At 40.0% G+C, this 71,752-nt stretch overlaps 2 protein-coding genes across 4 annotated transcripts; one reads left to right on the plus strand and one right to left on the minus strand.

Annotated features, from left to right (window-relative positions):
* Positions 1-21,210: 21,210 nt before the first annotated feature.
* SNX20 (sorting nexin 20) lies at positions 21,211-25,745 on the minus strand. The gene is made up of 3 exons (XM_009903740.2): positions 25,580-25,745; positions 23,006-23,157; positions 21,211-21,926 (listed from the first exon to the last, which is right to left on the minus strand). Exons 1-3 carry the CDS (start codon positions 25,743-25,745, stop codon positions 21,258-21,260), a joined length of 987 nt encoding a protein of 328 aa, XP_009902042.2. The 3' UTR covers positions 21,211-21,257.
* A 7,976-nt stretch (positions 25,746-33,721) lies between these two features.
* CYLD (CYLD lysine 63 deubiquitinase) lies at positions 33,722-58,536 on the plus strand. Of its 3 annotated transcripts, none has more exons than XM_054169884.1 (17): positions 33,722-33,902; positions 38,140-38,800; positions 39,500-39,802; positions 40,701-40,806; positions 41,815-41,913; positions 42,969-43,085; positions 44,673-45,052; positions 46,465-46,630; positions 47,409-47,550; positions 48,062-48,184; positions 49,353-49,444; positions 50,512-50,578; positions 52,200-52,332; positions 52,931-53,039; positions 54,062-54,180; positions 54,772-54,988; positions 56,297-58,536. In XM_054169884.1, exons 2-17 carry the CDS (start codon positions 38,294-38,296, stop codon positions 56,479-56,481), a joined length of 2,865 nt encoding a protein of 954 aa, XP_054025859.1. In that variant the 5' UTR covers positions 33,722-33,902; positions 38,140-38,293; the 3' UTR covers positions 56,482-58,536. The 3 variants fall into 3 exon arrangements, with proteins under 3 accessions (XP_054025859.1, XP_054025861.1, XP_054025860.1); XM_054169886.1 differs by having other exon boundaries at positions 39,500-39,667; XM_054169885.1 differs by lacking the exon at positions 33,722-33,902 and adding an exon at positions 37,597-37,734.
* The last annotated feature ends 13,216 nt before the right edge of the window (positions 58,537-71,752 follow it).

Consider the following 71,752-nt stretch of genomic DNA (forward strand, 5'->3'; position numbering starts at 1 on the left):
CATATTGCAATATGACCCAAAGAGAGACTTGGCTGGTGCAGCGTGCCGTTCAATAAGATGGAAAAATTACTTTCCAGTGACCTTATATTAAAAATCCCTCCATATCTTTCTAAAAGTAGGGACACCTTGACCAGATACCAAGATGGATAACGTCATTGTTAAATTCCCTTTGCTGACTTAGCCATTACTTGCTTCTTTTGCTGCCCAAAAGTGTTATAGAGGACTGCTGTGTCCTGCTGTACAGCTGATGGTCTCCAAAAGCGCCATTCCAGCAGCTCCTGAAATGCAGCACCACCAGCTCCTGCAAATTAAATGCAAACCTCAAATCGTTTTCGCTTTTTAAACTGCAGCTCCTTGACTCAATGATTAAGTGAAAATTTTAGCTTTTATAAAAAAATGTCATTCTCTCATTTCATGAAGATAGATACAGAGGCAAGCTTTTATGTAAGAGCAGAGAATAACAGGCTCAAGGAAACTGAAATGAAACATTTTTAGGATACTCTGAGTTTTTAGACCTGAGTGGTTGCAATTCTTGGGTTTGCATACTGAAAGCATCCAAAACTGAAAATGTTTCTTGTCACAGTATTTCATGAGACAATGCTGTTTCAATCTACATGGTTTAATAGTGAAAGAATTTGGAGTGCTGAAGTTTAAAAAAATACATTTTTTTTTGTTTAATTACTTGTGAGATAAATGGAGTACACATCATATTACTTTTTGATTGTTAATAAACAAATATCTGATTGAATACAATGTAGAAAGCAGACCTGTCAGTTTGCTATTGATCCTTGTCCTAAGGTAACTTATTTCAAAAGGAGGAAAGGGGCATGGGGGGGAAGTGAATTTTCACTATTTGCCCCACACAATAGAAAAGAGTACACAAACTGTTGATAATGTAGTAACTGGCCCTAGAATTGAAAGAAATTCTATGTCTAGATCTGGTTGTGCCTTGGTGTATACCTTCCCATGACAAGCAGTATGACTCTTTAGCTCGTTTATGTTTTGCTTCCCAGAAGCTTCTTAACAAGCCTTGGTTCTGGCCATCACTCTTTTTGGATGCATCTTTGCCTCGCATTGAAAGTTGTATGCTGTTTTCTGGTATTGAGTCTCTTGTACATTTCCCCACCTTGTCAACTGGCAGTGGAATCAGCACTGATTTTACCATGTGCGCTTTCTCACTTCTGTTTATGAATCCAAATTAAAAACATTTAAAAAAAAAAAAAAAAAAAAGAGAGAGAGAGGGAAAAGAAAGGAGAGCGCGAGAAAAGCAGCAGCTTCTAAAAACAACTACTGCCACCTAGTGTCACACAAGCTCCGAATAATCTCACAAAGGCAGAACACGCTCTTTCCACCGCAAAATCCTCGGCATTAAATCCAATTTCAGTTGATTTCAATTGGCACCAGCTGCCTCAGACATTAATGTTACAGTTTGTATGGCCAAACCAATATATATAGAGAGAAGTAGTTTTACATAGGATAGGTGAGAATCTGTGTGTGTGCATTGCCATGATAACAGAGAATTTAATTCCATTCTGCAGCTCTGCACTAATGCAGAGGTGAACATCATTACCTGGCAGCCTGTGGTAGGGTGGCAGCCTGTGACAGTAGTGTTACAGGTGAAGAAATGTGTCTATCTGCTCATTTACCAGCTTCAGAAAGTCATCTCTCAGCAACATAAAACCTTTCTATAGGTATTTGCCATACTGAGATAAACAGCACTGTTCATTTTGGCATATTTTAAAGTATTTCATATTTGACTAGCTGATGGTGGAAAATCCTTAAACTAGAGCTTAGCAATAAGAATTGATCCTTCAGGTTAAATAAAAACAATTCTGAGACAAGGTGCATCAGAAGTGCTTGTGGAAGCAATTCTGATTGAAATTAATTGCATCAGTTATTAAATCGAGGTTTGAGACACAAACTTCTGTCAAATATCCTTTCTACAAGACAAGCTCAGTCAGAACAATGGTATCACCACTCACCTCTAATGTCTGGATGCTGAAAGCCAAGTAAGATTATCTCTGTCTGGTCTGAGGTTTTACCAGCAATGGAATCCAACCAGATATATTCTGTGATTGTGTGAGATTTCTGAAAATACTTTGTGCTCACCTGGTGCCTGTTCTTGGTAGTCCTCAATGGTCTTCAAAAATATGTAACCCTCCAAATATTTCTGCATTAACTTGGTGCATACTGTCAAATACATTTGGCAGAATGTTAAAGCAAGGTGGTAAAACTGGCAGTGATAGTACATATCTGTGTGTTCATAGGAGCATTACTTTATTGTATGTACTATACTTCAGTGTTAGCTGTACAGCTAGGCCCAGCGTTCAGAAGTTTTATCTGTTTCCTGTTCTTGCATCAGCACACTTCTCAAATTACTGTAGCTGGGATTTAGAAAATGAAAGGACAAAGGGCACTATTAAGTCAAGAATGTGAAAAGAGTAGGAATTGTCAAGAACCTTAATGCCATCTCTTCCTCGAAAGACAGCAAATTAATAGCCAGCACGACACACACATACTCTAGAGCAGCTAATGACTTCTTTCTTTGTGAATGGCTAAAGTAACTAAAGTAACTGAAGTTATGAAGGAATGTTTGAGTATCATCTTCTTACACATCTTGGTGATCATCAGATCTAGGAAAATTGAGAATTGCAACCTGAGTACAGTCTCTGAATTGCAAAGGGCATAGAAACTGGCAGAGATCCTGATGCAGGAAAATGCTATGCAGCTGTTTAATTCTCAGCACATGAATATTCCCTGAAGTTCAATGTGTGCACAGTCTTTGCTGGATTGGCACATTAGCACTGAGAGGTTAAAGGACAATTTTCCACAAAGCCCTCATTTGCAGTGCTTTGAAAAAGTGAGACACATTTTCTCTTACACAGCACCATGTCATTTTAGCAGTATTGCTCAGAAGGATGCCATAAAGAAGCTTTGCAGTTGGGGGAGTTGGGTGCAGCTGAGGTTAATGCTGAATTTATTGCCTCATCATCTTTCAAAGGCTATCAGTAAGGAAAGAACAGTGAAGACATTTTGTTTTTCTTAACTAAAAATAACTCTGTTTTTAACTTTTCTTTTTTTTTTTTATCCTGAGGGTAGACTTTGAGACAGTCTTGAAATACTTCAAAACTTACTAAACAAATACCTTACTCTGCCATGAAAAACATCCAAAAACATTTTAAGCCCCTACTGTTCTATCTTGACATATCTTGGCCTAGTCACACACAGAAAACAGGAGGCTTAACAAATGGTCTCCATGTTTTCCATGAAATACATTACAAATAAGGTAACTGCAATGCTGGTCATTCACAGAAGATCTAGAATTCATATTGAGATCCCCCTCACTTTCTTCTGGAGTTTATGCTCTACCTTACAAGCAGGAGGGATATAAATGTGCATTTTTCTGTTTGTTTGTTTTTATTTTTCTTTTTAATAATTGAAAGGTGAGACAGATGGACAAGGACAAGTCATGAACTAGCTGGATATGGCAACACTGAGTTGAAAAATCTTGCTGTTGCTCTTTACAGACATCTTTCTATTTCTTGGGATATTTTTTAAAAAGCAGGGCCAGACTATGTTTTGCATAACCAAAACAGTAGTGAATACTGGGGGAAGCTCCATCAAATCCTTTCCATTCTTTTCTGTGGTCACTGACACAAAGGGACACCAGCTGATATTATGTGAGTGTCAAGTTTTTGCTTTTCTGCAGTGTTGTGGTGATTGACAGTCCATTGTTGAAGAGTGATACGATGGAGCCCTCAGGGTACCTGTCCTGTTTCAGTCTCTTTCTCTGCTTTCTGAGTGCGTTTTTACTTTAAGATCAGAAGAATCTGAAAGCCTCAAAACAGATGAGAGATTGTTTGGATGTTAGTGTGCTCGGTGCAGATTGTGCCTTGGTGAACATGTGTTTTAGGAGGAAGGAATCATGCAGGCAATTGGGAGAGCTCTACTTTTGGCAGGATTGAAGGGTGATGATTTCCCATTATGACTTCTCTACAGTATGAGTTTTAAATTAAATCACTACCTCAGCTCTATGCAGGAGCATTCTTTAAAAAATCTCTCCTTTTTAGTTTGTATGGCCTCATATTTTTTGACCTGGCAAAAAGAAAAGGCAGAATAAGCCTTCTACTTTTTTTTTTAGCAGATACTGTCATATTTGTGGCTTAAATCAGACTTGCAATGTTCAGCTGCAGTACATCTGTTTGGTTAATACCAGCAGACACATCAATTCTTAGAGATATGGCATTGTGGGCTCCGGACAGCTTGTTAAAAATAAACAGCGCCTCCTTCAAAGAACTCTAAGTCTGTATAGACTAACATGGAGGAAGAATGTCTGATGACTAACCGGTTTAATCTTTACATTGCAATTTTAAACATGAGCTTTTTACTAGCTACAGAGAAGAGAGAGCAGAACTCATAAATGGTGATATCTCACTCTTCCATATAGTGTGGCAGTGAAAAGAACTAATGCTTCCTGGCTGGGTGGTTCAAATGAGATGCTTCAGAGACATGTTTCTCAAAAGGCATGTGAAAGAAATGTGGATCTCCATGGCCATGGATTTTTGTATACAAAGGAACTGGGCCCTTCACAGCCCATGACACCATTTGTAATCTTGAGCTGGACATGTACACGATTATTGAAACTTGGTAGGGGGTCTTCCGATACGCTCTCTTTCTGAGTGGTTCTCTGTGTTTACTCTGCCTCCTTGTCCCCAGCGTCTGCCTTCATGCCAGTTATTTTTCAAGTGCTTGCAGAGGCTTATTCAGCTTTATTTTGTTTAAAAAACCAAAAAAAGGTCTAGTAATGGAATGATACATTATCACACAGAGGTTGCTTCTCATGTTTTTTTGTTTATTTCTATTCATTCTGCTTCACCTGTAACATATTAACTTTCTCACTTAGCTTCTTGTCTGTTCATTTTTCATGGTTCAAAAGATCTGTAGCTCAGCCTGCAAACCTGAAGCATTATCCCATTATCACTAGTGATCAATATGTCATTCCACCTCCAAAGATAGTTTTCATAAGTCTGTTTTTCCCATGGCTGTTACTGTGTATGCTCTCTCAATTATAGTCATGACTAGTTTTATCAAATTGAACAATATTAATTCTGTATTTCTATAAAATATTTTTCCCAGATGATTTAGAAACTTGGGGTATTTTAACTATAACTGTTTAAGTGAATTGTTTAAAGAGCTGTCACATAGCCCCAGTTGTATGAAATTACAGAGTCTCAAGTTTAACCTGCTAGAATGTGTTCCTGGAGACAGCTTGGAATAGCCATGTAAAAAAATCTGCAGGCTCTCTAACTATGCCTTGGAATATCAAGTTTGTACAAACTGATTCCTTCTCTACTTCTTTCCAATTTGTTCTTAACTTAAATTTCTAGCAAAAGTTGAAGAAATTCCTTATGAATCTGCCTCCTCTTTGGCATGACTGAAGCCAGAACCCTGGCTCTGAATTTTAAAGCTAAACCTAGGTGTTAAATGTATCAAAATCTACGTATTGATAGATTTGAAGACCTTGTTTACCTGCAGCTTCTCCTTGGAGTCTGCTTTTAGATATAAATTGTCCTCTGTATAATCACAGTTGTGGTGATTTTCAGGAGGCAGGTAAACAGTACCTTTCCTACTTAGCAGGGTGCATTTTCATTTAGAAGACGTAGCTGTGACTTGAGAGACATGAAACTGCCATTTCATAGCCCTTCCTGATGAGCTTTTCCTTGTAACAGAGTGGCATGCCTTTTGGTTGTCTTTTCTGAGGACCTCCTTCCCTTCAGTCGTCTTCTCTCTGTCAAACATAATTATCTCAGCTATACAGTTAGCCTGGGTTGTTTAACAGTCCACCTAAGGGTACTGTGCCACAGATGCCACACCAGTACTTTCCCAAGAGTTGGTGAGCAACAGTTTTATCTCCTGAAAACACGCTTTGATCATATTTCCAGGTACCCTGCAAGCCCTAACTATGAGCAGGCAAACATTTCACCACTCTGCAGACTGAATTAGCTTTTTTTCTTTTTTAAAAAGGTGGTTCCTTAGCTTTTTATCTCTCTGTATAGATTTTGTTATTTGATTTACTCTGTTCATCTTCTGCTTACATTGCGCAGTGCCATAACAAAGCCAGCTGTTTCTATCTTTAAACCCTTTAGTAAGAAAGTATGAAGATATGATTGTTACAATAGATGTTTCAAGTTTCTTTTTATGTGTCTGTGAGGAGAATTCTTTGCAATGGCAGATCTTGGGAAGTGGAAAGAGGCAGGAAAAGGGATAAGTGCTGAAGAAATTGATACCTGGGCTTGGGAATAGAAAAGCCATGTTCTGGCCAGGCCTTTAATATTGCTGTGTAAAGCAGAAAATCTAAGAGAGTCATGTGTCTGGGTTTAGGTTGTGCCTTATAAAAGCTAAATCCACTATGTTATGTTTTCTTCCTTTCCATATATAGGAAACTGAAGCTAAAGTATTCCTTCTTGTAACATTAATTCAGGCTTGCCTCTAGGAGGAATATAATGGATGTGCAAATGGTCCCTCTGCTCACCGTAGAAATGTTCTCCAGAGCATTGTGATTGCAGTGACATCTTGCAAAAAGCACCAGCTCTGTACCTGTAGCCCATGAAAACTTAATTTGCTGTGGCTCAAACTGCTCCTGTACTGAGAGCGCGGGAGCCCTCTCTGGGCTGGCCACAAAGTAGGACACCCAGGCAGCTAGTTCATGCATAGCTGTAATGCATATAAGGCCATCGGAGAGTCTGTCTGTGCAACTGTATCCTTCTTACCATGTGGCATTTAACATCTTTCATCAGTTACATCCATTTCACTCTGAGATTTTTATGATGTTTTTGTCTGCCTTCTCTTCTGCCCTCTTTGTTCCATACCCCTTTTTTTTTTCATAGGAGCAAATTCCTCCCCTCCCTTTCCTGATCTCCCCGCCCCCCATTCCAATTTTAAATAATTTGCTTCTTATATTTTCTTTGCAGTACCTGTGGCAGCTGCTTTGCAGGTCTCCTGCTGGGCAAATTGCCCTTCACAGAGGAAGATCTTCCTGTCAGTGACTGACAAGAGGTGCCAGGAGCAGGCTAGAAGATTTTTAAAACCCATGAGTTGGCAAATCAGCAGGTATCTGTGTGCAGTTCTGGATACGCCCCTAGCATTAGTTCCTATCTTGCATCAAAGAGTTTTTAAGATCTGGCCCACAGGCAGAGTTTCAGGTTAAAAGGAACACACTCCTAGTGTTTGGCTGCATCTATCATCTTGATTTCTTTTTTTTCCCAAATGTAATGACACCAGTGGTTTGTTCTTGGGGAGGCTTATGGTTTGTATTTTGCTGTTATTTCTGTTCTGGGGTTTTTATTGGTTTGTTGTTGGATTGTGGGGTTGGTTGGTTTGCTTTTGTGTGGGTTTTTTTGTGTTTTGTTTAAAGGTACTGTGTTTACAACAGCCTAAACACAGCTCCTGGTTTTTTACCTTTCATATTTTTCAAGGCTGACAGTGTTGAAGAGGCTAAAATACATCAAAGGCTGAAGGGAAAGAGGAAAGACATGGGATTTTAGGTTGGACTAAGAATGCCCTGGATAGTCTTCTCTCCTTGACATACAGGAGAATGCAAATGGTCTGCAAGACTTTGGTAATTTGGTTTAGCTCCTGAATCACCTTAAAGAGCTTTTAAAAGAGGTCCCAAGTGATAGTACTTTGCACAGGAAGCTCTAGATTGCAGACAAAATGACAGTGGAATCAAATGCAGAATAAACAGCCTGGGTAAAGGACACAGAATTTGGTACACTGCCGTCGCTTGATCTGAGAGGCTTAAGGCTTTGAATGCTTCATACCTGCAAACCAGCTGTAAACTGCAGGAAATACAAGTAGCCATGGCCTGACATTTCCCTGTCCCAAATATTTAATAATTTGCTCTCTTCTCTGGGCACATTAAATGTAGGTATAAAACTAAATTTTAATTCTACATCAGCATTTCATTATTCCTTTGAACTATCCCTTCCTTCCTTGTCATTTTGTCTGGGGTTTAGTTTTTCTTCTTGTCTTTATTTTCCTTCCTTCTTGCTTTCTTCTTTCTGTTTCTTTCTTGCTTGCTTGCTTGCTTGCTTGCTTTCTTGCTTTCCTGCTTTCCTCCTTTCCTCTATTTTTCTTTTCTGCATAAACTCCCTTTTAAAAAATTCTGCACTTTCTTGTCTGCTTTTCTTCCCCAATGAAGACAGATAGTAAAGGTAGCCAGGAGACTGCATCTCCCCTGGTAGCTGCATGGATATGTTGAGTTTGCATGGCAAGGTCTGGGGGGGAGCTGCAGGGGTGGTGTGTGTGTGTGTTATAGAAGTGGCTTCTCTAAGGAACTGCCAGAAGCTTCCCCTAGGTCTGACAGAGGCCATGCCAGCCAGCTCCAAGAGGGACTTGGCCAAGGCTGAGCCCATTAGCAATCACGGTAGTGCCTCTGTGATAATGCACTTAAGGGGGCGGGGAAGCCTGTGCAAAAGCAGTCAGAGAGAGGAGTGAAGCAGTCAGAGAGAACCTGAGAGAAACAACTTGTCACACACCGAGATCAGTAAAGAAGGAGGAGGAGGAGGACATGCTCCAGGTGCAGAGCAGAGATTCTCCTGCAGCCCTGGAGCAGTCTGTTCCTGAAGGACTGACCACATAGGAAGAGATCTATGCTGGAGCAGTTTGTGAAGAACTGCAGCATGTGTGAAGGACTCCATGGAGGACTGCCCGCTATGTGAGGGACCCTGTGATGGACCAAGGGAAGAGTTGTGGAGAATTCTCTCCTCTGAGGGGTGGGGGGAAGGTATTTTAAGATTTAGTTTTAATTTTTCATTATTGACCCATGAGTCTCTCATATTTTCTCTCTCCTGTTTAGCTGAGGATGGGGAGTGACAGAGCAGGTTTGGTGGACGCCTGCTTGCTAGGGAAAGAGGGTGTTGACAGTTTCAATCTTAAAGTTGTCACAAACTTGTACAGGCAGGCACCTGCAGATTTATTGAAAAATTACTCTGGTTTGGAGTGGGACTGGATGTTATCAGCAGTTTGTGTTGCTAAAATTCATTTGTGAGTTTCAAGCTCTGCTGGCAAATTGCTGCTAAATACCCTTTCCAATACTTAAAGATAGGCCAGAAACATGACCTGCTATTCTGGAGACCATACTCTTTCAGTAAAACACATGAAATAGACAATTTACATGGGAAAAAAACCCCAAAACCAACAAACAAATCAGACATAAAAGATCTGTTGATTCAGATACAACAGGCACTGTTCCTCTGCAGGCGTTTTGCACAAGAGGAAGCTGCAAGGATAAGCATTTGTGAAGTTTAAATAACGAGCACGGAACTGTGTTTCTTCCCCAACCAATCATTCTTCCAATGAACATGTTCATGAAGGAGATTGGATTCAAACATTAGCTTATTCCCATGCCAATTAGTGCACTCTCTGACTCTCAAAGAAAACAGTAATTCAGAGAGAATAAAAATCAAACCCAACTTCTCTTGTTTCTTGTAGTTAATGTTGTAATGGTACTGTGGTTATTACAAATAGTACTATTTTAGAAAGAGAATACAGCCCTAATAGTGTGTGTGATTCTGACTTTGGAGGTGTGGACTAGGTTCAGGGTCGGCATTAACCGGCGTTTCAGCAGTGAAGCTAATGCCGATAGAAGCTGCCTCAGGGTGTCTGTCTGTTTACGTAGCTCCACTCTCCCTAGGCTGCTTCCCTGGCTTAATCCCTCCCCTATCCAGCCTAGAAATTAATTTCTTTTTCTAGTTTAAGATTCCATAATCCATTCATATTTAATATTAGTATAAAGGGGAAACAGACCCAGGAGAAAGAGGTTTTTGTTCTGTTGAGGCATCAGAATCATTCTTTACTTAATGAAGAGAAACAGCAGCAGGATGGTTAAAACAAACAAACCAACACACCTAATTTCAGTTAAAAAAAACCCAAAAACCAACAACTTTTTTGAGTACAACTATTTAAAATTATGTTTAAAATTTCTAACATGTGCAGTATAAATACATTGATGTTTTAAATCATTCAAAGTTTAATGGGGAAAAAATCCCCAAACGTGCTGTCAAAAAGGTTTTCTCATTGGGCCAGGGAGTCTCCTCAGTACTAGTTAGCAGTGAAAAGAAAATAGTTCTTCTAGGTTCCATTTACTCACTTGATTTAATTCAGTGACTAAAGTTAACACAAAGAACATTTCTCTTCTCTGTATACTCTTCAGGTATTTTCATAAATAGATAGCAATATTAGATATTTTTTTTTCCTTGGAATTAAATATATCCATTCTGCTCTATCTGGCACTCAGCATTGCATCTGAAAAAAAAAAGGCATTTTTTCCTCTACCACCTATGGTTAAACATGAACTAGAAGATGAAACCTACTAGTTTAAAAATCTTCAATGACATGATAGTCAGAAACAACCATTACAAGTCCCTTTAACAAACCTTCCTTTGTCGATAAAAATTATTCATTTGAAAAGCAAAATCTATTTTGATAACTTTACTTTTCCCCTTGAGAATGCTTGCATTAGCTTGCATTTATAAATATTGATTTATAGTCTACATCTTTGTAATTTTTACCTTCCACAGTTACTTTAATGAATGCGTGTAGTAAATGCATACGTAGTAAAACGTATGCAGATATAGCTGTGGGAGAGTAGGTTCAGACTGGATCTTAGAAAGTTCTTAGTATGAGGGTGGTGTCACCTTGGAATAGGCTGCCCAGGGAGATTATGTGTGCCTTCTCCCTGGGGCTGTTTAAGGCCAGGTTGCATGAGGCCTGAGCAGCTGTATCTAGTTGAGAGGAATCCTTGACCATGGAGAGGAGGTTGGAGTAGATGAGCCACAGAGGCACAGAATCATAGAATGATTTGGGTGGGAAGGGACCTCCAAAGGTCATCTAGTGCAATCCCCCTGCAGTGAGCACGGACATCCTCCACTAGATCAGGTTGAACTCTTAAGTTCCCTTCCAATCTAAGCCATTCTATGATTTTCTGATTCTCTGATAATAAAATAGCTCTACATAGTCATAAATCAACATGTTTTAAAATTACCAGCCTGAAAAAATCTCTCTTTAGGAAAATAACTGAGAAGTATCAATGCAAAACAAGGCAAAAATAAATCAAGTTTTCTGCCTTCTGACTTAAAGGTCATGATTCTCTATCAGGCTGTTCTGACCTAAGCTTTGATATAATTTGCTAAAATGCTCTATTGACCAAGCACATGTGATAGCACAGGTTATTCACAAGAAAAATCACAGTGCTACCACCTTTTGGTATGTCTGTGTCAGTCTTGAAAAAACGTGAGCACATCTCCCATGAAGGCAAGGTGTTTGCTGTTAGAAGGAGGAGACTGTTTGTTTTCTCTTCAATTGGGAGAACTGAGGCTGCCTGTCCTAGTTTAGCAAGCGGTGGGAGAAGGGTCTGGACTACAGAAAGCATACAGGCAACCCCTATGGATATTGCTCAGCACATCTGCAGAAACAAATTAAGAAGAACAGGAATTGAGGGAGGAATTTGCTCACAAGCCTGAGCAAAATTAAATCTTGCCACTTGTGTGTGCACTGCCATCAGTTCCAAACACTTAATTTGAGCCATGGGGTTTATTCCAGTTGTAGTCAGTGTGAGTAAATGGAAACATATCCATGGTTTTAGAGCCTGAAGTTGTGCTAATTACCTTCAGTTCTCACTGGAATGGTGGTCTTTGCACTAGTTTTTTTTTTGAAACTGAAAAGAGTTTTGTTCTGGCAGATCCTGAGGAAAGCAAGCTGCCATTCAGCAATGAAGGGTAAAGGCCTAATCTGGATTTGGATTTTTATTTTTAGCGTTGCTGTATCATGATAGGGGAAAGCCAGGTATCATCTTTTCAGCATATGCAATATGTGGAGGGGAAAAAACGAAACGCTGTTGCACAAAATAATGAAGCTCCATATTTGCATAGGCCATTGCTGCATTTATTTGCCCCCAAACAGATTATTAATGGGAGTAATATTTCTACTTCCTCATCAATATCATATTTTGTTTCTTTCCTAAGAGCTTTTTCCCCCTCATCCTCCTCTGCTCCCATCCCCCTGTTGTCTGTATTTTTCCTAGTATTTTTCCACACTTTATTTCCTAAAAGACTAGCAGGTTTGACGATGCATTGTGATTTCTTTTCTACAGGGCTTTATCAAGGAAGCTGGAGGCAGTTCTCATTAGTCTCACTGACATCTTTTATCACTTATCAGAGGAACGAGCAAACGGAGAGCAATTCCTTTGATCATGGCAAAAGTAGAAAGAGTATTAAAAACCTTATGAAGATTCACTAAGTAGAAAGTGGAAAAGACAGTCTGTGGCATGTTTCAAAGAAGGAACATGATTTAAAGTTGCCAGATTTGCTTGTATATATTAAAGAATTGTTAAAGAGGATACATATTACATGCATCCTTAGGTTTTTGTTGTTGTTTTGTTTGACAAAAAACCAACAATACACAACAGTCAAAGGAGCTTTTAGGCAGAATGGATGGAAAATAAAAGGTGAGCTGTGTCAGGGAGGAATTCTGTGCTTCAGTGAAATTTCTGGAAAATGAAAATGAGGTTGCAACAGTAGCACAATGCATTGAAAAAGAAACCTGTTCTCACTGGAGAATATTAAGAAATCTTAAGAACCTGCTCACCTAACATGATGCCCTTGTCATGGGCCTTGCACTGTTGTCAACAGAGCAGGGAGAAAAAGAGAAGCAAATATACCCTCCTACCCAGGACATTATGAAGTCTTAGGTCCACTAGTGCTGTATGGCTGAGGCTCAGTTACACACTGCTCACTCAGTTCTCGTTTTCTGCATGTGATCAGCTGGTATCAAAGTATCAGATTTGAATTGCCTCTGAAGGCCCTTGTTTTAACTGTGAAAGTACAGACATCACAACTACTCAGGCATTTTTCTTCCAGCCTTGGCTGTGCAGCACTCTTTACTACCATAATTTTTAACTATGTTGAATTTGATTTGATATGATGCAATGTAGTACATCTCTATAGCACCTTTTATGCAAGCATCCCCAGAGCACTTCCCGATCAAGCTAAAACTGGCGATGAACTACATACAAATTCCTTAAAGATTCATTTCAAAAGAGTTCGTAAGGAGAAGGCAGAGATGTATATGCCTACATGTATATCAGTTCAATGCTAAAACAGGCAGAGGGGCAAGCTCTTCTCTTGTACATCAGTGAGAGAGGGGGAACTAATTCAGTGTATTGCTTTTATAATGGGCTTGGCACATGCTTCTCAAAGTAGTGCAATGTGTTGTTCTAACAATACCAACCAGAACAAATTGCATGACTACTGTAACTGACCTGGAGGTGGCAGGAGAACGAATACATAGGTGAGTTATCAGCTCTCCCTTTTGTACACATTGTTCTAACATTTGCTGCTTCTTATAAGATGTAGGAAATGTCTTATCAGAAGCAATGCTTTGAGATACGTGGCCTCAGTCATCCACAAGGAGCGCAGTGGGAGGAACAAGCATAGAGCTTTGAGGGATGTGAATCGTGGAGCTAAACTGACAGGAATTTTTTTTTTGCCAGAGCAAGGGTTTTGGGAAGAAAGCAAATTTCAGCTGTTTCCTCAGGACTGTTGTTGGAAGTTGTCATGAGACCCAGGCTGACACAAGATGACGTGCTGAGGAATGAGGCCTCCAGATCTTAACAAAAATCACACCACCACATATTATCTATCGCTGTGGAAAGCCTTTCTTTTGATCCATTTATTTTAAATAAATAAAATGTTTTAAATAATGTTTTAAACATTTTTAAAAAAGTTTTAAAATAAATAAAATGTTCCTTTAAGGCAGCAATTTGATCATCACCTTTGCTCTTTAACAGAAGAGAACTGCAGAGCCTGAAGAATACATCAAACCTTATGAGAAAATTAGAGATGGCTGCCTCAGACAGGTAATAATGTCTGAACTAGCAAGAAGCAAACTGAATATAGTTAGTTCAGTGCTCTTGCTAATCATGATTATGCATTTTTGTTAACAGCTCTGCCTGTACCAAAGGTGGGAGTCAAGCAGCTGGAAGTCCACCTCCTTGGCTTGTCCCTCCTGTTTCCAGAGCAGTGAGGCAAACGGCGTCAGTGGTAAGCTCACATCATGGCAACTGTGTGACAAATGCAGATGCTTGAGGGTCATCTACAAGAGGCAGAAAATCCTTAAATGGCACCAAACAAAAAGAGGAATTTTATAGCCATGTGGTTAGGCAAGTCAGTCTTTGAAGCCTGGCATCTGTTAAAAAGAATAATGATTCAAAATAAAAGCCCTTTAAAGTCAGATTTTTAAATACAACTGTACAAGAAGAGATAAGCTCCTTTAACCATAGCTAATAGATTAAGCAAGTTGCATTTTCTGTAGAGATGTGCCTTCTAACACTTAATGGCCCCAGACTGTAGCTAAAACCTTAGTACAGGGCACAGCTGAGCTATGCTGCAGTACGGCAGAAGCATGTATGTCAGAAAACTGTATCTTGGGATGAGCTTTTTACCTCTGTAAGGTTATATATGTGCTGGTGTGACATGAAGAATTTTACCCTAATAGGTAGGTCACAGCCACTCCTTTATTCTGTGGTGAATCAGTTGTCAAATGTGGCAAAAAGTGAGGTGAAGGATGGTCACTCAAGGACATTGTTTCCAATTTGGTGACCTTTCCATAGCTAGTAAATCAATCTATTTTGCTCCAAATACAGCTGCAGTGTCTGAAGCAGACAGAATGGGGAGGGAGGAAAGAGCAGAGAAAGATCTGTGGAGCCACACACTGACATTGTGAAACAAAGGCAAAATAGTAGCTATGAAGACATCCAGTGGAAAGACTAAACCTCTGGACCAACATATAAACAATCTGCCCAGCTCTGCCATGTGCTTCCTCTTGCTGTGATTAGCTGCATAATTGTTCTTTGTCTCCACATTTCACTTGTTGCTGTTTATTGTGTTTACTGCTCCCTCATCCCCTCTATGGTGAACATCAGAGGTATGCTACAGTCTGGCAGAAATAAGGAAAACATGCTGAGATGAAATAAACTCTCTCCTTTGCACTGCCTTCACATCCTGCCTCTTAACTTGGGTATTGAAGGGTTTTGGGGTGGCAGCGGCAAACAAAGGCTGTTTTCAGACTGCTCTGCCTTCCCAAAGGGAAATTAATTCCTTTCCTACGCAAGAGATTTATGTGGCAAATTAGGTCAGTTATCATTAAACTGCTGCACAGCAGGACAAATCATAATTTTAAATACATTTAAAATGGAAGTACATTTGAAATACATTTTGATGCAGTGGAAATCAAGCCTCTTAAAGCCCCTATGTGGAGTAGTCAGATGCATATGGAGCATAATAATCAAGGAATTTAGTTGGGTTTACTGCTGCTTGTGAAGACTATGTAATTTATATCATTGTTTACATTTACTTGCAACTGCTATCACCTCAGGATAAGAAAAATAGAAATGCAGAAACCCAAACCAGTTCTTCCTGTCAGTCTCTCTAAGTTACTTTTTAATCTTAAAAGAAACGTAGACCCTTCCTTTCTCAAAGTTTCCCAACATCAGCCCTACAAATGCAGCCGTGTGTTATACAACTGATGGACCATTTTTTTGCTCCTTTGCAGATTTCTTCTCTCCATGATTCACAAACCCCCAAACTTTTCTTCTGGACTGCATTTTTTGAGTCTTATTTCTTGACCATTTAATTTCATGGCAGACTTTATAATCTCACGGGCACAAGAGCCCTCTGCCAAAGTTTGTGCAGATTTAAAGCCTGGATTAATCTCTCCCAGTATTTTTTTTCCCCCCTGGAAGAAACTGAATAGGAAGGAGGGACCCCCTTCAAAGATTTGACCTCCTGAGGGTATCCTTTCAAAGACTTTGGCATAGTTTTATGGCTTTTTGCTTCCACTGGACTGCCCACTTCTCTCATGCTGTTTCTGAGCAGTTTTAAAATCTAGTAGTTTCTGCAGAAATCGTTTGGAAAAGATATCTCGATGGAGGAGGAGGAGGATGCTTTCAAACTCCAGTCTGCAGCTGGCACTCAGTGGGGGGAGAAGCCAGTCTCTAAATCCAGGCTATCCCAGCAACTTGGTAAACATCACTAGCATAGGTCTGGGAACTGTAGGCCTATCCTAGTCATACCTGCTGTGCTTTTCACGGACTGATTCCAAACCCATTTCTATGTTTTGCTATTTTCAGCACAGATGAAGGAGACTACTGGCAATTACAATCCAGGTTTAGTCACCATGTATCCATGTGTCAACAAAAGGACAAAGATCAAAATCAAAGGTGTGTATATATGGTGTTTGTGATATATTTATACCTTTCTCTAATTAAATTAATGGAGCTTTAAAACATTTTATATAGTTATATTCAAAGCAGGACCAGCTCTCATTTTTCACACTTGGGAGTCCAGCTGCCTAAAATGGAGTCACTGAACTTTCCCTGGCACCATTCAGAAGGCATTATGGGTCCATTTATTTTTACTTCCCTCCCCCCATTATTTGATAGTTCTTTTAAGAGTTCTGAGTTTCACTTGGTTCCTTTTGATCAGAAGGAAAAGGTACTGGAGGAACTGAGACGCTGCAGTGACTCTGGCTTTGAACTCACCAGGTCTAAAAGGCTGCAAGAACATTTTTTCTTGCAGCTTTCTAGCCAGCTCACAGAGCTGGCTGATAAAGGGGTATGTTAAATGGTCCTGAAGGGCAGCTGGAAAGCTAGGCATTCCATCTGAATTTGCAATGGAGATACATAAACTGAGTTTAGTCATATTAACATGTAAATGTTGGACTTTAAAGTAGAGTTAACAACAACAAAAAAAATAATTAAACAAAAAAATCAAGTGGCTAAATAAAAAATGTATTTTCCTGTCCCTTCGGCCTGCGGGAGTCCTGAGCTCCTGCAAATGCTGCAGCTCCATCTAGTGGCACCGCAGCCAGCTTTCAAAAATACTAATGCTGGGGAAAAAAATAGGACTTTAATTCTGCATTTTCAGTCAAATTCTTTAAGATTTCCTTTCAGAAAAGAGTCTACTCTAGTGCCATCTGGAATGATGCAATGGTTAATTTACACAAGTTTAGAAAGACTAGCATATTAAAGTCCGTCCAGTCTATTCCTCTTCAGTATTTCTCTTGCCTCAAAAATCACAGACTTTCAGATGTACTCCTGTTTCTAATAAAAGAGGGTGGTATGTTCAAAACTATGTATGTATACATAACCCTGTGGTACTTTGAAAAAGCAGCTCTGAGTCAAATTTCTTAAAACACTTGGCAAGCATTTATTAAGCATCAAAACAATCACATTTGTTTGCTCTATCCACTCATGAGCCCATCTGTCTATCCACCCACCCATTGTGGATAGAGATTGTGCACATGTTTATATAGACAGTAGACCTTATTCTGCTCTCACTTACATTACAGCTTGACCTATTTCAATGTAGTTGCTCTCGGCTCTCATTGGTCTGACACGGAAATTAGTTTCTTGCGTATCTGTATATAGAGCAAATACACTAACAAAGTGTGATGAACATATGTTGTAATGTGATCTTAATGTAAATAGGTTGGTTCTTTGGGGTTCTCACCTCATCCAGATGGGAATTGACATTCAGTATTTTACACCATTACAACTGTATTTAGTTTTTCAACACATCTTGGTCCTGCCTTTGATCTAATCAGAAAATAAACATTCTTGATTTGATTTACTCAGCTGCTCTCTGAGCCGCAACCCCAAGATTTCATCTCGTGTCCTGAACTGGACTCCCATGCTGCTTGTACAACTCTGTTGAATTCAATAAATGCATTTAGCCTTGTTAAGATTCAGGAAAGCATATATTATCCTCCAGTGATGCAGCAGATAACAGGAGTTAATAACAAGTATGTGATAAAGATCACAGGATTCCCTGTAAACAAGATGCTGCACTGCACAGAGAGCATCTTGTCTGCATATGTTTCATAAGTAACTAGGCATCCTCATGGGCTTCTTTAGTTATTTTAGAAAGTTGTGTAAACAGTATTATCTACTTAGTGCCCCAAATGATATAATAATTGATATGGAAATGGGGCAAAGCTCAATAGATCGTAATACAACTCTCCAAGGACTCTTGGAAATTATCTGCCCAGATTTTATTTGAATTTTCTTCCAGCTTGTATGTATGCAGCTTGTGGTTTGCCAGATATACTAGACAGATGTTGGATGAACAATATTCTCTTTTTCCTGGAGTGCACAAGGATTTTAGTCATTGTTTCTCCAATAGCTTCTTGACAAGAGTTAAGGAAGGGCAATAGATAAGGGAGACAGACAGATGAAATGGCAGGTGATGTGATGTGATGGCAGGTGGAGAGCACCCATTTGATTTTTATACATCTTAGGAATAAAACAGAGCAATCTGAAGTTATGACTGGGAGCCCTGCAGCCCCTAAGTTCTCTTCCATTTCAAGATGTATTCAAGAAATGAAATAGGCTTGTATAAATCAACATTGCCTCATTCCTAATGCACACCCCTAAATTAGAATTAATCTATTTGGTGAAGTTTCACAGCTTTTATATTCAGTATGTACTGAAAAGCTGGATGAAGAAACTTTGCTAGGAAAGTATTGGGTCAGGACTTCTGCAAGGTTCAGGCCAAATCTGTTGCAAGAGCTTCAGGTGAAATCCAGGCCATTGGAGGTCCCCATTTTTGCCATCACCATACCATCTTTTTCTTTAGAATTATTTTTTCCTTGTCACCTTTGAAGAAGTTAATAAATGTGAAGGTCACAGGCTTTGCATCAGTAGGAAGGGAACGTGCACATGATTTGCTTGGGGGAGGTTGAATTTTTTGGGGAGATTTTAATTTGGTTGCACTGTAATAGTAGTGGAATCACAAACTGATTTTATGACAGCTGCACTTGAGCCTTTGATGACACGTGCTGTAGGAGCTGCAGTTCCACAAATGAATTGACTTGGCTGGAAGTCTCTATGCAGCAGAAACTGGAGTTAGCCCTTTGAGTGAAGTAGATGATATGGTCTTCCTGGGTAGCTCTGAAGACAGTGTTGTCCATTGGTTGCCACAGATCCCCCACTGAAAAGTCTCCCCATTTAGGCAGTTTAGTGTGGGGAATTGTCCAACAGCTACATTGTTCCTTCTTGACACCATTCCTGTAATTATTTGGCTTATTTTCCCCCCATTATACAAGGAGACTATCTCTGCCTTCTGCCAGACAGGGACAAAGTCACTTGGCTATTCTAGGACAAATCTGCTGTCAAAACTCTGCTAGTATGTTATATGGAAAAGCATTCACAGAAGAAATTTAGCTTACAAAATAGTGTGTGGGGGGGTTGGGCATAATTTATTTTAATGCCTTTTGAATTATGTAATTTTTTTTTTTTAGCCAAATTGCACCTCCTCATATTCCTTATGTGCACTGCTATACCAACAAAAATTGGTCAGCTTTGGATCAGTTAATCCTTTAGGGATGGAAAGTTATATAGCATTACTGCAAGTAAAAGCTAAGATCTCTCTAATGTTCCACTTTGCTGGTACTTGTACTTGCTAGTCAGCTCTAAGGTGAGGGTCTGTGGACATAATTACCTACTCACATACAGCTCCAGAGGAACCTCAGGAGAATCCAAGGCAGCTGTGTCTGGGATGCTGCACACAGGAGGGAACAAAAGAGGGGAAATTACTTGGCAACAGAGCAGCAGTCTTGCTTTCTTTCTGCCTTAACTTCAAGTTGCCTGAGATCAGGTGCAATGCAGTCCCCAGACATGCTTTCCTCTTTGCCACTTTGCTACTGATTCAGACACAATCCTCTAGGAAGGCGTTACCTTTGATCCCTTGTAACTGTCCTGCAACGTGGAATGTTGCGGGAAGATTAGTCCTTAAATCTCTTAATTAATTACTCTTAATTCTCTTACCCTGGTATAAGCACAAAAAAATAATCACTGTTAAATAACAAATTATCCACATAGTTTGAGTTTAATGCCTAGCTGCTAATAGCTGCTTAAAATATTAACTTTCCACTCTAGACACTCGTACTATTCTGCTTTCTTTTCCAGGCCATCCTTCTTGTAACAATGCATAACAATGGGTTTCAGGTTCAGTGCACTTTCAATTAGCTAATTCTTCTGTGTGTTTGGGAGGTAGGTTAATACATTTATTACTAATTTAGAGAGAGTGTCATTGTGGTCCACCTAGTATCCATACATGGAGTACAGGCCTGAAAGTACTTAGTGGACTATGTTCAGTAGAGAGTAGTGATCCATGCAGTCACGATACATTAATTATTTATGATAATTAGTTTTCCAGATTATTAAAATAAGTGTATGGGAGAGATAATACAGTTGAGGGAAATTACAGAAGCAGGTAAAAAGAGGCTTCTTCAGCTCGTAGGAAGATTTCAGAAGAGCATTAGAACCAAGATAAACTTACTATTTATATATGTAGATTGCATCCCTGAAAGAATTAGCTATCCTAATACAGTGCCATCAAGATGATATCTGCATGGTGCACAAGGCTGTAAAAGTAAGGCAATGCCCAATTTACATAAACCTCTGGAAGGCAACAGAGGAGCACATGGCTAACAGTCTGTTAACCATGTGTCTCACAGCATGATGATCAGAATTAAATGCTAGCATTATAGTAGGCAGATGTTCTTCCTAACAGCATCCTTTTGTGGTTCTTTTCCTTTGTGCATCCAGTGCACATGGTATGAATTTTCTACCATGGTCAGAGCTGTACTTAAAGATCATCCGAAATAAGAATGTGCCTTCAATGCAAGTTACAAAAGGGTTGATATTCCCTCATCTCTGAAGGACTGATTGTCATTTGCATTTTTTGCTCCTACCAAAGCTGATTGTAAACCTTACCCCCAGGTTCTCCTGCCCACAGCAGCTGACTTCAGAGGGAACAAGACCAAACTCACATTCTCAGAAAGCGCAAAGCACTGTTTGACTAGGCTTCAGCTGGAGGAGTGAAAAAACCTGGATTGTTCTGGAAAGGAAGTAGTTTCCACATGAGCAAGGAATGCCTCTGATTCTGCAGATTCTTAAGTGCTTTACTCACCATATTTTCTTGTTTTCACTTTTCACACAAAGCAGGTTATGTTCAAAATAATGAAAGCATGAATGTTATTGTTCCTTTTGAACATGGAAGCTTTTTTTACTATCTTTTTGCTACTAATATAAAGTTATGTTAGCCAAATAGGTAACTTCCAGATCTTACTCTTTCAAGGGTTTGTCTTCAGGAAAAGGAGCTAACGGCTTTCATCTTCCATGAAAATACTCCTTGTGTTCATTGCACGTACTCCCGAACTGCAAGTTCTTTCAGGGTAAAAACCCTTACAGGATCTTTTTTTGCCTTCCATTCTTCCAGTTTTTCTTGCAAAGACAGAAAATCCTTCCCAAGTTCATATGCCAAAGTGACCATCGATTCCAGCAATGGAATGTAATACCTGTGACTGGTGCGCACATGAAGGCGTGATAGAGCTTTTTCTCCATATTCAAAGGCGCTTGCTGGATTGTCCAGGTCCTTGTAGCACACCACGATAGCACAGAGAGTAGGGACAATGGAGACAGGGCTGCCTCTTGTCAGCCTTTCCTGCAGACCAACCACTTCTGAAAGGATTTCCAAAGCTTTGGTGTACTGGCCACCCCGCAGGCAACCATATGCTTCCTGAAGTTCTGGCCTTGTTAAAAAGTCAATAAATTGTTTTGATCTTCGGATATATTTCATAGAATATAGAAGTCTCAGGTAGTCCTTGAAGGCTAATTTTCTCTCATTGATTATTTCTTCTGTGAAGTTCCCTGTTAGAGTTTTTTTGGGAAAGGTCACATCTTCCATTTCCTCACTAAACTCCTCCAGCAGATTTCTGTGCAGTTTCTCAAAATCAGAATAACGTCGTTCGATTACAGACTTGTTGCTGTCAAAACTTCCTGTTTGCAAAATGATGATTTTATACATCTAAACACAATAAAACAGAAGAATAAATGTGAGATGGACCACTCTAGCCTCAGTGCAGTGAGATTTTGCCTGCCACTGCTTTGAAAAGACTGTGATTGTATATTCCACTAGCTGAAAGTTTCCTGCACCGATTTTATGGTTGTAATCGTGTATACTCCTATGGCTTTGACACTGTCTCCCACAGCATTCTGCTTCAGAAACTCATGGCACAAGTCTTGGTAAGTGCACTATGCACTGGATAAAAAAAAATGGCTTGATGGCTGGGCCCAAAGAGTGGTTTAGTATTGACCCTTCAGCGCTGGGTCAAGGGCTGGACTGGGTGATCTTTGAGGTCTCTTCCAACTGGATGTATTCTAATTCTAAAATGTCTATGATAAATGTGGTATTAGCAAAATGGCTGCAAAGTAAAACAGTGTGTTATGTGTTGTGCAAATAGATTCTCTTCTGGTCCTGAGCACAGTGAGGAAGGCTGCATCCTTAATGTGTATAAACCAGTGAGGCACACTTAACTGCATCACCATACACCAGCTAAGGACACAGACTGTAGGCCTTGCTGGCTTTTGCATGATGACCATTTTCACATTTTACTCCACCCTGTTCCCACTGGATTATACAGCAACTGGAGCAGTTTCACTCATGCCAGCTGTTTTCTTTGCTGCTGTTGAAGGGTGTGAACCAGTACTAGCACACTAGTCTGTTTGATTATCTTATGTGTTTTTCCTTAAAGAGAAATTCTCTCTTTTAATCTTCATGAATGATCATTACAGGCACTCCTTGAAAGGTTCTAAATCTGAGCTGACTTCTCTGATCTCTTTTCATTTGCAAGCACTGTGACATTTTCCTATACTTTGTCCTGCTCCCTGCTGAAAAGTGTATATATGCCCAGTGCATAGCCAAAACAGATTCCACCAGCTATGCCCTTATGATCAGTGAGAACAGGATCTACTCAGTATGGCATAGCTTGCGAAACTTGGCTCTTGGTAAGGCTTTCATGTAGTGAGGCATGCTGTGTGCTGTGCAGACCCCTGTAGAGTGAATAAAAATTAATGATTTTCTTACATATTCATTTCTTAGCTTACCACATATTTAGATAAGTGGTGCTCTACAATTCTGGTTGATGGGATTTCAAAAAGGAGTTTGACTTGTCTGCACTGGCGTTTTTCGTTCCTCCAGTATTCCTGAAGCTCCTTAGTGGTCATTGAAGAGTTGGGACTCAGGGATGCACTGGAATCTAAAAACAGTATGTTTCATATGTCAGACTACAATCTTTGCACTTGGAAAGAAAACTCTTTTGCATTTGCTGTGAAAAGAGGCCCTAGAAATTCTGTAGTTGTAGAAGCAAGACCTCAAGACTGATAAAGTGATGTCATTGTTAATAAAGAAAAGTTTGAATTCTTTGAGTAAAGCTATAGTGGTTTTGGGAGACACCAAACTGACAGCAGATTGAAGTTATAGAAAAATACTGACAGGTATTGTATGTCTAGGTTGTAACCTCAGGCACAGTTTGAGCAGGAGATACGTTTTACCATCAGACACACATTCAAATATTGCCCCTATTCAAATGCTGGGTTTGTGCAGTGACAGGTAAAAGCAGAGAAAACATGAATATTCTAGCTTTAAAGGAGAAACTCAGATTACCAGCTCAGCTGAAGGAAGAATTCTCATGTCCTCCTTTTCTTTGTAGCTGAATTGATGCCACATTTCAGCTACAAATATTTTCATATACCTCCCTCCTGTCCTCTCTCTCTCTCCCCACAGCCACATACACACGCAAACATATATACATATGCATATACAAAAATGTTGGACAGCTGGTTGAAGAGTTTGCTTACAGAGGAATTTGATGTAGTCTCTCTAAAGGATGATTTCTCTGTATTTGAAATCTAAACTGTTTTCTTCAGGTGGCATATAGGCTAGCAAAGTGGATAAAAGAAATGGAATATCTATATTTCAGTGGGCACACCAGTCCCAATTTCCAATCAATAACGTCTCTGTCAATGCAGTCAGTTGCAATGTATCTAACATTCAGACAAGGGAGGTAAGTGGCCACAAATGAAGGAGAAAATAACAGCTTGATGCAGAAACAGAACTGCAAAGGCACCATAGCTCTCCTTCAGTGGCCCTGCTTTCACGTGCTCTTAAGCATTTGGCCATACAGTTTCAATTATCAAGGCCTTTAGGGTTTGGCTCAATCTCTGCAAAGCACATATTTCCTCAGGCAGGTGGTGTTTATGACATCTTTGCAGGCTGAAAATCTAGAGGAGATATGTTTTGGATTATAGATAACATTTTGTTAATAACAGGTGACGGCAATTTTAAGCATAAGTTCAATGCTGCCCCTTCATAAGGCATGTGAGGAACTACTGCTTGAGACTAGCTTCACTCATGCTGACATTGCCAAGAAGTTCAGATTTAGTGATGTACAGAAAGTACACTCCTGAGACAGGCTATTTGCTGATGACTGTTTTGGTCCCCAGTGTGTAAATTAAATCTGGAATACATTTTAAGTGCAAGAGATTGAAAAGGAAAACTGTCTGTGCGTACGTACACACTGGGATGTACATCAGTGTGGGGGACTGTGATCAATCTGTGTTCCCATGAGAATCTGGGGAGTCCCCTGGGCTGAATGTTTAAGGATAGAATAGAATAGACCAGGTTGGAAGAGACCTTCAGGATCATCATGTCCAACCTATCATCCAACACCACCTAATCAACTAAACCATGCAACCAAGCACCCCATCAAGTCTCCTCCTAAACGTCTCCCATCTCCAATGATGGCAACTCCACTGCCTCCCCGGACAGCCCATTCCAATGGGCAATCACTCTCTCTATGAAGAATTGTTTCCTAACATCCAGTCTAAACCTCCCCTGGCACAGCTTGAGACTGTGTCCTCCTGTTCTGGTGCTGGTCGCCTGGGAGAAGAGACCAGCCCCTGCCTGTCTACAACCTCCCTTTAGGTAGTTGTAGAGAGCAATAAGGTCTCCCCTGAGCCTCCTCTTCTCCAGGCTAAGCAACCCCAGCTCCCTCAGCCTCTCCTCATAGGGCTTGTGTTCCAAACCCCTCACCAACTTTGTTGCCCTTCTCTGGACACGTTCCAGCAAGTCAACATCTTTCCTAAACTGAGGGGCCCAGAACTGGATGCAGTACTCAAGGTGTGGCCTAACCAGTGCAGTGTACAGAATGACCTCCCTGCTCCTGCTGGCCACACTGTTCCTGATGAGATAGGAACCACCTGTGCTAGCTTAATGCGTAACTATAGTAGATGAGATAGGAGTCAGCTGTGCTAGCTTAATGAGTATCACTAGCCAGTAAGAGTCTTAAGAAAAGCCTTGTTAAGCAATCCCATGCAGCCACACTAAGAGCAGAGCTACGAATACAAGTTGCTTGAGGTGAGTCTTGGGTCTGGGCTCTCCCTCTATATTCTGCTTACATTTTATCCTTGTTGCTTTGGTCATCACCCCTGACCCTACAGCAACACATCAGTTTCAGTATTGCTAGGTTATTACTGCATGTTTCATCAAGGCTTATTTTCAGTGGGGTATAGCAGTGTAAATCTAGACTACTATTGCAATAAATAAAGCAAGAGGGTTTATATAAAAGATTCATGTCCTAAATAGCTATATGAAAAATAAATTTAGAGGATAGAATCAACCTTGCAGGTCATCTTTTTCTGGGTTTTCTTTTCTGGCTTGATACAGAATTTCAGCCTTGGGTTGATTTTGTTCTTCACCAGATGGAGTTGTGGTAGAAAATGTAGTAATGCTGCTTCTAGCTTCTAGAAGTTTCCTTTCTGCTGTGCAATGTGAGTCCTGGTCCATTGCAAGTTATCCCTGAAAGATTAAGAAAATATATGACATTTTTAATTGAAATGTCTTTGGTAATTTTTGTTGATTTGCTCATTGTTCTCTGTGAACTTGCATGAGGGCAACCACAATGCCATAAAAGCTATGGTATAAATAGAATTGTCTACATAGATACTAGTGAAGAACCATTCCCATTACCACTAAAAGTGTTTGGATAGCTTTTTGGGAGTTTAAAATCCCCCATGAATCCGTTGTTGTGCATTTGATCTACCTGTGTTAGCAGGGGGATTGGCATAGATCACCTCCAGAGGTGCCTTCCAACGCCTACCATTCTATGAGTCTATGTAAACTGTAAATTGAAGTTATGTTGAATAAGATTAGGTAGGGAGTACTGTTCTCATCTGTGAGAATTCTGCCATAAACTTCAGTGTGGGCAGACTTTTTCTCCTTGTATTTTGCCCTCAAGCTTGCAAGTTTGAGTTCAGATTAACTGAAATCTTGGAGGTAATTAGCATAACTAGCAGCCTGGCTCCCTTACATTGCTAGAATGTACTGTTCTCAAGACTCCAAAACTTGCCATCTCTTCTTAATTGCAACCTGTAGGGCAAAATAGAGCAGCATCTAAACCAGTAGATTGGTTTTGTCATATTTCACTGTTTCAAGTAATCTCCAGAGACTGTGTACTGTAAGAATAAACCAACTGAAATCTGACAGTGGCTAGGTGGAAGGGAAACAGTTTTCTAAGCCTTTTCCATTTGCTTGTCTTTATAGCCTATATACAATATTTGTAGTAGATTTGTATGCCAGGACTGCTCTTTTACCACATACTGATTAAATACATAACACAATATATTCCTAATCCATAGCCCAGGCTGTCCATTTTTCTGCATAAATGTCTTCCTAGGATGTTTTTGGGTTTGTTTGTTTGTTTTATTTGCATTTGTTTTGTTTTGTGGTGTTTTGGTTTTTTTCAACCTACCAGGTACATCATTGTGTTATACTAACAGCTGAAATAGTCCTAACAAGTTTGCCAGGGTGCTGTATTCTGTGAGTTAGCATGAGACAATTCTTGCTCACAATCTAGGCAGTGGGTGAAAAGCAAATAACAGAACAACCCACTTTTGAAAACACCCAAGTCTCCCTGCTGCAAATGTAAAAAAAATGCCTGAGCAATGGTTATTAAGCAATGAGAGGGTTTAGGACAGGGATGTTACTACATATTGTCACCATTTGCCCACCACACAGTTATGCAATGCTGGATACAGAGGTGAGGAAATGCCTTCAGAAGGTCTATTGATTTCTCACAAACTGCAAGGGTCTAAAAAGAAGAGCAACTACTTTCCCCACTGCAAACAATAGAAGTGCAAACCACTTTCCTAAACAGAACCTTGGCCTAGCTTGGATAAGCAAGAACATACATGTTGGCATCCTCCTTAGTAAGACCATAATGGAAGCTCTTGGGTTTGGATTTGGGACTAGGAGGTGAAAGTTCTCACTGTTTGTCTAGTCTTCCTTAAATTCTGCTTTTTTAAACATAAAGAGTAGTGATTTATTATTGTCTAACTCCTCCATTTTTGAAAAGCATAACAGTTTAATCCAAGAGCATAAACCTGAAGATACTTGGATTTAGTGCAATCTCAAATACAGCAGATTAAATGAGGAATCTGAAAATGGCTGAACAAATTTAAATGACAGCTTTTTTTCTTTGTTGAGAGTTGGTACAACCTTCTGAGCAAAACTGTATGCAAGATAAGTATCTTTTTACATATAATTTTGTATATATAAAATATGTATGTCTGTGTTCATATATATAAAAATACCACTTCAAAACATGACTTAACAGAGAAACACTTGTAAACAGAACACAGAAGTGAACATCATGATATATGTCTGCCTAGAAAACTGTACTTCATAGAAACAGTTTCATTTTCACAGCTAAAAATGACTATAAGCACTATAAAGTAAGCTGCTGTTTATTTTTACCTATTAGAAAATTCCAAAATGATATAAAAACCTTGCCACAAATAGCACAATTTTGCTTGGAACAGACACTCAGCCTGTTCCATTTCAGGTTAAGTGCTGCTCCAACTCTGTCACTGAGTTGTAAGTAGCGCCAGAAATCAAGCTGCACAGAACACTCACCTGGAAACTGCTGATGAGCTCTCAGTTGTGTGTGTGGAGTCTCTACAAAGTCATGAAAAGCCTTTTCATTTTCAAAACACACAAAAATATGTCTGTGTTTTCATCTAGCAGGCATGTTCTGTGTTTTACAAAAAGGAAGGAAGAAGCCTTGATTAAATCAGACTTCCTCTTCCAACTGGCTCACTGGTTCAGTGCTGACTGATTACACACGAAATCCCCTATCTGCCTCAAACAGCCCTTGTGCTGTCTGTGGGCAAGGCACGGCCTGTTATCCCCAGAGCAGCTTCAGCAGTGAAGGCAGGTTTGCAAACAGCAGTATCAAGATTATACATGCAAACACAAAGTCTGGCAAAGCAGAGTTCAACAGTAAATATAAAACCAAATCAATGGAAAGTTCTCTGCATGCATTTCTAAAACTAAAAAAAACCCACACTTAGCAAAAGAGAGATTAGGAAAAAAGAACCAATATGTAAATGGCCTTATGTGGAAAAACCTGCCCCTTGGGACATCTTCAAAAGACAACAGATTCAACATCCAGTTCAGGAAGGAAAATTCAGATGGTACTACAATAAATAGCCTCACCCTCTGTAAACTTGCACTTCTGACAGAAATCCCAGTTTCCACACAATGCTTAAGCATATGATTAATTCAAAGTATATTCTTAAAGTTCAAAAAGGAGCATTATCATGTGTGACATGAATACTAAACTTGAAATGGGCTTATGTATGTGCCTAACATTAATCTTTGTTGAACTGAAGACAAAGTGAAGAAGAATGATGTATTAATCCATGTGTTCTTTGGCTCAGATGCTTTTGCAAGTTCATCTCACTTTGGAAGTTAGCTTTAAAGCATCAGGATAGCTATTTCTGGGGTAAATAATATGGATGCTATCTATTTTTAGCAATGTATCTTTCCTCATTGCCAAAGCTCACTCACTGAAAAAAACCAAGGGATTTTAATGCAGCAAAAACGTGGGAGGCAAACATCCAAAGGACTACATGGATCCTGCCCCACACATTCCTTTAGAGCAAACAATTTAAAATAATGTAAAACTGGGGCCATAAACTGGCAATGCTTCTCTCCTGGTTTATTTGCAACATAAAACAATGCCAACTTTGACTTGGATTCAGTCTAAATGTAGAAGTTTTGCCAAAACAGCTGTCAGAATGATGAAAAATCACTCCCAGGCAGCTACGGCCACACTGGCAGAAACCCTAGTGTAGATGCCGTTATGTTGGCAAAGTCCTTTAGGCCATTTAGCATGTTCCATGAGGAAAGTGATTTAAGTTACACCAGAAAAGAAATCTCTGGTTGCCAATACAGCTCTAAGGTGTAGCTATACCAGCCAACCCTTTTAACTGTAGACAAGCCGTGAGTTTCTGGCTTGAGTCTCATTCCTTTAAAGTTAGATTTATGGGTTTGGTTGCAATTGTGAGCAAAATCCAAGGGGGATTTCGGGGCATTTCACTCACACTGACAGTTTCACAGATGTATCTAAGCTTTGAATTCTGAATCTGTTAATTTATGTGTTGCCAAAAAGCAACATATTATTTTGTGATGCTTAGTGCTATTGTCCTGCTCCTGATAAAGCTAAAAGAAAAAGAGAAAATTATATTTTCCAGTATATTAAGTATTCAATTATTTCAGAATACTGAAGTCCTAGGCAAATTAACCTGGACAATAAACAAAACAAACAAACAAAAGACAATTAAATCTGTTATGCTTATGGCTGGCACGAAACAACTTACAAATCAAGGATGTTCTGTAAGAATTCTGCCTGCCTCTGTATGGTCACAGCCAGTAACTGAAAAGGCTTTTCATGCCCAGGAGCTGTGATAACCACCAGGTTTAGCAGGCTGCTCCTTTTGCTCCCATTAGCTCAGGTTTGGTCCAAAGAGTCCCTGTCCCTTCATTGTGCCCCAGTGTTGTTAACCTGGTAGCATTTTACTTTCTTAAATGTTTGATGAACAAATTAAATAAAATAAAATAAATCTGCAGTATACAGTAGTGGTTGCTACCAGAATGCATGTTCTCGGTTCCACTTCCAGCAATCTCTTTGTAAAGGGTTAAGCAGTGGAAAAGGGGGATATTCACAATGTCAGCATACCTTTCTGAGAGATGGGCAAGTGCACTTGCACCATCAGTTTATCTCATATTCATAAAACTGGGGTAAATTTTAGTGGCAAAGCATGTTCTGTCATAGTCGGTGATGGAAAAGGGATCCTCACGCACCGGCTCATTCGGAGTTTGCAATCTGTGATAGCACTGACTTTGGCATACATAAAGAGTACAGTGTTAAAATGCATCTACCAGGGGACGTGGAAAAAGAGTGATAACACAGGAGAGGGGCAAGGTTAAAAGGGCAACACTACAGTGCATAAAAGTGGTTTTCATCACCTAGGGCCTCCATACCAATTTAAAATGACAATACTCATTTTAGGAAGACTAACCTGAAAGTTTGTGCCTAGATCTTGGTAACCAGCCACCAGATGAGCTAGCCTTGTGATGCCTGTACTTAAAGAATGTGTTTGTGCTTTTGATAGTTAAAGAACCAGAGGGAGCTCTGCAATAGTGAAAAACATCCTGCCTTGATTTTTATCTTTTATTGAGGCAGATCACATTTTCCCAGTCAGATAGATTTCATAAACCCAGACAGACACAGTATTTAACCACAGAATACAAAGCTGGTAGCAGCTTGAAAAATTGTGGGATAAACCAATGTTATGTACAAACTGCAGTTTACTGCCAGATTTTATTGGCATTTTATTGTAGGCATGGCAAGGTCTTATTCTTGCTAAAGAATGCAGCTCTAATGCTACAACTACAAAACAGTCTTCTCTCCTAAGAAATACAGCTTCAAGCAACCTCAGAGTCTGTGCTGCTTATTTTCTCTCAGGCCCCAAACTATGTAACTAAACCTTATTTATTTTACCAAATCATTCATCAGAACTGTAGATAATGAGAAAAAAAAAAAACCAAAACCAAGAGGAGGCAGAAATACCTAACATATTTATCCAAGTCCTCTTTTATCACCTAACTACTATTTAGAAAGCGCTGCAGTGTTGTCTTTGATGCTTCTATAAGAACCTTTCCTCTCTAATGCATTTCCATGTTTGAAGTAGTACAAAAATTCATCTGCTCTCCCGGAATAATCTGCGCTTTTGGGGTTGTCATGGGCTGAGGTGTTGTGATAAATGACTACTATACTCCCATCCTGGCACAGCATAAAATTCTGTTCCACATTCTTTATATAATGTTTAACTGTATAGTGGTGTGTCATTTGAAAGCAGAATTTGTTTCTGATATTTCATTATTGCAAAACATGTCTCTCTTAACGAGACTGTGGCTTAAAGAAATAATTCGCTATTTAATGGCAAGTATCTCCTGCTGGTGTTACTGACAGGGTTTTCAACCTGAAAGAAACATAACAGGCCCTTTTTACACTGCCAAAGCCCTGTTATCACTTTACAACTCCTTTATACTTCTAAAGGAGTATGAAGGAGCGTTAGAGTAAACAGGAGTCTCGGCCTGCCTTTCATCTCTGCTCTGTCAGTGACACGGAGCTGCAACGCAAGCCCAGTGGGTCAATAGTGGGTTACATTTCACAAGCATGACTTGCTCTGTAGAATGACAGGCTTTCTAAATGGTCTGTGCTGGTCATTTCTCCTCCTGAAATCATAGAGAGTTAAGTACATAATTACTTGGACTAGAGAAATGTTTTTAAATATTTGGGGTTTGAGGTATTAGGTATGCAACACGTAGTCATTCCTAGTGTTTTGCTATTTTATTCTTACAATGTATCTGTCCCCTTTTCTTCTCAAATACAGTTGTGGCATACTTAGGCTAATACCTAGTCATATTCCATATGTAATTTATTTATACCCAAATGTAAACTTAATGAAATTTGGGAAAAAAGGATTTATAGCAGACATGCTAATGCATTTTGGAGTAGCATAAAAAGCACTTCTGCAGTGGAGGAGTATGCAGCTGCTGTGCATAGATAGCCACCTTGAGGATTAGCAGAACATGACTTGGGTTTACTGTGTGCTCTTCTGCAAAATGAAGAACTAAAATGCATAAAGCTTAGTATCTTTTCACTACTATTTATTGTTTAAAAATTAAATATGAGTTTAAAATGTTTAACATTTTGTTCTTAACTAAATAAAATGATTAGTGAGATCATTCATTCCATAGGAGATGGAATCTCGTTTCCTCAAAAGTTTTCAATATACTTTTGCTGGTTTCCGACACTGTGTCCTGCCCACCTTGCACACACTCATGATAACAAACGCTTGTGTTGTGCCTTCCTACTAAAATCGGTGCTAGTGACACACTGAAGCTTCTGAGCTCAGATGTGAGCAATCCAGCCCTGATGCAGGGCTGCAGTGGATCTGCTTATTAACTGTCTTCTCTAGATTCTGGAGATCTAAAGTGAATGGGATTAATTGGAATAGCCTCTACTTTAGCTAATATGGAACTGCACATACTAGTAAATTACATTAAAATATGTATTAAAGGTATGTTAAAGCTAAGAAACTGGGAAAGTGCTTATTTGTATGTCTTGTAACCACCTTAGGCACATGACTGTAGCCATACAAAACTCCGAAGTGTTTTTAAGAGCCAGTTCAGAATACTATGCAATGAAAAAACTCTTCTCTAAAATGAAATGTTGCCTTCTGGAAAAGCTGAAAGCTTATTTAGAGCCTTTAAACATACCTGTCCTGTTGGAAAAACGCCTTTTTATTCTGGAATGTATTCTCTCATTATTTAAGAGCTCACTATATATAAAACCACTGATGCCAAGTGCATAAACCAGAACAGTATTCAGACGTCAGTCACATTCAAAAGGCTTTTATTAAATCTAGTATGTTTCTTAAGTAAAAATATTTCAAAACTGGGTATTAAAGCCAGGTCAAGTCTGACACTCATGAACAATCTTTTTGTAACTCTACAGCCGCCTGCTATACCGGGGTACTCGAGGTTATCCTCCAGGTTTTCTAAGCAGTGGAGAATGCCGTGTACCGGGAAAGAGCATGCTGCGTATAGCACTGCCATCACCCTCCCCCACTGCCAGGCAGAGACAGGTCAGTTACATTCTTTTAGACTTGGGCGGGGGGAAGCGGCACAGCTTTCCAACTGCAAACTGAGCTCAGCGAGGCCCCGAGAAGGCCGGGCAGAGGGCAGTGTCCCGCGGCACCACAAGATACTAGCACTCGCGTCGCTCCGCGGAACGGCTCCTCGTCCGCAGGCCGAGAGCCGCCAGATGGCTGCCGATCAGCAGCGAGACACAGGCTCAGTTCACCGAATGCGGGTGCGAAACCGCTACCCACCACCCCTCCCCGGACGCTTCCCCAGCACATATACAAGGCTGAGGGCGCGCTTCCACGCATGTCAAGAGGCTGGACCCCCGCCCACTGGGGCTCCAGAAAGCACTGGAGAGAACAGGCTCAGGCATGGGCATCGAGCACCCTCGGCAGTACCAGGCCCTACGTCGGGACGCACGGCGTGCGGCCGCTCCCACACTGCTCCAAACCACCGCTCGGGGCCTGCTAGCCCTTCCCTCCTCCTCCGCTGCCGGGGGCACACGCACTCGCTGCCCAATCAGCTCCGCTATTGCTCCCAACGTCTCGCCTCCCTGCGCTGGAGGGCCAATCAACGCCCTCAAGGGGAGCGTTCCACCAGCCGCTCCTTCCTGACCTCCCCCCCCCGCCCTGCGGCTCGTACAATCTTGATGGAGTGGAGACCGCCGGTTCATCTCCTCAACCTGGCGGCATTCCTCACCAATCGCACTACGGAGCGGTGTCGCCGGTGTGCTGTGGTTGGCTGTGGGAGTAGGCCGGGGGACAAGAGGGCGGGCTCGTCAGGGCAGCAGGGAGCGTTTCGCCGGCTGGAGCGTTTGGCTGCTGTGACGACGATGGGGGAGTGTGGAGCGGGCCGGGCCGCGGGGTCAGGCCCCGCAGGGCTGTGAGCCGGCAGCGGGGAGGTCCCGCAGGCGGGTGGGGCGTCGAGGCCCGGCGCTGGCATGAAGAGGTGAGTGAGCGAGAGAGGGGTCGTGGGGGCCCGACGCTGCCGTGGGACGTTGCTTGGCGCCGCTAGGTCGGGGTGATGTGGCTGGGCGACACGGCACGGGCCCACTGCCCCACTCCGCTCTCCCTGGCCGTTCCCGTGGTCGCCGGCCCTGCGCTAGAGGTGGAGCCGGGCCGCGGTGGGCTCCCGGCGGCGGGGGCGAGGCCCAGCGGCGGGTCCGGTTTGGGCTGGCTGTAGCTCCTTTCAGGGCTGGGGCGGGGGGTGTGCAAAGCTCGGGCTCTCTGTTAGTTCAGATTTAAGACCCGACCACCTTTTGCTGCGACTAAAATAGTGTTTCGAGCTTTCATTTTTTGTCCTGCGCATAAACGCCCAGAGAGAGCGCGAAAATACTCAAAGCTAAGGCGGGGGACAATAATTACTCTCAAAGCCAGCCTTGCATTGTGACTTGCAGGTTTATTGCGCGTCGCATCATACCTTGCTAGGCGATACATCACTTTTGCGATTAAACGTTCCGCTTGTGAACGAAGTAATATGTGTTTTGGTGTCCGTTTCAAAATCTGAACATACGTGTTTCATTTTACTGAGAGTACTTTCCTGTGGGGTCGATAGAAGGGTTGCCTGCAGAGCAGGGCTGATGGTGACGTTGATGCATACCTGCCAAGTCTAGTAATTCCAGAGTGTTCTGATAGCTCATAATGGTTTTTATTCTTCTTTCAAGAGAATGTTTGTACTAAATATATAACACCCTACAAAAATCTGTTTTAGTGGAGTTTTTTGGCTGCGTTTTCTTTCAGAAATGATATACATTCGTACTGTTAATTTGTATTGAACAATGTGTCAGCAACTGTTTTGAAGATAAGATCTCTATTTTTGTCGCTCATGGCTTGTATTGCAGTCATGAAATTCTGTGTGCATTGAGATGCAAAAAAAATTTGCTTGTTCTGATCTTAACCTTTCCTTAAACGGTTTTTGGACTGTTGAAGAACAGAAATTTGCATCTCAAATGTTTTAAACTTGGTGTTTTAAGTGAAAGCTCTGTAAGGAACAATACAATTTAGTTTTGCTTTTTCATTTTATACTTGGAATCGGGGTAAGACTTCATGCAGAAAGCTGACAGCTGATTCAGATATTTTTGTGTGGTTATCTAAGGCTGCTGCAGGATAGAAACAAAGTTTTTGTATTTCCTGGTTTTATGGTGAGACATCTGTAGTGGCAGGGGAAAGAAAGGAAATTAGGGAAGATTTGAAACTAGGTGCCTTATTATGGCCTCTGACAATTTTAAATTATTTTGTTTTCCAAAGCATGTAGCATTGCAGCTACAACTATGTTTTGCCTGTTGCTTCCCAAAATCCTTTGAGCCTGAAAATAATTCAGGTAGTAGGTGGAGCAGAACAACATAATTGAACAGGCTCTGACACTTCAACATTTGCGGTGATAGTGAAGTACACTCTGGTATGTGCAAAGTAGTATAGTTGCAGGTATGTTGTGCACTTCACTCGTTGCTAATCATGATTTGTTTGGTTCCCAAGTTAACTTATTCTGAAAGCTGATAGCTTTTTCTGATCTTACTCTGATGTGTGTACGTTCAGCAAGTGCACTTGACTTGCAGAATAATCAATTCCATGATCTCAGAGGTTATTTCCAACCAAAACAGGTCTATGAAAAATGACTGTAAACCCCCCAATCTTAAAATCAGTGATTCGTGTACCTGTATTTCTGATACATTGCCAGAAATTAGCATCCTTTTCAGCAAGCTTTTCTGTGCTGTTAAAATACTATTTTATCAATTTTATTATTCTAAAAGAAGGGAATTTGGGTGTTAGAGCTGTGCAGGCCCAGTAGTGGTAGATAAGTTTTCAAAGAAAGGCATCTTATATACTGATAACAAACTTTGTCATAATGGAACTCTTTTGATACTGTATTCAGTGGCATAATGACATCTCTGTGGATGACTAGAGCTTTGAAAGGCTGACCATGCACCTGATAAAGTTAAGAGTTGCAATTAGATTATGTAATGATAACATGTTTTTACACTGAATTCTTTACTACTAAACATGTGAAGATTATGTAATATTGCAGCAGTGGACCTGCAAGCAGAGTATACTTACTAAAGAAATATAGAAGTAATAGTCTGAAAAAGAAAAAAAAAATGTTACTTTAAAGATCTTGAAAAGACTTCTCCATTAATCTATTGTTTCCTTACATACCTATTAAAATAAAAATGAAGTATTTCTAGAAGTGGAATGGAAAGGCCATGATCCCTGTAAGGCAGAGGCAGTTATTTGCAGCATATTAGGAGTTGATTGTGGAATTTTTTTCCAAAAAAAATAAAGTGTATCAGCCTTGGGAAATGGAGAAGGTAAAATGGAATTATCGAGACCAAGGCACTATCTACTTCTTTTCCCAGCATCTGGAAAAAAGTAAGGGGTGGGAACTCGCAGAACTTGGATGGAACTCTAGTTTAGTATCTGAGTAGACCTGTAAAAACTAATGCTCGTGTAATCATGTTTCCTTTGGGATGGAGAGATCCATCCTGTTGTCGTCTTCATTAGTGCCCTCAAAATGTTACTGTTTCACTCTGATGTCAGGTGTTTTTGTTAATCGGGAACAAACATTAAAGCCCATTAATGTGTATCAAGCAAAACTGCAGAAGAATAATTCGTAACTTGAAAACAGATTGACAGTTCAGTGAGGTCTGAAACTGTCCAGATTCTGTCCCTCAGGTGGAAACACTTTAAACTGTATAGCTCCTTTGAGCTGCTGCAGCAGCAGTGTCAAAGTGTGGTGATGACATAGACACCCACGGGTAAGGTCTGTGAAGAGAAGCTGCTATGTTCAGTGTGAATGGCTGTGTGGTAGAAGAGCCTCATGAGGAAGCTCAGCAAGTCAGCACAGAAATGTGTGAATTCCTAGTGACTGAGAGGTGCTACTTTGCGTAAATTCCAGGTCCTCTGTGTTTGTTACTACTTTTCTTTGTGGGAAAGCTTTGTTAAGTACCCTGTTTAAAAACGTGGTGAAAATAAGTTCAGTCCTGCTGGATTCCATTGCTTTCTAATGGCTTCTGAAGCTGGGATCTAGCTGAGTAGGACAAATAGAAATAATTGTCCTGATATTTGAATGCCATCAGAGAGAAGATCTGGAGGAGTAGGGTAGCAGGAGGAGGCACAAGGACAAAGAGTATTTGCTTTTTATTTGCTGGAGTTAAATTTATAAATAACCATTGAGATTCTCCTTTAACTGTATGCAAGCTGTGGCGTCGCAGACGGGGACATTTGCATTTACATTATAATCTATTCTTAACCTGTCCACTACAATTTGTTGTCATCTTTAGAAGAACAAAGTCTGACTAAGGTACTTTTGTCGTGTATCCAGCATGATCTGAACTGTAAACATATATATGTGTGTACGTGTATTGTACTTCTGTATCTGCTACCACGTGCGAGGAAATTCTGTCTTTTCAAATTGTTCTTGTGTAGTTTACTGATTGGGAACTATAATTCTTAGGATAATATTTAACTGAGGTGTTTTCTTCTGGTATCTTAACACTGAAGGTGATCTACTTCCTACATCATTGAAATGAATTATCTTTCTAAAAGGATAAAAAGACAAGACTTCAGGTTTGTCTTCAGAATTGCACGTTGCAGTGCAGGCACAATTTGTTTTCCATATGCTGTTTATTGCTTACTGGAACTGTCCATTTCTATTATTTAAAGAAATGGCTGTTACAAGTTACTAAAGTTTCCATTTTGTGTTGCTCTGTTACAGTGACACAATTTTCTACTGCACTAAATCACAATGTTATGTGGGATGACAGATGCAGTGCACTTTGTCAGCAGTAAGTACGCTAAAGCACAAGAAAAGACCTTCGGAGCGGAAAGCTTCCATATAATACTGTTTGTGAACTCAAGCAGAATATTTATTCCTGTTCATCTGAAATTAAGATTTCTTTTCCCTTTCCCATATGTGTGTTTTCTGCATTTCATTACATTTTTCCATAGCTCTGTACTTGAAGGAAATGGAAAAGGAAATAGGTAACAAATAGAAATGGGTATGTCCATGGTCAGCAGTTCTATGGCTTTTTGAAGACTATGCTCACTGTTTGAAATTTTGCTGAACTATTCTTATTCTGTAGGTAGAGTGAGCCTAGTCACAGATTTAAATGATTTTCTGTTGTATTATTGAAGACTAGTTGCAGTTCTCCAGTTTAATTTTGCCTTTCCACCCCTTTTTCTTATTCTAGGCTTTCTGCTCTGGATTTAGTTCTTTGCAAAATGAATATTGCATTATTTCACAAAGGTTGGACCCACCAGTAGAATTTGTCAAGAACAGCACATGTAAATCAACAACTTACTTTTCTTCAGGACTTCTGCACAGCTTTAGAAGTTTTAAGCACAATGAATTCAGGCTTATGGAGTCAAGAAAAAGCAAGTTCATCCTACTGGGAAGAGCGGATCTTTTACTTGCTTCTCCAAGAATGCAGTGTGATAGACAAGCAGACTCAGAAGCTCTTGAAAGTGCCCAAAGGTAGCATTGGGCAGTTTTTCCAGGACCGTTCTTCTTTGGGACACTCCAGAAATATTCCTTGTAAGGGCAAGAAACTGCAGATTGGATTAAAGATTCTGGAACAACCTCATGCAATCCTGTTTGTGGATGAGAAGGATGTTATAGAAATAAATGAAAAACTTGCCGAGTTGCTTTTGGCCATTACTAACTGTGAGGAAAGATACAGTCTGTTTAAAAGCAAAAGCAGATTAACTAAAGGCATCCAAATAGATATTGGCTCACCTGTTAGAGTACAGCTGAGATCAGGAGATGAGAAATTTCCTGGAGTTGTTCGCTTCAGAGGACCCTTAATGCAAGAAAGGTCCCTAACAGGGATATACTTTGGAGTGGAGTTGCTGGTAAGTTTTTTGCTAAGAGGGAGCATCATATATATTTTGTAAGAGGAGCTGAACAGCTATTTAAAGAGGCAGGCACAATATTTTGTTTCAGGGCTGATGGTTTTGTAGAGTGCTAAAAGTCAAATGGCAACTAGTTAAGATAGAAAATGTTGTTCTTGGGTGCTCCTATTGATGTATTTCTGCAAAATTGATGTATTTCTGCAAAATTGATGTCAACTATAAGCTTTTGAAGGATTAGATTCAGGAGAGTGCCACTTCTGCATTAGAGTTATATTTTACAAAGTCTTCCTTAAATATTTCCCAAATTGTTTACAGTTCCCACTAAGAACCTTGGGGAATATCAGGCCCCGAAGCTTCTGAAAATCAGCTTGCTTTATTTGGCACCCAAGTGGAATTTTTGAGTCGTTATGTCTCGTATGAAGTAATCTTGTACTGACATGGCAAAAATTTGTTGGTGGAAGATTTGCATTGAAAGGAAACAAGCTTTTCTAAGTGGAGAGGCTTCTGCCTGCAGCTACTTTATATTGCCTTCTTACTGTTTGTTCCCTAGCTGTGTGTGTGCACTTGCCACAAATTCTGGCAATAGAATTCTTGCAGTATAGTGACAGTTAATTGTTCAAATTCTTACTGCATTTGCATAAAAGATGCTGCTCATTCTGTGTCTGTTTTCCCTCCTTTTCTTCCTCCTCTGACACTTAGGAAGAAGGTCGTGGTCAGGGCTTCACTGATGGACAGTACCAAGGCAAGCAGCTTTTCAGATGTGATGAGGATTGTGGGGTTTTTGTTGCTTTGGACAAACTGGAGCTGGTGGAAGATGATGACAATGAACTGGAAAGTGACTATGCAGCTCCAGTTGACACAATGCAGGTAGAACTTCCTCCTCTGGAGATCAACTCCAGGGTTTCTCTGAAGATAGGAGAGAGTATAGAGTATGGGACAGTTATATTCTGTGATGTCTTACCAGGAAACGAAAGTTTAGGATACGTTGTTGGAGTGGACATGGTAAGAAAATAATCTGACTTTAATAACTTCTGCATGTGTGTTACCTAGTAAATGACATGCAATATAGATGAAGAAACGTTATCCACAAGCTACTTCAGCGGAGGCTGACCTAAAATGGGAAATAAACTCTTGTGTCCAAAGATGCCCCTTGGTGATGATTGGTTTTGTTGGCATCAGGTAAATGGTTTCCTATTTGATGCTAAACAGTTCAGGAGAAATAACTGGTTACTCTGAGGAGCCTCCACTGAGCTACTTGCAATGTTAGATGTCAGTCTTGAAGTAATAGAGTTGAGTGTTTGTCTTGTGAGACTGGCTTTGTACTGCCTTTTAAAAAAACCTAAACTGGATGCCTTTGTTAGCTATTTTTAAAGCTGTGTGGTTTTTTTTTTTCCCATGTATTAATTGATTTGTTTGACATTTGATGTTAAAAACTGAGTTTTACATTCAAAAGTTGGTCTTTCAAGAAAATGTGAAACTTGTAATTACAAATGATTTCTAGCACCTTGATTTTTATTTTATTTTATTTTTTTTTTTAAATGAACATTTTCCAAGTTTTAGGTAGCTACTGAGTGTTTTGCTTTTGCAGATCAGGTACTTACTGCAGTAACTGTTGCCTAACAATGCACTGGAGTTGTTCTAACTTGTTTATAAAGACTGGATTTTAGTAGAATAATGCTTATTATAGTAGGGAATATTTCTCAGAAGAGCAGTTTTTAAGTTTGTGTTTTGTCTGCGTCATCTGTTGTGTTTGAGTGTTCTAAATACAAAGTTTGTTACAGGAAAAGGTGTATGTTGTCAAACCTTGCACTTTCTACTTTTTACATTCTCAAAGACGTCTGTATTCTGTACTGCATAAATCCTCTCTTGGGATACATGTAACACGCTTTTCTGTTTCCAGGATAATCCTATTGGAAACTGGGATGGAAGATACAATGGAATACAGCTGTGCAGTTTTGCAAGTGTTGAAAGTACACTTCTTTTGCATATCAATGATGTTATTCCAGGTATGCTCCGCTTTCTTAACCAGAAGGCAGGCTTTGATAACATCTCAGCCTAGGCACTGCAGAATGAATATCCTAGATACACTTGAATTAGTGTAACCTGTGTTACCCTTCAGTTTCCTTCTACTTTGGTACAGTCTCACTGGTAGAAAAGGTTTAATACTGAACAAAACTCATGTCAAATTGTATGGTATTTACAACACTATACAGATGTATAGTGCTCATTAATGTGTTAGTGTCTGTAGTGGGAATCCTTTTAGTTGGATGTTTCTCAGTTTACTCCAGGAGTTTACATTTCTTGGATGAGAAAGGTGTTCTATGCTCAGAATGTATTGATAATCTTATTCATACATTCTGTAAGTACTTGAAAAATCATAGCAAGACTGGAAAATACACTATCCACAGTAATTCACTGAATAGTGTTAACCTGTAACCACTGCAGTCCCCTGATTCCTCTTCCGAAGAAAGAAATTTTTCATGTAAAACTTGTTTGTACTGTTTCTGGAGACAAGTACTACTGAGTGTGCAGTTTTGTACAGCCTGTAGTCTGTAACCTCTGTCTTCAGTTTGGCTAACTGTTCTTGTGTTCACTTCCTGCTTGTTGGTTTAGTTGAGATGCATGTTTTTGCATGAATTCTCTGAGGAATTCATGGAGATTTCCTTCCCCTTTTTTAGGAAAAGAACAGTTGTTTTACATGTGTTAGTAGAAAGCAAAGTTTATAATCTCGTGCATCTGCTTCCTATAATGGAAGCATGCACATACATCGAAGAGCGTGAAGTCCAACCGTTTGTCTCCAAGAAATCATGGTAGGCTTCAGAGTAATGTAATTGTTGATGTGACAGAAGCAAATGATGTACCCTTTAAATGGTGGTTACGTGCCAAACAAGGTTTTACTCCACTCACTCACTCACAGAATTTTGGATGCTAGACCTTGGTTCATGAACTTGTCTATGGCATAGTGAAAGCATAGAAAAGGAAAGCTAATATTCTCTTTATATACCATGTTTTAGAGACTGTGTCACAGGACAGGAGACCTCCCAAGCTTGCCTATACCTCAAGAGGTGGTGGTGACAAAAGCTTGTTCAATCATAGTAAGCCAAAGGCTACAGGTATGTATGGGAAGCAGTTTTCTTTACCTAGATAAGAGTAAAAATTTCTGTGGCTTAGGCAAAAGTGTTGCTGACATTTTCTGTCACTTAGTTACAGATCCACTTAAATTTCTCTGGAAGTAGTATGCTTTTATTTAACCATAATAAAGGTGGTAGACAGTTTGAAAGTATTTTGAGCAGTCTTAACTTAATGTCATGAAAAATCAGTTTGAGACTTACCGAAAGTTCAAAAGCACATTGTCTGGTTGTCTAGTATAACAGGGCTGCGTTCTGGATTTTCCAGAAGTGTGGTGTGCCTTTGGTTTTGTTGTTTGGTTGTGGTTCTTTGACGTTTTCAATGAACCTACTTTACTGTTGTCTTCCTTCTGCAGGACTAGAGAAATCCAACTTTGTAGCCCAAGAACAGATCTGCTTTATAGTAAATAAGTTAATTTTTCCATTACTCAAAACTGAAGTCAAATTTCGGAATGTAAGCTTCTTTTGACACTGGTTTTAGCCAGAGCTGAGAATCCACCCAAAAACCTGGAAAGGAATTAATTTTTTTTAAGCCATAAATCAAAATTCTGTGTCTTTGGAGTGGCTGTTTGGCTTGTAGAATACTAGTAGCAATATATTCTGTAATTGGACATTGCCATTGGATAATGACAGAGATGGTCTTTACTAAAGTAACTGTGGTTGCATGGAGGCACAAGTTGTAACTGTGGAATTGGATTGATAAATTGTTTGTTCTGAATTTATTTTTTAAAACAAAAAAAATACCTGTTTATACCCATTGCTTACAGTAATGAAAGATTTGCACTTGAGGGGCATTTTCTGCTGCCTTTTCAGGTAGGTGACTTGAAATTTCATCTTAGGATTAAGTTTGTTTGGGATAAGCTGCTGCTTTGCTGCAGGCTTAGGACCGTGTTAGCTTTGATGGGAGAGTTTGCTGTTTTGTGGAAAGGCATTTTTGCCTCCTTGGTAGTAGAGTAACAAATTTATGCTATGAAATAAGTGTGTAGCTAACCTTTTGTTAATAGAGATTGATCTCTTTAATAAAACATGTTGTTTTCCAGGATCTACCTCTGAACCTGGGAATAGAAACAGATCTGAAGTCTTCTACACATTAAATGGCTCATCGGTTGACTCTCAGTCTCAAACGAAAACAAAACCCCCATGGTACATTGATGAAGGTAAAGAGAGATGATGGTCTCTCATGTAGGCACACACTTTATTTAAAAGACAAATCAAAACTAGAGTGGATTGATCTTCAAATAAAGCAAGTGTGAGTTTAAATTTAAAAAAGTTGGAGTATGTTGTCTTGGCAAAAGACATACTATGTCATGAAAAGCATCTTGGAGCCCCCGTGAAAATATGCTCTGTCTAAATTGACAGACCTGTTGTGTAATCCTGGGTGTAGAAGATGACATTTTTGGCAGTGTGAGTACAGCTCTGTGGGAATGCCTATGTCTTGAAGGCAAAATAAAAGCTGAGGCTTGGAAGGAAGATACAAAGATACTCCTTGTAGCCAAGTGTACAGGGTAGTTCTATTTGTGCCTGTCTTTTTCTAGCTAATGTTGCAGATGTAGGGGAACTAATACTCTGCCATGTAAGATAATGAACCTGGAAGAAGAGGAAGAAAATAATCTGGCTAAGCATACAGATTTCTTCAACATTTTAAGAAGTTACTTCTTTAAAATCTCTCTTTGAATTCTTACAAGTATGGATGCATGTACTTAAAGGGTCAGTTTATTTTGATTTGCTTCCAGATAAGTTTGTTCTTCTTCTCCTGGTCAACTTTTCTAAAGTGTGGCTGACTCAGGAAGTGAAAGGTAGACACTAAGATTGTTAATTTACATTTGAAACCCATGCCAGTAGTATCCCCTCAATTCCATGAACTGTAAAAGAAAATGGGTTAAAATTGTTCTTTGTTGCCTAATGGATATTGTTCCAACAGCTTGAAACTCTTGCTTAAAAATGGTTTATTATAATCTCTAAAATAAGGTATAAATCCTGTCTAGAAAAGCCTATGGAGGGAAATGATTACTTAATGTCCAAAAATTAATTTTAAAATAATTTCAGTTAATAAAACTGGGGTGGGAAATAGGTGAGAAGAGGCTTTTGCTCTGTCAGTACCAATTGTGTATTAGAGACCATGTAGAGGGATAAGATACACAACACTTGTGCTGTTACATCTAGTTATGATCTTATTTATCAAGCATTACATTAGTCATGACTTATTTAAATCCTTTATTATTTATAGACACTGTTAGATTCCTTGTGCTGGAACCAGAGTATGTTGTGATAGAGCCACAGGAATAAGCATTTTTCCATTTGCAAATTGTGTCTGCTAGCAATTACTCATCTTGTATGAGCTGTGAACAAAATGCTTTCTGCAGTCACACTGTCCAATGACTTCCTGTTTTTGCCTATTGGAATTACAACCCTTGGGGCCGTTGCACTTAAACCAAACAAAAGTTTTCAGTCTAGACCTTCCTGTAGTTTGTGGCTAACAGCTCCTTCCTCGGTGGTGTTAATTTCTCTTGGTTGTTGTAAAAGTGGTAGGGCTACTGCAGTATCTCCTCAGCCAGCTCAGTTTCTCCAGTGTTGCCAAGTGAGAAGCATCCTCCTGCATGTCCCTAGCTGTTTCTTACACAGGACACCCATTAGATCAGATGTGGTTGCAGATACACTTTATTGGTTTGATAGCAAAGTCTTTTTTGTAAAATGGGGAAAAAGCCATTCCATATTTACTGATGTCTTTGTTTTGCTTTTAACAGTTGCTGAAGACCCTGCAAAATCACTTACTGATTCATCTTCTGGATTTGGACATTCTTCACCACCACTGCAACCACCTTTAACAAATTCTGTGTCTACAGAAAACAGATTTCACTCCCTCCCTTTTAGCTTGACAAAAACATCGACTGCTAATGGTTCTATTGCACATAGTCCTCTCTCTTTATCTGTTCAGTCAGTAATTGGTGATGTAAATGCTACAGCTAACCAGGAGAGCCCAACAACAGCAAGCCCAGTTGGGAACTCACATGGTCTTGAGGCAGGTTCCTTGGCTGAAGTTAAAGAAAATCCTCCTTTCTATGGAGTCATCCGCTGGATCGGCCAGCCCCCGGGAGTAAACGAAGTGTTAGCTGGACTGGAACTGGTAAGTATCAATTGGTCTCTATTAATTGCATGTCCCTGGTTTTGTTTCTGAGAGTTGGTGCCTGCATGCTTTGCAATGCAGTCAGTCTGGAGGAATTTGTCCATACAGGTGGTCATGCAATATCCTTGTGACACAACTAAATTCTTGGGTGAATTCTGACTTTTCATGGCTGCCTCAGGCAGGCTGTGAGATGTCTTTGTGTTGCAGTGGGTAATTGGATCTGTAGGACTGATCATTTATTTTTAAAGGAGAGCCCTTTGCTTATGGTATGGAGATAGAAAATGAAAAAAGCCAACTGTATTTAAACATTCTTTGAAATGCAGATTTACCTAAAATACCCTGGCTCTAAGAATCTTTAGTTGAATGTCAATATTTTGTCTCTTTGTTGCATACCAGCAAAGGAGCAGGCAGAGTCCTAGCATTGGGTTTGGTAATGAGTGGTAGTGATGCTGTTTATTTGACAACCATTTGCTTTATGTGTTCTCTGTGCCCTTTGTCAGTTTCCAGGGGCAGCAGGCATGAATTTGACTCCGTGGCAGCTGCTGCCAAGGTTGTGATTGGCTAACAGTTAAATTAATGTGATCCATTTAGGGAGGTGGGTGGGGTTCTTTACATCAGGATAACATTTAATAACATTTCAGATAAAGCAGCATACAGTTATGTAGAACAACAAACACCTTTAGCAAAGTAGGTGAGAATATGACTGGAATTTCAGTTGTTACAAAAAATCCTGAAGCTTGTGGGTTCTTTGGGTAAGCTCAAGCTGTAGTTTGCCACAGATGTTCTAGGCCTGCAGTTTAGGATGCCTGGATTTCTGGACTTGCTTGTCACATACTTCTGCATTCAACCCTAGCAATCGTTAGTAAGCAGACAATACATTTTAAATCACGTTACTACACAACAAGTTACTGCATAAGTTATTTCTTGTATCTAGTTTGTGTTGTCTTTCCTTGGTGTACATTCTGAGGCAGGAATTTTTCTTGTGCAGGCTACAGTCACACAAAGTATTAAGGCACTTGGTGATTGTGAGTTTCTAAAAGGTGCTTGGTAGTGTGCGTGTGCTCTTTCTAACTACAGAAGGAATTTGGAGTGATTCAAATTCCTTGTATTCACTAGGTTTCATTCTTGCTCTCCTTTCCCACCCCCTCCCAAGCTGCTTCTGATGGAATTTTTGTTTAATTTAGGATGGAGTGAAAGTTTAAGCATGAAGAATATAGTGCAAGTCTGAAATTTCTTCAGTAAACCCAGTTAAAGAACACTTTAGCTGAAGCTTCATATACTGAAATGTATAAATTATATATCAAGCTTTAGAGTACCTGAAGGGGGTGGCTTAGGAGTAGATACTTTGTCAAATATCATGCTGCAGAATTGTAGAAATAACAAAACCAATCGATTCTCCTTTGAATTTTCAGGAAGATGAATGTGCAGGTTGTACAGATGGGACATTTAAAGGAACTCGCTACTTCACTTGTGCTCCAAAGAAAGCTCTTTTTGTTAAACTCAAAAGCTGCAGGCCAGATTCCAGGTTTGCCTCACTACAGCCTGTTTCCAACCAGATTGAACGCTGCAACTCTCTAGGTACTGGGCTTCTGCTTAATACTTACCAGCTGGGAACTGACAAGGGTTTTGGTTTCATTTATTCCTGCAATATGTTCTTTGTAGTGAACAGGTATTACTTAAATGAATTTAATTAATAGAGGATCAGCCTGCACAGAACATAGTGCTTCTGTGGATTACTCTTTTTATGCTTTAAATCCAGAACATGTTCACATATTTAAAGAAATTTCATAACATTAAGGAATTTTTTCTTATGCTGTACCTTTTTTTTTACTTTAGAAGCTGTAGAGCAACCTGTCTGATACTTGCAACTCCAGCACTATGAGATTGCATCATCAGAAACAGTTGTTCTTCTATAATGTCAAATCATTCTTTTCTAAATCCTGCAATAGAATAGCATGGTTTTTATGGTGGAAGTTTGCTGTGAAATGCTCAGTGGTTTGGGTTTTTTTTAACCTCAGATGCTTTAGCTTTCTTGGGCCATGTTGTGTATTGCCTGGGACAACAGGGAAGAAAAAAGTGATACTTGTCAGATAGTGTGAACAGGGCATTTATAATGAGGAGAGAACTTTATTCCTACTGGATAAAATTAATGTGGTGCTGCAGGCTTTCTGAAGCACTCTAAGGGCCTTGTTCATCCTGGAAGACAGTGAGTTTCAGGTATGATAAAATGCTGTTCTGTTCCAGAGAAGGAATGCTTACACTAAGGCAGCAACTTAGCTATAAAACATTAATAAAAAATTCTTAAGGGGGATAAAATTTGAGGCTTTAAAGTGTCTTTTGAAAAAAAAAATTTCAGCCTTTGGAGGTTACTTAAGTGAAGTGGTAGAAGAAAACACTCCTCCAAAAATGGAAAAAGAAGGTTTAGAGACAATGATTGGAAAGAAGAAAGGTATCCAGGGTCATTACAACTCCTGTTACTTAGACTCCACCTTATTCTGGTAAGTTCCTAATTTGTATAGTGACATCCTGTGCTAGAAATGCAGAACCTGTTGTAATGACTGTGCCTTGCTGTGCAGCTGCTGAAGTTGTGCACTGCAGTTTGTGACACGTGACTGTGCTCTTCCAAGCTGACCAAGTTCTGCAGCATTTGCTGTGGAACATGAACTACTAATAATGTCCACATTGTACTGGCCCTCGTGTGTCTATACCCTTCTTGACTGGGTCCCTGGCCTGTAAAGGCCAAAGGATTAAAGACTACACAGGCTTGGGGGTGGAGGGAGGGAAATGTCTCATAAAACTTCATTGCTGAATGCTACCTAGGATACTGGTTTTGTACTCTGAGTGGAGTTCTACTATTTAGTACAGCTGTGTTGTCCTGTGTCTGTAATTACACCTTTGTGATTTTGTTTAGTACGTGGCTTTGCTTGGTTTTTCTTATGCTGCTTAGTCATCTAAATGGTTGTATCTGCCAGAATCAAAACAACTTTACTGTTCTTTTTTTCTTTGTAGCCTGTTTTCTTTTAGCTCTGTTTTGGACACTGTGTTACTCAGACCTAAAGAAAAGAATGATGTAGAGTATTATAGTGAGACTCAAGAGCTGTTGAGGACAGAGATTGTGAATCCTCTGAGAATGTAAGTAAAAACATGAGCTGCTCTCTGGTCGCATGTAAATTTTACACTAGATCATGCTGCAGGCCTGAAAATTTTGGGTAGCTGCTGCTGGACTTAATCATATTTGGCAATAAAATTTTTTTTGCTACTCTCTGTTTGGAAATGCAGTCAGCATAAAACTATAGTAAAATGTGTGTAGGTATGACTAGAAAATAATTGCTAAATACAAGTTACATTTGTTTGCAGTATTGGTATTTCTGTGATTGTAATGCTGTTTTCTTGACAAAGTATTTGGGCTACCTTTCATGATTGGATAGATTCGGCAGGGCTTCAGAGGCTTCACTGATTGTTACAAGTGGTCAAAACACTTTAAAGGCATTTGCATGAGCTTTGGCAATTTCTTAGACAATAAACAAAGGAAATATGGCACCAATCTGCAGGGAGAGTTAGGTTAGTTTTATTTGTTGTTAAACACGCAAATAATACAGTTGTAATTCTGACACTGTAGGCCGTCACTGACCATTTGGCAGTTTTCCTTTGGATTCCTGGAATAAGTAGATGACTTCTAAATTCTTGTGCTTTGTATGAGTATGTGTACTTTGCCTGCTGTGTTCCAGGGTTCTGTGGTATAGGGTAGTAGGTTACACCCTGAGCAGATGAAAACTCAGGTGATCGAGAAGGCTGAAAGTCTTCTATCTTTCCACTGTACTCCAAATTTCCTTTGCGTTTCTTGTAAAGTTTTAGCAGAAAAGTTGGAATGCTGCAAAACTTCAGTTTCTTAGGTCAGCAGTGCAGTTCTGTATCTTTTTCTCAAATATTTCATTATTTGTGGTGTTGTTAACAACTCCCACAGCGCTGCTGTTGTGCGATATACAGCTGAAAACGCTGTATTAAGCAGGGCAAATTAGAGTGAAAACAGAATTAATTGACTGATAAATCAGATAACAGCTGTCCCGGTAAGTTAGTGCTTTAAAAAAGCTGTACAAGGTCATTATGCACTACACAAAATTTATACTGCATTAAAAAAACCTGATAGTCAGATTGAACATGAAAAGTCAATATACAGCCCTAGAGAAGTACTGTACACCGTCAAAAGAAGATTCGGGAGCCTGTATTTCACCTTTTTTTTTCCTGCTTCTCTGACTTACCAAAAACTAGCTAATAGATCTTTTAAACCCATTTATCTTAGATATGGATATGTATGTGCTACAAAAATCATGAAACTGAGGAAAATACTTGAAAAAGTTGAGGCTGCATCAGGATTCACTTCAGAGGAAAAAGGTAACTGGGGAGGCTTTCCTTTCTTTGAGATTTTTAAGAATGATATTGTGGAGGAACTGCAGTACCTTGCTATATAATTATACCAAAACAAAACACACAAATGTTTCTCTGTAGCAATATCTTTACCAGGGATTTTGAATGACTGTTGGGTTGTATAAAGGTCTTCTCTGCTTCCTTGGGTCTGTAACTCTAGCTGAACAGTTTCTGCCATGACAGTGTTTCACTGACCGGTTCTTTCCTTGCCTTCCTAGGCCCATGTAACTGCCTTCTAGCAGTTAGGGGAGATCTAAAGCTGTTCCTCAGAAATGACAGGGCTCTTTCAAAATGTGACTTTGGTCCCTGAGGAACATAATCTTTGCACTACAACATTTCATTTTCACAATGGTTAAGACTTTAAGTATTTAAAGAAATAAAATGTGTCAGTGGCTTTAGAAAAATCAGTTCCCAACCTTCTGCTTCATGTAATGCTTGATTAGCATTGTATGATGGAGCTGGTTGGGTTTTGTTTGGGAGAACACTAGTTTCTTTGAAAATCATGAAAAACAGTATTTATTGCAGTTAGTGGCAGAAAGAGAAACATTCCAGAAAACTCTGTTGGGGGAGAATAGACCTCTGGGAAGCATGTTGGCTGCATTCTTGATTAGAGAGCTTGGTCTCTAGATGGAACCTTGTTACTACTGTGTGGTTTTTTTTACGTAGGCGTTGCTGTCACTACTCACTGCTTCTCTGCAGTTTCACTGTTTTCTCCTGAAAGCTTTTCTTTCTCCCAGAAAAGTGTGGTGCCAAATGATTCCTCTGAAATACAGAGCATCTTTTTGATCTTTACTGGGAAGCTTTGTTACCTTATTGAGTCTGTGCCTTTTATTGGGGCCATTTGACACCAAGCGAGCAAATAGCGGTTTGTGTCATGAAAATGTAGTTTGTCATAATCCTACAGTTTTAATAAAGATGTAAAAATGAACCATTTTTCCTGTTAAAATTTTGGAAACTTTGATTTAAAATCAGTCTTTAATAATGTGTCTGCTTTTGCATACTAACAGTACTTTTTTTTTTAACTCTCCTCCTAGATCCAGAAGAATTTTTAAATATTTTATTTCACCATATTCTAAGAGTTGAGCCACTGCTGAAAATAAGGTGAGTCTGTCTTCTTCTTTGAACTCATCCAGTTACAGAGGCTGATAAGGAGAGAGCATCTACTGCCTTTCAAATGGAGGTAGCTCTTAGAGCACCTTTGACTTACTTAGATTTCTAATAAGATATAATAGTTCTATTGACACATTTGACACTATCCTACATTTTTTGGTAGGCGGGTTTTGCCCCACTGGTCTCTTGCAAAAGCTCAGAACAGTTTGGCTGGACAAAGATCCCCTGTCCCTGTGCTGTGTGCTTTGGAGCCTTGCTGTCTTCCTGCCAGTGTTGCTGGAGGATGGCTGCTGTAAGAGCATTCTATGGCACGTCTTAATGTGGCTTGCACCATGTATCTACTTACTTCTGGGACAGGCTGCAGAGACTGCTGAATTGGTGTTTACACATGGAAACTGTTCTGCATTTCTTCTTTAAGGCTGATAAAAATATTTCAATGGTCTACCCTGACCAGCTTTGAGTTCTCTTACTGTAACAAAATAGCAGTTACTGGTATTTACATACGCCTTCATTCTTGACTGAGGCACTGCAAGGATTCAGCTGTCATAACTGAGTTTAATGGAAGTAGGGCTTGTCTCACACTGCTGTCATTCTGCTACCCAGCTTCTCTGCTGCATCCCGTGGCAGCAGCAGTGTTACAAAGCATTTGTCATAGTTTTTCAGTCCTTTCCTCACTGCAGGAATTGTTTTGGTCTGTATGCTTCTTTAGCTCAGTGGTGTGTGAGCTAAGTGCCCTCTGTTGCACTATGCAGAGCTATGGGGGCTTCAACACTGTGACTGGAGCATGTGTGTGATATACTGTTCTTCCCTGGGGTAGATGCCACTGGGGCTGTCTTCTGTGGTGGGTCTATAGGAGAATTTTGTTGGGAGGAGAGGGGAAAAGTTGGAAGGGATGAGAGATCAAGGATATAATGAATATGAAACTGTTTCTGCTTAGACAGAGGTCAAGGTGTGTAATCTAACTGGTAGATTAAAAAAAAAGGAAACCAAAACACAATACCTAATAATTTCAAGTGTGTATAGAAAAGTGCTTAGAAAGTAGCTTGTAAGACCCTCCCAGTTGTTAGTGCCTCTCTTCAACTCTATGAAATATGGTGTCTTGAGAAACTCTGTGGCTAATGTATACTTCTGGTGAAACAGCTGGGGTACAATAATATAATTGTAGTAATAGTTATTATTAGGATAGTAGATCTTAATGAGGGAATAATGTATTTGTAGTTTTTGGTACTTACCAGATGTACTTCTGTGGCAGAAATCACGGCTGAAGGGTGTAAAATACAAAGTAAGGAATGGTGCCTCTTGTTCCATTTGTACTCCATTTGCTTAGGAATTATTTCTCAGTTCAGTAATACATAGGCATGTGTTTTAAAAACATACTCCCAAATTGATACTGCTTTTGTTTTCTTAGTTTTCTGCATTCATTACACACTTGATTGCCTATTAACAAGGCACTTTATTGCTGCTGGGTTTTGGTTTTGTAAAGCATAACACATTTCAATGCACAGAGGCTGTTGTATAGACTATTTTCTGCTAGATACTATTTTCCTGGTAGAATACCGTTGTTGTTACAGCAGAGCTTCAAAAACTGTAGGTTTTTTAAATGTGTTTTCAGATCAGCAGGTCAGAAAGTACAAGACTGTTACTTCTATCAAATTTTTATGGACAAAAATGAGAAAGTTGGAGTCCCAACAATTCAGCAGTTACTAGAGTGGTCATTCATCAACAGCAACTTGAAGTTTGCAGAGGTTAGTGACAGCTGTTTGCTTTGTTAGAAGAGATGATACCTAGATATTTGCTTATTCAGCCATGGGGCAAAAGTAGGATTTGGAGCTAAACCAAAATGCAGACATGTTGGAAATGCAAGTATGAGGTCAGTGGTACAGGATGCATACATTACAAAAATAAAGTTGCCTTGATGGCCTACAATCTTTGACCAGACCAAACTAATTTAGATAAAGAATTACTGAAACAAAACTTGTTACTGCCAGCAAGTTGTCTTAAGGATTAATGTTTTGAGATGCCTTTATTTGTAAAAAGCTTTACAATGGGAAGATTTTATTTCTTCCCCATTCAGATGGAGAAGTGGAGCCTAGCACTTAAGCATGACTGGGACTTAAGACATTTGACAGTAGTTTAGATGCCACTGTACTGGCTTTTTTGTGGGGTTTTTAGCTGTAGGTTTTCTCCAAGTCCTTATTTTGCTTACCATCGTGTTAATTTTGAAGTCAGTGGGCTACGATTTTAAATAAGGCAATATAGGCTTATAGCCTCAGAAGTATGTATCTAAACTGAGATTGTTACCAAGCTTAAGCTCATGACATTACACTCTGGCATTTCACCTAGGCACCCTCTTGCCTGATTATCCAGATGCCTCGCTTTGGAAAAGATTTCAAAATGTTCAACAAAATTTTTCCCTCCTTGGAGCTGAATATAACAGACTTACTTGAAGACAGTAAGTATGTAACATTGTGCTGTCTAATGAAGAGAGTTATGGAGTGAGACTAACACAGTGAAAGCAAGTACTCTGGGTTCTTTTGGTGGGGCTTTTCATTAAATGGTTAACAAGGTAGTGTGAGATGCTCAGGTGGAGGAGAAAGGAAAATTTATTGGCTAAAATGTTTAGGTTTTGTTTGTTTTTCATGTCAAAAGCTATAGTTCAGAAGAATGTATAGAAATGTAACTTGATTGATTTGTTTAATTCTCAAGTATGGAAGGGAACAACTAAACTTATTTCATGATGATGATGCTAAGATTGTTAGCAAGAACACAATTCATTAATATGTCTTGAGTGTAGCACTGATTGCCTAGTAGGTATTTGCAGTGTTAACTACATTAGTCTTCAGTTTGTGCTGCTTGTTTCTAAGCTTTTGGTCATGAGTTTATCAAACTTTGGAGAACTTGAGGTTCATATGGAAACCTGCAGCATGCAGTGATGGTGCTTTTCTTTTACTATAAACCTGTCACCATTTTTTGTGAACTTAAATTTCTAGCAGTTGTCTTCAGAGTTTTTCATTGACTTGCCTAAGGAAAGACACCCAGGGTTTAATTTGAGATCAGAATTAATCACTGAAACTGTCATGGCCTCCTCTTCCATTGTCATGGCCACCAGCTTACAGGATTTATTGGTTGGTGTTTTTTTTCTGGTGTTCAGAGACATGGGAGCTAAGCCAGCTGTACCAATAGGATGAGAGCTGACTTGATTTAGAAACCTGTTTTTACTTGTTCATGCAGTTAATGGAACTTCATTTGTAATCATCATCTTTTGCAACTTAACACTCCAAAAGTTTTTCTCTCATTCCCCGTTATGTCAAAGGGAAGCAGCTAGATACATCAGTACATTTCTGCTTTGATTGGCAGTCTGGTTTTAGCTTTGTTTCTCCACGTAGTTACCCTCCCTTCTTTCCATACCCTTTATCTAAAACCCAAAAAAGCAGTCTTCCCAAATGGGGACCAATGTTGTCTTTAAAAACGCAGCTCCCAGGCAGTGCCGTATATGTGGAGGACTCGCCATGTACGAGTGCAGGGAGTGCTACGAAGATACTTCTATTTCTGCTGGGAAAATCAAGCAGTTCTGCAAAACGTGCAATACGCAGGTGAGTTGTGGCCTTTGTTACTCTGCTTGGGCTTCACCCGAGCTGTACCTGCTGTAATAATCAAAAGGAGAGTGGAAGAGCACAGTGAGACTCTTGTCAGCACTAGTGCAGCTGTGCATACCAAGTAAAGCTTAGCCAGGAACATCACTTGAGCCTTCTAAAAGAACTCATCCAGTCTCCTACTAAAATCATGACAACTGCCAAATCCAGGACTTGAATACAGGGGAGAGGTGGTGAGTGAGAGATCTTGGAATCTTATTTCTCATTGCCTGCTTTAAATCCTAATTTTAGATAAATGCTACCTTGTTTGAATTAATAAATCCATGGTGTAGAACTGCTTCATTTTGAGAGCTGTTTGGTATCTTGCATGAAGCTGTCACAGCCATGCCTTGTTTTCACAGTAGAATGAAAATTGTTGTGTTTTCTGGGCAGTATGAACTACATTGGTGGGGAGAAGTAGGAGAAACGTTCAGTCTGCTGCTGTTCCTTCTCTAGTCAGTTCAACAGCAGCGTTGTTTTTAGCTGCCACTGAAACAATCTTATGGGCTGTGTTGTTTTTTTTTCTCTTCTGAAATATTACTTCAATTGCAGGTTCATCTTCATCCCAAGAGACAGAGTCATAAATTCAATCCATTGTCACTACCTAAAGATCTACCAGATTGGGACTGGCGACACGGATGCATCCCGAACCAGAAGATGGAGTTGTTTGCCGTCCTCTGCATAGAGACGAGCCACTACGTGGCTTTCGTTAAATACGGGAAGGATGACTCCGCCTGGCTTTTCTTTGACAGCATGGCAGATCGGGATGGTAAAGCTTTGCTTTATTCTTACTAGTCTTCTCTTAATTTTTTTTAGATGTAAAAACTGCTTTAAATTTCAGTGCCTTATTTTTGGGGCTCTTAATGTCATTTAACTTGATGTATTTGATGCTATTTCCTAGCAGCCACTGATTTGCATAATCTGAATATTACCTGAATTGGATACTTTACTAAACACAAATTACTGCAAAAGTTTTCTGTCTCAATTTGCTCTACGTTTTTCTGTACTTTGGATGTTTGTTAGAGAGAATTAATTAAGTAATCATCTGCAGGAAGGTGTTTTTTCAGTCTCTGTTTAAGTGGATGTGCATCATTATCACATAGCACACACATACTATTGTTGCACTAAGGTGTTGGTGTCCTCAACAAAAGAAATGGTGTCACACTGCAACATATATATCATTTCTTTGAATCTCTTTAGAGTTAGCAGTGGAAAACTGTTACCCTGTAATAATACAAATGTCAGTAGAACAAGTGTTCTCTTAAATGCTGCTGCATTAAATACGTTTAACTAAGGACTTCGTTCAGTTCTGGCACATGAGGAAAAACAGCAATAGTTGCAAGCGTCAGACATAGTAACAGGACTTTGCATGAAGCATTCTTTAACTCCTCTGTTACGGTGTGATTTTTGTGGGAGCAGAAGAATGTTGCCTCCTGTTGAAAACGAATCTGCTGTAGGATTAAAGTCTCTTCCCTCTAAAAGCCAGAAGGCACCCAAGCTTTGTTTCAGAGTGCTTGAAATGTGTATGGCTGAAATCTGTAAAGAACCACTTTAGTTCAGGAATGTCGATCAAATGAGATACTCAGTGGTTTATCTCCTGCTGATCTTAGAGTGTCTATATCACAAATGCTTTTCTTCAGCAAGTGCTGTAAGCTAAAAATGTCTGCTGGGAAACAGTGTCATGGATGTCCAAACTTGTGGTGCTTGAATTTGCTCATTTTTAGATGAAAAATGGCTAGGAGCAAGCTCTGCCTTACTCTTGCAAGCCAGATACAGAAACTTACGGTTTGTAAATTCATCAGCTGTTACCAGTTTTTGTTATTAACAGATTCAGTACCTTTGAGCTGGAGTATGTATATGTTTGTCAGTGAACAAGATATTCCGACACCAGCTGCAATTTTTCTTGAGCAACCCAGTTGTCCAAGAAGTTTACCCTGCAGCAGTCCACAATGGCATATGTAGGTTTTTCAGAAGGCATTTTCAGGAGTTGGTGATACTGTCACAATTAGAGTACATTAGAAGAGCAAAGAGACACTGCCCTAATCTCTCTCTCTCTTTGTTTCCCTGTGGCCAAAAGGAGGTCAGAATGGCTTCAACATTCCACAAGTTACCCCATGTCCGGAAGTTGGTGAATACCTGAAGATGTCTCTAGAAGAATTGCACTCACTGGATTCCAGGAAAATTCAAGGTTGTGCACGAAGACTACTTTGTGATGCCTACATGTGCATGTATCAAAGTCCAACAATGAGCTTATATAAATGAACTGTGTGCTCTGGAAAACTGAAGAAACGGTGTAGAGTTGCATTTGCTGCATTTTATGGTTAAAGGCAACCGTTGCTGGCAATGGAAGCGATGACAAGGAAGATGTTGAGAGCAAAAGGATTACTGTTCCAAAACCTACATGTGGAGTTCTGTCATTGAAGTATTTTGCACTCTAGGAAGTGTGCTTGTGTGTTTGTTTTATAAACAAAGTAAGTCTAAGTGAAGTTACTAAAACTTAAACCTTTAAGTGCATTGATTATACACAGGTTTTCTTGAAATGTTAAAGGTGGAATTATATCAGGAGAAACTTCCTTAGTCTCTTTGGAATGTAAAGCTAGATAGTTTTTGCTCAGTGCATTTCTGTGGGCCAAGGATGATCATTCTCTTGTATTTCTCTACCCTCTGCCCTACCACCTCTCCCCCACCCTTGATTGTTTAGCACCACAGATTCTCTTTGAGAGACATTTCAGACTGTTCATGGCATATTAATTCTGTTCTGTTACCCATCTACAAGATTTTCAGTTCACACGTTTGCTTCTTCAAAAATGAACATTCATTTAAAGATCTGGATTCCTAGCTTGTGAAAATCAAGCACGCAGGTTTGCTATCTGTTAACTTGCAATTTTTTGAAGGGAAAAAAAGAGCAGAAGAGGGCATTAAAGGGAAGCATGATTGCTGAAATACAAAATTAGAAAAAGACATCTGTTAACTTTCACTGCTGAGTGTCTATTTATAAAGAAACAAAGCCGTCTGGAACAGAATAGCAAGTATATACAAATGATTCGAGGACAAAACAATAAAACAGTGGATTGCCTCAGGGAATGTTACTGAAGTGGATTCTAGTCTTTGGTAAAACAAAACTGACTTCTCTGTGGTACATTAAGCTGCTACCTGGGAATATGTTACCCATTTGACTCTTCATTTAGGATTACTAATGAATAGTAAAAATCTCTGCCTGGAAAGATGAAACTATAAATAAATGTATAGCAAAGCTTTACTGTATAGTAAGTACCTAATGAAAACTAACTTGAAAAGCTGCAGAACCAATGTTGATGTAAAATACTGTACTTTTGAAGTCTGTTGGTTTCTGTTTTGAATGAAACACTGTTGTTTTAGTTGCTTTTTAGCTACTTCTGTCAACGCCGACCGGCAAACATACAACTATATAGAGACGGTAAAATCGGGTTGTACAAAGTGCATAGATATGAGCTGTACATTTTCAACCCTGAGATGTTTTATATGGAAAACTTCCTCTTTGGGATCAAGTCTGTAGAAGGAGAAGTCACAGAAAGTAACAGAGAAAAAAGCCACTTTGAAAAAGCCACCATTTTAAAGACAGGGGAGGCTGATCCCATACTGTAGAAAATGTGATTACTTTGTTCTTCATGGAAAACCTTAAGGTTTTCTTTAGGACAGGCTCTGCCACTGAACAGTACCAGAGAGGGTTGAAAACTGCTTGAAGGACTAAACTGTCTAAAGCAGGCAGTGCTGAGGGACTTGGTCTGTTCCATTAGCCAGTGCATGTAGTGTGCTCTAATTTTTCACTCTCTAGAGCAAGGAAGTAGTTAGTGAAAGTGTCACTGTTGCTTTTGCCTCTAACAGTCTTCTGGCGTCCATGTTCCCTTGCCTTACTTACCTAGTCTGTGCTCCTTAGCAAACCGCTCTTTTGTTTCAGTACTACTAGGAACTCTTGATCTCTGCTGAAAAATTTTAGTGAGGCTTTAGGTGATGGACTTTATAACCTGTCAGTGGAGGGGTTATTGTCCATTGGCTCCTCCTTGGCTATGTATCATTCTCTGGGACAGCAGCTGCAGCCGTATTGACAAAGATACCATAGAGGCATCTCCTAGGCAATATCAAGGTAAAAAGATGAGCTCTATAGGTCTACTCTAAGCAGCTTGTGTTTATTAAAATGGCCTAGAGAACGCTGACCTCATCTGAGTATGGTTACCTACCCTTGGCATACTGAGGAGGAGATCCAACCACAGCTTCTCAGTACCTCAAGTGAGACCTGTTTGCAAGGAGCAAGCAAAAGGGGGCTTGCACAAAATAAAAAAGGCAATCATAAACCAGACTTTGAACTGGCCAGAGTTTGATACCTTCACAGCCCTGAGCCCCAGGGTGAGACTCAACCTGAAAGTAGTTGGAAGTGGCACCCCTTCTGAACAAACAGCAAACATAAAGGCTTTACAAAATGAACAAGCACAAACCTATGTACCAATGAGACCAATGTGAATGTCTGGAGTCTTTCTCTTTACTATCCCTAGATTTATTTTCTAGTTTTCCTGATGTGTTAACTTTCATACTTCCATATGCCTTGCACTCATACCATCTCCTCCCTCCCATATATGACATACTACCTGAAGTTAGCGTTATCTTACCTCTTCCTGAACTGAAGAGAACAGCCTTGGAATTGCTATGCCAAAGGGGAGATGTGGATTTACCAACCATATTTAAGTTTTCTAGATTAATAACCTCGTAGCAGAATACCATGGTTGGTTGGTTGTGTTACCCCCCCCCCCCCCCAACTGTAAATATCCATGAATATAATTTTTCAGAATGCATATTCTGTTAGCAGAAGTGAGTTAAAGAAGATGGATGTAAATGAACTCTTTGGCTTTTGCCTCCAATCTTCTGGCCTTTGACTGGAAATGAAAAAGAAGTTGTGAGAAACTTGTGGTAGAAACATACAGAAAAACCTGGGAGTTTAAATGCATTACTGTGCATGCTTCTTGCAGGCAGTGCTTTGCAGCCTGCATTTGGTACTACTTGATACTCTTGTGAAAGGGGAGCTAGTTTTGCAAAGAGTATAGGATTATATGGCTACTTTATTCTCTGTTATGATCAGCAGAGATGTTTGCTATAGTATGGAAAAAAAAAGTGTTGGTTTTGACAATTGAATCTTCTTTTAATCCAAAACATACTGCTTCATGATGGGTGTTGGCTTGGAGTTGATCTGGCAGTGTCAATGAAATACTATGGAAACTTACTCAAATTTTTATTTCCTTTCTCAGAAAGGAGGCAGAAGTGATTTCACTGTGAAAGGAATAAAATCACTTGTAAAATAACTTACATATAAGGGTAAGAAACTGTTTTTAGCCTTCAGCACATATTGTAGGGGAACTGAAGAAGCTCCTTTAACCAAAACCTGCATTTTAAAGCATCTACTGCTGTTAAATGCAATACCCAAAGATTCTGGTCACTTAAGTACCAAACTCTTATGTGTTTAATGCATTTGGGAACCTCCCAATCAGATCTTTTTTTCTTCTATGGTGAATGTGCTCGTAAATTAATAGCACTTAGGTCATGCTTCATCGTTTGGCTCTTAAGTCTTGCTAACAATGGCCTTAACCTGTGAGTAGGAAAATGCATTAAAAAAAATGTGGTTCTAGACAGTGTGTAGAAACAAAAGTTTCATACTACATACCTGGGGAGAAAACTTGCCCCCCTACCCTGCTACCTGATTTTAGAAATGGGTTCTAATCAGTAGAAGATTGAACAAATCACTGCACCACTAAATTCTTGCTGATTTTGAACACAGATGGTAAAGAGAGAAGGTATTAGTTAAAGGTGATGCCTTACACATTGCTCATTACTGAACCAGAACTCAACCAAGCCCAAAGGCACAGTGAGGATGCTTGTCTTTTGGTGGGGGGAGAAAATGTAAACATCTCTGAGGAAAGGTCTTTCTCATAGATGGGATACTGATCCTGTGCTCCTGAAAATGTTGTACTGAACAGCCAGGGAGATTTCCATTTTTAAGCAACTACTCTGTGTAACAGGAATTCCTCATAATCAGAAGTGGGTCATTTCAATGCACTTACTTTTCTTGTGCACTTTATAGTCCACTGAATAGCTGAACGTGGTCACCATGATCCCTAATGATAGCCTGTTTAATACAATGCTAAGGCAGAACATGCTGCAAACTGGAATGTCATGGTTTCAGAACTGAGTTGGTGTAAAAAGCAGCTTGAAAGCTTTGTGGTTTTTTTTCCACTGTAACAAAGCATGTTTTTCTCTGTTCTTGATGTTTTGCTAAATAAACATCCCATGTTTTGTGCACAGTGTCTCTTAAACTTACAAAGGCTGTCTCTCAGAACTGAGTTAGGGAAACAAACCATTGTGTCAGGTTGCCCTCAACTAGCCTTAACTTTTTTTTCCCCAATGGTAGAGCAAAAGTGGCTGCTGCTGGAAAGGAATGTACCTTGTGCTCTTTCTGTATGAATATTAATTAAAAATACTATTCCTATGGCTCTGCTCCTTTCTTTGGGGGCTTGCAGTTCTGGGAGTGAATACAGCATTGCACTAGCTTTGTTTTCTGTACTTCTGGAAAGATTTGTTTGAAAATATGTTTTTAATAGTCTCAATTTCAGCATTTTTAGGAAACTTGGGAACTGCTGTACTCTATCAAAGCAGGTCTAGGTATACCACTTGTGTACCTGACCAGACCAGATCCTACAATGGAAAAAAACCAGCAAAAGCTGCTGTAGCTAACAGTAGCTTACCTGTGGGGAAAAGTCAATTTAGTACACCGCCATCTGAGCTTATAGCCCCTCCTGGGATCTTGCTCTACCTTCAGTGCTGCTTCCATAGCTCCCGTTTAGACCTGCAGACTGCATGCATTCTCTCTCTGGGGCACTACTGCTATCCACTAGGTCTAGGTTTAATTTTTTACATTTCTTGAGTATTGCAGTGCTAATAATAATGCAAAAAGTCCTACCTGGGACTGCACACGGAATGCTGCCAGTATTTTAAGAATCTTCATCTTGCTGTAAATACTTAAAAATACCTTTTCCAAGTATTTAGGAACTGTATTACTTACCTTTGTAAAGAGTTGCCTGGTGGTGGTGGTGTTTGTGGGGGGTTTTTTTTGGTGTGTAAGTTTTTCTTCTGCAATACGGTTGTTATCTGGCGTTTCAAAAGGTAAAGCTGAGCCCTTCTGTGCCCAGAACATCTCCGTCAACATTCTTAACAGCATTATCATCCATGTTTCATTTCAGCAGCGCTGTGCTCTGCTGAGCAGCTGCGTGCTTCGAGTGTTCAGTCACTAGAGGGCAGTGCCTGCACCAGCTGTAAATTTCTTCCCTATTCCTAACCTATGGCTTTTAAAAACGAAGATTTATATTCTTGTATGTCTATACAGCTATTGTAATCCCATTTTTATCGTGCTGCCCTTAAAACTACTTTTGAGCTAAGGAAATTAGGTACATATAAAACTTGCACAGGTGTATAAATTTCAAACATACTCGTACCTAATGCAAGGGGTCTTTAGTGCAGCATGGGCAGGGTGTTAGTTACCCCAGTGTGCCCCTGACAGTTCATAAACGAGGTGCTGCAGGTTGAGCTGGTGCCTGCTGCGTGTCAGGGTCACCTAAGGCGCTGGGCTGGGCTCTCACACGCCAGCTGTGGCTTGGGCAAAGGGGTGTCAGGTCCTTCCTGCACCCACACTGCCCCTGGCTCTTGGCCCAGCAGTGCAGAGCAAAGCTCTGGTCACGGAAAATAATCAAAATGAAACCTCTTTGAGTGACTAAAGCAGATACTACTGGGAGATGCACAATGCCCTGGCCTGGGCTCTGTCTGCAGGGCAGTGACAGCAACTCCCCATAGCAGGAGTGACATACATAGAGCTTTATGAAGTGGGACACCCACACTTACAGAGAAGCAGCTCTAGGTTAACCAAATGCTTTGCAAACTTCCTACCTCTTGGCACTTGATTTTGGGTATTCTCTTCCCATCATGCTTAACCTTCATTTTCAGCTGATTCCCTGTTCCATGAAGAAAAGAGACACCTGGGAATGTAATGATGATTGTGTATAAGTTCTCTAGTAATTTCTTTTTCAATAGTCTATAAATTGGCTGGATTCACCTTCTGTTTCTGATGAGCCCTGGGTGCTAGTGCTGACATGTCAAGATGCTGTTCACTAGGTAGCATCTCACATTCCACACTGCATGGATTTTTTAACCATGCAGGTTTCCCACCTAGTAAGGTAATTTTGTTTCTACTCATCTATTATAATAATTAAATGAATAAATTAATTATAATGCAGCAAATAAATGTATAATGAGATGGGCAATGAGTATTAATAAATGCACAGCTAGTTGCCCAAAGGTGAACAGACTTCCTCTCTCTTCTTACAAGTCAGGTAATGATCTTTCTATGATCAAGAAACAAGCAGCTGCTAAACATGTAAATGAAACCAAGGGATACACAAGTTCACACTATAATGCCTTCAGCCTTATTATCATTGTTGCATTATCGGTTCTGTGACTTTTCCTCTTGAATTTTTAAAGACAGGGAGGGGATATGCAATTATTTTTAAACATCCTTCTCTCAAATGACTGTCTGAATGAACCCAGCCACGTTGCTGAGGGGTTAGCTCCCTTTAGTAACCTAACTAGTACAGCATGGCTGAGTTTTAGCCCAGCAGAGCTATTACAAACCCAGTGTTGGCCTGTAGAACAATCCAAAAGAAAATGCTGCAATTCCATGAGAGATGGAAGTCCCTTAGAAACAAAATAAAATTCAGTAGGATTAAATATCAAATACAAACAAAACAATCCAAGCAGAGTATAAACCAGTGTCTTCTAATTTTCATTATGGCTATAAATGATAATAGCACTGCTGCTGCTCTCACTAGTTTGATACTGCCATCAGGAAAAAGCAGAACGCTCTTAGTACCTTTTGACCCTGAGTTCTTCCTGCTGCAGTTGGCATGCTCCAGGATGTGTCAAATTTCTTCAGTTTCCCTCTCTCTTCAGTATTTTTCTCCTATTCAAAATTAAGTGCCAGGCACTGACCATTTCATAGGAACATCCTTATTTCTTTCTTCAATAGCCACACAGTAGAGGCCTTGTCATTTTACTCCCTCTCCTTTTCTGACAGTGCACTCTCTCAATCTCTGTGTCTCCCCTCTCCAGGTTTGTGTTCACCCACCTATATGTTTCACCAGGTGAGATCACATTATGCAGGAAATTTGGTTTTGAAGGAAAGATTGATTCATTTACTGGCTTTGCCCCAGCCTCAGCTGGCTCTGGCAAGAATGATCCAGCAACATGGGACTGAGGAGACAGAGCATTGCCCAGAACATCAAGGTGTTTATCTAAAGCTTTCTTATATTTAGAAGAATAAAGGTTTTCTCCCTGTCTGCACACAGTTTGAGAATTTCAAGGGCAGTTCATTAGTTAGCAGAGACTTCAATGAAGCTACAGTGGTTGATTTATTGAAATAGATGGCAGGAAACAGAATTATCTTAGCAAATTAGTCTGGCTGATAGGAAAGGAGGCCAGTAGACAAGATGCAGTGCTGACTGCATGCTTCTGATGGCGTTCCACCGATTCACAGCTGAGGATGAGTCGTTACACTCACGGAAAGCACTCAGGAAGAACAAACAAGCCTGCCATGAATGTGGCCAGGCACAGTGTGCAGTATGCTACCTGGAAGCACTGCCTGGGAGACTATATGGCTGCCCTGCCGGTTCTGGCTAAGGTGAGAAACACTAAGCTTTTCTAAAATTCAAACACAGCAGAAGGCTGGTTCATAGAGGAAGCAGGACACCTTTTTTCAACTCACATATTGCAGTCAACTGTACTTCAGCTGTATTTATCAGCACTAATGAAGCCATTTTTTTAGTTTTCCATCACTGCACCTGTCTAGGTCTTTAAAATGCAGCAGCTTGCACGAGGGGGACCTTTGGCAGTCAGTTGGCTTGTGGACTTTTACTAAGGATACATAGCTTTATATGAGATCTTTCATGCAGACAAAACCAAAAGCATCAAACTCCCTCTCCCCCCTCGCCCCCACCACTTTACTAACTGCCTACTCACACTTTTCTTGTTTAGACAGGAAGAAAGAGAGAAATCCCAAGGCCTTTAATAAGTTCACACTCTATGTTATTTAGCACTGAATGCAGCTGTAGTGCAGAGAAACTGCTTAAGACTAGGCAAAAAAAAAAAAAGCTGTAGAAATAAGCTCATACTTGAGAGGAAATTAACTTGGGAATGGTCAGCTGCAAGAATGAGGAAGTGGGTGGGTGTGGGTGTGGAGGGGTGAGTGTCCATCTGGTAGTGCAGAGAGCATAGTGGTCATAAAATGAAGCAGGAGCTTGTCTGCCATACATCATCTTGCCATTGCTCCCTAGAGCACTCTGGCCAGAGTGGGGACTATAGGACAAGAGCCTTCAGGTGACACTGTTGATGCATTGCTATACAAGGTGCACAGAAGACATTAAATGACTATAACATTTTCTAAGTAGGCATTAGATGTGCCTCCAACTTTATGTTGGGCTGCTGAGGATGACACAAAGGATTTTTTAGCACAAACTCTAACTTTGAGAGATAGCCCTGAAAGATTCCCTTCCAGACAACTCATGAGTTTAATGTCTTTCATCCTTTAGAAGCTTTATGGAGTAATTGATTTTATTCACTGGACCAAGTCCCCAACAAGCATGAAATTCAGCCTCGTGGAAGACCTCATCATAAGAGCAGCTGAGAAATGTACACAGAAGTCCTGATCCCTGCAGATACTGGTATCAGTGGGTGGTCAAAGTCTTGCCACCAGGGGCACACCTGATTATCAACACTGTGTGAGCAACAGTTCAGCGCTGTGTTCAGTAGCATTCACCCTGTCTCTGCAGAAGCTGAGAAACCTGCTAGACCCTCTACAGTCAGGACTGATGGCCATTTCTTTCAGTTCTTATGATGACTGTGAGAAAATTTAATTACAAATATGGAGAGAAATACAACGACAAACATGAAAGGGGTGGGGGGAAAAATGCTTTCTGCAAGGTAAGAACTCAGTGATAAATAGATCTGTGCATATTTCCCAGCCTCATTCCTCACTTGCCAAGTCTGATGCTATTTTCATTAGGTCATGTTACCATACATGTCATTTTATACAAAGGTGCAGTATATCACAACTGGAGGTTGAGGTGCTTGTAGTGAACACAAATGAGCTTGTAATGGTCCATCTGCTTTGATTTTATTTAGTGATCCCTCAAGGGCTGGGAGCTAGAGTGAGAATAACAATGCTTCAACCCATCTGCTATTGTAGTACCAGCTCCAGTTGAATTATCACATGTTCTGAGTGGCTGGCATATGCTGTGACATAAAGCTACAAGGAAGTGTTGCTCTCCAGCTGTTGTGTTGACAAATACTTTTCAGCCAGTCATTAAGTTCAGCTCAATAACCAGGGGGAAACTGCAGCTAAAAGTTGATTATTATTTTATTTTAAGCCTTAGAAGTCACTAGTACAATGTATTTTATTTAAAAATGTGTCACTAAGGGCACACATTGTATATGAGCTCTAACAATAAAAATTCCTCTCTGATGCCCATAAATTTTTGTGTTATAGGATTGGATGGGCATCTCTGTAACTGACAGTGTAAATCTTAGTAATGAACCTATGGCTAACCTTGTTTATAAAGCAGCACATCTGAAGCTGTGTATGTCTAAACTTGCTGGCTTAGTGGTGCCACGGGCCATGAGCATGCCTTACCACAGAAGGAATGACTCAGAGATTATCTGAGGCCATGTGCAGTGATGAATAGCTAAATTTTCTTCAAGTTCGGGGGGAAAGCAACTAGAGACCCATCCAGAGACCTTTACCTGTTGGATTCAACAAGTTCAGCACCTCATCTGACCTGCAAGGTATGGTTGCTAAAATTTTTCCTTCACTCCCTTTTCCAATGTTTGTGGCCTGATGAAAAGCTCAGGACACCCCAGAGACACTATAATTTGTGCCCACACAGGGAATTGCTTAGAACAAATATTGGAAAAGTATTTGTGGATCTCTGCTGACAACGGTCAGATTCTCGCCTTCTCCTTCTTGTCTCTCCTCCCTGTCCTCTCCAGGCTCTGAGGGTATGGAATCCACCACTGTGTCTGAGAACAAAATCTAAGGAAGTTCCCACAGGTTCAAAGGCCAGATGTATGTAGGAAACATAAGGCCCCCTGCACAGTTTAATGTTCCTCTACTTCTGCAGTTAATGTATCCAGAGAGGGCGCAGGCCTTTTGGTTACTGTCCATCATTCATCAGATACATGATCAACAAGAGTAAATAAAAATCTGTTCCTGATATTCAAAAACACTCTCCAGAATTTTCATCCCTCCTGCCAGCCCTGCTGCAAATGGAGAAGGAATTGGTGAGGACACTACCCAATGGTACGAACCCTCAGAGAGGCAGGATGGGTGCTCTGGAGCATGGCTCTTGTGCATTAACCATTGCATTAGGGATTCAGGTCTTAAATACGACTTAGGCATGTATTTTGTCTCTGAAAAAACAATAGACCCTGTTCACACTGAAGCATTGCAGCTCTGAAGGTTTGTATTTCCCATTGTATCCAAAGACCTGTGGGTGCCAGCTGTCACTGGTGCTGCCGGTGTATTATGATCCCCTGGCTAGTGCAGGAATTGTTGATTACGTTGCCTTTTGAATTAGTTGATTACCATGAATAATAGGCCAACAAGGCTGTCAGCATTTTGACTTTAACTATAACTGTTACAATTAATTATGGGTTTAATTAGCATATATGCCTAGAAGTAGAGAATATAATACTTCATGGGTAACAGATGATCCTGCAGCTGTAACATAAAGTGTGATACAGGTTGGGATACAGATAGTTATTAATAAATGGCTTCTATTGTTTGAGGTCCTTATTGGTACAAATTAGCAGGCACGACACAATCAACCCAAACTGTATAATTTATAATAATTGATTTCATTTTGACTGACCACCAGTCGGCCTACTACATGCCCTCAGAAGAAAAATAGCCCTATTAGGATAAGTTTAATCCTAAACATAGCTAATGAATCCTATTACTTTAAGGTCATATTTGAAGCTTTTGTTAATTGTCAGAACCATTTTAAATTGATTAGAGTTAAATTAAATCAATGTAATGTTTAGAAAAACAATATTTCTAATGGATGAGGCGAGGCTGACCTCAAATAAACATATTTATCAACCGATTTCAGTGAATGAGAAGGCTAGCAGCTGGGCTCATAATTCACAATTGTCTATAATATGGGAAATGTCACTATCTAGGCAATTAATTATGTCAGGTAATAAATCTGTTGCTCACAGTTGAGCATTCGCCAGTTGGGGTGACAATCTCCTCAGCAAGGTTATGACGTTTAGAGACACTTTGCAGTAGCAGAACAAACTGCATGCAACTTTAGAGGGAATGAATGTGGTGCTTTCGTAACTGCCCACATGCCAGACTGTGATAAGCTAGTATGGAATAATTCCTCTGCCAGCTCATGTCAAACAATGAGGCTGTTCTACAAGGAAAAAGTTTTGCCAAACAACATTTGCCAACGTTTCCCAGGCTGGAGTGGTCAGAAGGTATTAACGGTCCCTTACAAACTTGTATTAAGTGATTGGTTTGCAAAATGTATAATGATTAGAAAAATGACTGTTTTACACAAGCCTGGGACTGTGAGGAATTCAGACTGGATTAATATGAATTAGGCTACATGATATTTCACAGGTAATGATGGGTACAATTTAATACAACGGGACATAGGAAAAATGATACACAGAAGCAGGATCAGTTTAAGGTTAATCATGCACTCAGCAGCTTAAGAAAATGTCTGGCATTATTGCAGACAAATGACACAAAACATCTGTTCTCTGTTCTATATTTTGCCCAAAAAAGAGCAAAGGTAAACTAAATTTTCATAAAGAAAGGTGAGAAAATAGTTTAAGAATGGCACAGCAGTAACCAGAGACAGGTAAAGGCTTCTTTGTATAGTACTAGACGTGCAGCATGAGCTGTCTTATTGAACAGCTCACAGAAGAAAAGACTGAGTATAAGTAAAGAATATGGTATTTCTATTGAAAAAGAGTAGGGCAAGTGATGAAAAGTTTACTAAATTAAAAAGAATCTCCAGCACTTCAGAAAGTTTCCTAATATTTTTTGAATCCCACAGAATCAACCAGGTTGGAAGAGACCTCCAAGATCATCAAGTCCAACCGACCACCCAACCCTAACTACTCAACTAGACCACGGCACTAAGTGCCTCATCCAGTCTTTTTTTAAGCACCTCTTTATTATCTAAAACTAGACTTTCCCCTTTGCATGTTGACTAAAGATGAAGTGTTCTGGTCAGCATGCTGAAGTGACCCTCTGTTTGCAATGAACGAATAATCCTGTTACTGAAGGCTATCCTGCTTGTGGAGCATCAGCTGAATTTTTTCATTTCAGATTCATCCATAAGCTTCAACACTGAAATTGACCATTAGCCCTGAACTGGACTCATAAAAGGTCATATTCTGACACTTGTAAACAAAAGCTCACACAGTCTATGCAATCGTAGATTTTGCACACACAAGGTATGTTGCACTAACAGGTTCACACTGCACTTGCGTGTACATGACTGACATTTTGGACCTAAAGTGTTGGCTTCATAAACTAGTGAACCACACCAAGTGGCTCATAGCAGTCACAAGTATGTTGTGAATTGGCCTTTTTTTAGCTTGATGTATATCAACAAAGTAGCTGTGAAAATAAGTAAGTACTCAAATGCAAGTCAAAAGCTTAGATACAATAGGAACAAGAGTCATGGTATAAAAATAGCCTCCTGTGAGAAGAAAATGCAGATGCCTTCTAGGTGCCCAAAGAAGGCAGATCATGTTTACTGAAAGGTCCTGCTAGCAGGTTTTTTGTCCATTGTTCCATCCACACATGTCTTAGGAGACAAAAAATAAGAAACGTAACTAGAGGACATCTGAGAAGATTAGAGCTTTCATGTGAAGCACCCAAAACTCCACCCCATGGACAGGCTTCCTTGATCTCTGCTGATTGTCTTATAGAGGTTACAGGCAAGGCTCAGTCCACCTTCACTCTCCCATGATGGGAAATGTTTTGGTTCGTGCAGTCCAGCTTTCCTTGTGCTTTGGCATGAGTCTGCTTTGAAGGCTGGTCTGCCTGTGTTTATGCTGTGAAAAGCAGCTGCTCAACCACCACTCCTGATATGATGGAGCACGGTTCATCACAGCGGGTAAAATCCAGCTTTGCTTTCTATTTGAGCTAGACTCCTACATTAAGCTATCTGTGTTACTGAAAATTAGACAAGCCATAGTGAAAGAGAAATTTGCCCTAAGACACTCTGACTTCATTTATAGCGGGCTGAAGCTCACACTCGACTTCAAATCTCTGGCAGATGCTGTGCAAATACTGCTTGCAATTAAGCACTTAAACAGCAATTGGTTACCTTTGTATATAACTTATCAGCAGGTTTGGAAGAATATAAGAAAAACCAAACCACTGGCTGAGGAACACAGAGAGCTGCTTTAGGATATTAAGACAACTTGAGTGTGTGTATGTGTGAGAAAGAAGGAGAGACTGTGTTTGTATGTGTGTATATAATGACTGTTTAATTTCTTGGGTAAAAGTCCTCCTCCCCCTACCTTTCCTACATGGCAAGGAAAATTGCTCTTCTAACCTGTCTTCAAAATGTAATAACTTTGCTTGCAACCAACCACTGTAGACCCTGACTGGACTCTGAATTATTACTGTGAGATGAAACATTTCTTTAACAAAACTCAGTCCTTTAATATCCCCCATCTCTGTTATTAGATGGACGAATGAATTTTACTTTGAACATAACATGTGGCATTGTCTGAAAATTGCCGGTATGAACTGAAGTTGGCAGGTAGTTTCTTGCTCTCCTCGTCAGTGATTGCCATTTATTATATGTTGCACCTTTATCTGTCAAATACTGCAGAGCGCTATATTGATTTGTGTCTGCCGCAAAGCAAAGGTCACTTTGATCAACATACTACAAAACCAGAAAAAGTAGGGTTCTGACATTTCATTACCTGGGAAAAAAAGGACTAAAATAAATAAGAATATGTTTGAGAACAGAGCACTTCAATATCACACTGTGCAGTAACTGTAATTAACAAAAGAACTGCTCTATTGAGGTTAAAGAGAAAAAAGAGAAGGCAGGTTTTCTTGCAGGGACTATTCTTTACATGACTGATTCTGTAACGTTGCAGCTGTGATCTTACTGAAGGGTTACATTCATTACAAATCAAATACATTGGCTTTTCAGATTCAGACTTTTAATGAGCAGTAAAACTCAGGAACTCCAGGAAGTGGGGTAGATTTTACAAAACTTTTAACTTTGTCTAAGAAACTCTAATGAGATTGGGGACTTTCTGTGCTATACCCAATGAAGACATGGTCCCAATCTTAGGAATGTGGAGTCTAAAGAGATAAAACAAAGCACAGGAGCTTGCTTAAGATCCACACAGAGTGAAAGGCAGAGATAAAAATTAAGCCCAGATCTCCCCTTTCCTGGCACTGGGACTCTAGGTCCCAGGAGCTTGGTTGTCTTTCAGAACTATCACACAATTCAAAGATTTTTATGGAAAGTGGTGTTCCAGGTGACCCAATCTTGTTATTTCTCTTCATGCTCAGTGTCCTTTAGACACCCCCTGCATATTATTTCACTGGGATCAACAGACACTTCCTTGCCTTGTGTAAATGAAATAAACCTAACATTTCTGTGGAGGATTTTCATTCTTGCAGAAGCTTCTGGTTTACATTTTGGAAATTTGCTTTTAAAATCAGCCTGGCTTTTTTTTTTGTTTGTTTGTTTTTCCATAAAGCATCTATTTTTGGTGGTAACAGTTTTGTATCTGTGGGTATTGTCCTTTTTCTTTTTTTTCCCCACATCCAGCATCCAGATGCCCTCTCTGAGTGTGATCTCAGCTCAGTTGCTAGACTGGACTTTTCCTGGAGCTGGATCTGGCAATTCACATCCCTGGTCTTCACAGAAAAATGAATCTATGTTCTTACAAGTATCATAGAATCAGTCAGGGTTGGAAGGGACCACAAGGATCATCTAGTTTCAACCCCCCTGCCATGGGCAGGGACACCCCACACTAGATCAGGCTGGCCAGAGCCTCATCCAGCCTGGTCTTAAACACCTCCAGGGACGGCGCCTCAACCACCTCCCTGGACAACCCATTCCAGGGCTTCACCACTCTCATGGTGAAGAACTTCCTCCTCACCTCCAGCCTGAATCTCCCCACCTCCATCTTCATTCCATTCCCCCTAGTCCTATCACTACCTGATATCCTGAGAAGTCCCTCCCCAGCCTTCTTGTATTACTGCTCTACCTGAATACAGCTAAGACATCATCATCATTACTGCTGTGAAGTTTTCTTTTTTTCTGTTTTATACACAGTGTTTATTTCTTCACCTGAAGCTACATTTGTATTGAAATACAGCAAGCAGTTATACCTTTTGTTACACCTTTGATCA

The sequence above is a fragment of the Dryobates pubescens genome, chromosome 19, assembly GCF_014839835.1.
Source record: "Dryobates pubescens isolate bDryPub1 chromosome 19, bDryPub1.pri, whole genome shotgun sequence".
Classification (NCBI taxonomy): Eukaryota; Metazoa; Chordata; class Aves; order Piciformes; family Picidae; genus Dryobates; species Dryobates pubescens.

Bases quoted from the DNA above. Each gene is read 5' to 3' on its own strand.
- SNX20 (XM_009903740.2), bottom strand. From the start codon at position 25,745: ATGGACCAGGACTCACATTGCACAGCAGAAAGGAAACTTCTAGAAGCT. The intron at 23,158-25,579 runs GTTGATTCTATC...TACTGTTTTTAG, and splicing joins AGAAAAAGATGACCTGCAAG to ATTCCAGTGCATCCCTGAGT. The intron at 21,927-23,005 runs GTAAGCTAAGAA...TATTGTGTTTAG, and splicing joins ACCACTTATCTAAATATGTG to ATGTATAAAATCATCATTTT.
- CYLD (XM_054169884.1), top strand. From the start codon at position 38,294: ATGAATTCAGGCTTATGGAGTCAAGAAAAAGCAAGTTCATCCTACTGG. The intron at 38,801-39,499 runs GTAAGTTTTTTG...TCTGACACTTAG, and splicing joins ACTTTGGAGTGGAGTTGCTG to GAAGAAGGTCGTGGTCAGGG. The intron at 47,551-48,061 runs GTAAGTTCCTAA...TTTTCTTTGTAG, and splicing joins TTAGACTCCACCTTATTCTG to CCTGTTTTCTTTTAGCTCTG.